We start from the raw sequence: 72,089 nt of genomic DNA on the forward strand, positions 1-72,089 counted from the left end.
TTAATAATACAAATATAATAATATTAAAGAAACAATAATATGCAAATAATTATTTACAGGTTTTTTTGATCATAATATAAATACATAGTTTAAAGTTTTTTTATAATTATAATTATATATGAATGAACACTTTTTAATAATGTTTTTGTTATGAATAATACATATATAATAATATTATAGGAAGGATAATATACAAATAAATATATAAAAATGTTTTTGATCATAATATAAATACATATTTTATAATATTTTTATAATTATAATTATATATGAATGAACACTTTTTAATTATGTTTTTAATAATAATAATACATATATATTAATATTATAGTAAGGATAATATGCAATTAAATATTGACAGGTTTTTTTTATCATAATATAAATACATATTTTATAATTTTTATATAAAAATAATAATATATGAATGAACACTTTTTAATGATGTTTTTGTTATTAATAATACATATATAATAATATTATAGGAAGTATAATATACAAATAAATATATATAAATGTTTTTGATCATAATATAAATACATATTTTATAATATTTTTATAATAATAATTATATATGAATGAACACTTTTTAATGATGTTTTTGTAATTAATAATACATATATAATAATATTATAGGAAGGATAATATGCAAATAAATATTCACAGTTTTTTTTTATCATAATATAAATACATATTTAAAAGTTTTTTATAATAATAATTATATATGAATGAACACTTTTTAGTAATGTTTTTGTAATTAATAATACAAATATAATAATATTATAGAAACGATAATATGAAAATAAATATTGACAGGTTTTTTTGATCATAATATAAATACATAGTTTAAAGTTTTTTTATAATTATAATTATATATGAATGAACACTTTTTAATAATGTTTTTGTTATGAATAATACATATATAATAATATTATAGGAAGGATAATATACAAATAAATATATAAAAATGTTTTTGATCATAATATAAATACATATTTTATAATATTTTTATAATTATAATTATATATGAATGAACACTTTTTAATTATGTTTTTAAAAATAATAATACATATATATTAATATTATAGTAAGGATAATATGCAATTAAATATTGACAGGTTTTTTTTATCATAATATAAATACATATTTTAAAGTTTTTTATAATAATAATTATATATGAATGAACACTTTTTAGTAATGTTTTTGTAATTAATAATACAAATATAATAATATTATAGAAACGATAATATGCAAATAAATATTGACAGGTTTTTTGATCATAATATAAATACATAGTTTAAAGTTTTTTTATAATTATAAATATATATGAATGAACACTTTTTAATAATGTTTTTGTTATGAATAATACATATATTATAATATTATAGAAAGGATAATATACAAATAAATATATATAAATGTTTTTGATCATAATATAAATACATATTTTATAATATTTTTATAATAATAATAATATATGAATGAACACTTTTTAATAATATTTTTGTTATTAATAATACATATATAATAATATTATAGGAAGGATAATATACAAATAAATATATATAAATGTTTTTGATCATAATATAAATACATATTTTATAATATTTTTATAATAATAATTATATATGAATGAACACTTTTTAATAATGTTTTTGTTATTAATAATACATATATAATAATATTATAGGAAGGATAATATACAAATAAATATATATAAATGTTTTTGATCATAATATAAATACATATTTTATAATATTTTTATAATAATAATTATATATGAATGAACACTTTTTAATAATGTTTTTGTTATTAATAATACATATATAATAATATTATAGGAAGGATAATATACAAATAAATATATATAAATGTTTTTGATCATAATATAAATACATATTTTATAATATTTTTTATAATTATAATTATATATGAATGAACACTTTTTAATAATGTTTTTAATAATAATAATACATATATATTAATATTATAGGAAGGATAATATGCAATTAAATATTGACAGGTTTTTTTTATCATAATATAAATACATATTTTAAATCTTTTTATAATAATAATTATATATGAATGAACACTTTTTAGTAATGTTTTTGTAATTAATAATACAAATATAATAATATTAAAGAAACAATAATATGCAAATAAATATTGACAGGTTTTTTTGATCATAATATAAATACATAGTTTAAAGTTTTTTTATAATTATAATTATATATGAATGAACACTTTTTAATAATGTTTTTGTTATGAATAATACATATATAATAATATTATAGGAAGGATAATATACAAATAAATATATAAAAATGTTTTTGATCATAATATAAATACATATTTTATAATATTTTTATAATTATAATTATATATGAATGAACACTTTTTAATAATGTTTTTAATAATAATAATACATATATATTAATATTATAGTAAGGATAATATGCAATTAAATATTGACAGGTTTTTTTTATCATAATATAAATACATATTTTATAATTTTTATATAAAAATAATTATATATGAATGAACACTTTTTAATGATGTTTTTGTTATTAATAATACATATATAATAATATTATAGGAAGGATAATATACAAATAAATATATATAAATGTTTTTGATCATAATATAAATACATATTTTATAATATTTTTATAATAATAATTATATATGAATGAACACTTTTGAATAATGTTTTTGTTATTAATAATACATATATAATAATATTATAGGAAGGATAATATGCAAATAAATATTCACAGGTTTTTTTTATCATAATATAAATACATATTTTAAAGTTTTTTATAATAATAATTATATATGAATGAACACTTTTTAGTAATGTTTTTGTAATTAATAATACAAATATAATAATATTATAGAAACGATAATATGAAAATAAATATTGACAGGTTTTTTTGATCATAATATAAATACATAGTTTAAAGATTTTTTATAATTATAATTATATATGAATGAACACTTTTTAATAATGTTTTTGTTATGAATAATACATATATAATAATATTATAGGAAAGATAATATACAAATAAATATATAAAAATGTTTTTGATCATAATATAAATACATATTTTATAATATCTTTATAATTATAATTATATATGAATGAACACTTTTTAATAATATTTTTGTTATTAATAATACATATATAATAATATTATAGGAAGGATAATATACAAATAAATATATATAAATGTTTTTGATCATAATATAAATACATATTTTATAATATTTTTATAATAATAATTATATATGAATGAACACTTTTTAATAATGTTTTTGTTATTAATAATACATATATAATAATATTATAGGATGGATAATATACAAATAAATATATATAAATGTTTTTGATCATAATATAAATACATTCTTTATAATATTTTTATAATTATAATTATATATGAATGAACACTTTTAATAATGTTTTTGTTATTAATAATACATATATAATAATATTATAGGAAGGATAATATACAAATAAATATATATAAATGTTTTTGATCATAATATAAATACATATTTTATAATATTTTTTATAATTATAATTATATATGAATGAACACTTTTTAATAATGTTTTTAATAATAATAATACATATATATTAATATTATAGGAAGGATAATATGCAATTAAATATTGACAGGTTTTTTTTATCATAATATAAATACATATTTTAAATCTTTTTATAATAATAATTATATATGAATGAACACTTTTTAGTAATGTTTTTGTAATTAATAATACAAATATAATAATATTAAAGAAACAATAATATGCAAATAATTATTTACAGGTTTTTTTGATCATAATATAAATACATAGTTTAAAGTTTTTTTATAATTATAATTATATATGAATGAACACTTTTTAATAATGTTTTTGTTATGAATAATACATATATAATAATATTATAGGAAGGATAATATACAAATAAATATATAAAAATGTTTTTGATCATAATATAAATACATATTTTATAATATTTTTATAATTATAATTATATATGAATGAACACTTTTTAATTATGTTTTTAATAATAATAATACATATATATTAATATTATAGTAAGGATAATATGCAATTAAATATTGACAGGTTTTTTTTATCATAATATAAATACATATTTTATAATTTTTATATAAAAATAATAATATATGAATGAACACTTTTTAATGATGTTTTTGTTATTAATAATACATATATAATAATATTATAGGAAGTATAATATACAAATAAATATATATAAATGTTTTTGATCATAATATAAATACATATTTTATAATATTTTTATAATAATAATTATATATGAATGAACACTTTTTAATGATGTTTTTGTAATTAATAATACATATATAATAATATTATAGGAAGGATAATATGCAAATAAATATTCACAGTTTTTTTTTATCATAATATAAATACATATTTAAAAGTTTTTTATAATAATAATTATATATGAATGAACACTTTTTAGTAATGTTTTTGTAATTAATAATACAAATATAATAATATTATAGAAACGATAATATGAAAATAAATATTGACAGGTTTTTTTGATCATAATATAAATACATAGTTTAAAGTTTTTTTATAATTATAATTATATATGAATGAACACTTTTTAATAATGTTTTTGTTATGAATAATACATATATAATAATATTATAGGAAGGATAATATACAAATAAATATATAAAAATGTTTTTGATCATAATATAAATACATATTTTATAATATTTTTATAATTATAATTATATATGAATGAACACTTTTTAATTATGTTTTTAAAAATAATAATACATATATATTAATATTATAGTAAGGATAATATGCAATTAAATATTGACAGGTTTTTTTTATCATAATATAAATACATATTTTAAAGTTTTTTATAATAATAATTATATATGAATGAACACTTTTTAGTAATGTTTTTGTAATTAATAATACAAATATAATAATATTATAGAAACGATAATATGCAAATAAATATTGACAGGTTTTTTGATCATAATATAAATACATAGTTTAAAGTTTTTTTATAATTATAAATATATATGAATGAACACTTTTTAATAATGTTTTTGTTATGAATAATACATATATTATAATATTATAGAAAGGATAATATACAAATAAATATATATAAATGTTTTTGATCATAATATAAATACATATTTTATAATATTTTTATAATAATAATAATATATGAATGAACACTTTTTAATAATATTTTTGTTATTAATAATACATATATAATAATATTATAGGAAGGATAATATACAAATAAATATATATAAATGTTTTTGATCATAATATAAATACATATTTTATAATATTTTTATAATAATAATTATATATGAATGAACACTTTTTAATAATGTTTATGTTATTAATAATACATATATAATAATATTATAGGAAGGATAATATACAAATAAATATATATAAATGTTTTTGATCATAATATAAATACATATTTTATAATATTTTTTATAATTATAATTATATATGAATGAACACTTTTTAATAATGTTTTTAATAATAATAATACATATATATTAATATTATAGGAAGGATAATATGCAATTAAATATTGACAGGTTTTTTTTATCATAATATAAATACATATTTTAAATCTTTTTATAATAATAATTATATATGAATGAACACTTTTTAGTAATGTTTTTGTAATTAATAATACAAATATAATAATATTAAAGAAACAATAATATGCAAATAAATATTGACAGGTTTTTTTGATCATAATATAAATACATAGTTTAAAGTTTTTTTATAATTATAATTATATATGAATGAACACTTTTTAATAATGTTTTTGTTATGAATAATACATATATAATAATAATATAGGAAGGATAATATGCAAATAAATATATAAAAATGTTTTTGATCATAATATAAATACATATTTTATAATATTTTTATAATTATAATTATATATGAATGAACACTTTTTAATAATGTTTTTAATAATAATAATACATATATATTAATATTATAGTAAGGATAATATGCAATTAAATATTGACAGGTTTTTTTTATCATAATATAAATACATATTTTATAATTTTTATATAAAAATAATTATATATGAATGAACACTTTTTAATGATGTTTTTGTTATTAATAATACATATATAATAATATTATAGGAAGGATAATATACAAATAAATATATATAAATGTTTTTGATCATAATATAAATACATATTTTATAATATTTTTATAATAATAATTATATATGAATGAACACTTTTGAATAATGTTTTTGTTATTAATAATACATATATAATAATATTATAGGAAGGATAATATGCAAATAAATATTCACAGGTTTTTTTTATCATAATATAAATACATATTTTAAAGTTTTTTATAATAATAATTATATATGAATGAACACTTTTTAGTAATGTTTTTGTAATTAATAATACAAATATAATAATATTATAGAAACGATAATATGAAAATAAATATTGACAGGTTTTTTTGATCATAATATAAATACATAGTTTAAAGATTTTTTATAATTATAATTATATATGAATGAACACTTTTTAATAATGTTTTTGTTATGAATAATACATATATAATAATATTATAGGAAGGATAATATACAAATAAATATATATAAATGTTTTTGATCATAATATAAATACATATTTTATAATATTTTTATAATAATAATTATATATGAATGAACACTTTTGAATAATGTTTTTGTTATTAATAATACATATATAATAATATTATAGGAAGGATAATATGCAAATAAATATTCACAGGTTTTTTTTATCATAATATAAATACATATTTTAAAGTTTTTTATAATAATAATTATATATGAATGAACACTTTTTAGTAATGTTTTTGTAATTAATAATACAAATATAATAATATTATAGAAACGATAATATGAAAATAAATATTGACAGGTTTTTTTGATCATAATATAAATACATAGTTTAAAGTTTTTTTATAATTATAATTATATATGAATGAACACTTTTTAATAATGTTTTTGTTATGAATAATACATATATAATAATATTATAGGAAGGATAATATACAAATAAATATATAAAAATGTTTTTGATCATAATATAAATACATATTTTATAATATTTTTATAATTATAATTATATATGAATGAACACTTTTTAATTATGTTTTTAAAAATAATAACACATATATATTAATATTATAGTAAGGATAATATGCAATTAAATATTGACAGGTTTTTTTTATCATAATATAAATACATATTTTAAAGTTTTTTATAATAATAATTATATATGAATGAACACTTTTTAGTAATGTTTTTGTAATTAATAATACAAATATAATAATATTATAGAAACGATAATATGCAAATAAATATTGACAGGTTTTTTGATCATAATATAAATACATAGTTTAAAGTTTTTTTATAATTATAAATATATATGAATGAACACTTTTTAATAATGTTTTTGTTATGAATAATACATATATTATAATATTATAGAAAGGATAATATACAAATAAATATATATAAATGTTTTTGATCATAATATAAATACATATTTTATAATATTTTTATAATAATAATAATATATGAATGAACACTTTTTAATAATATTTTTGTTATTAATAATACATATATAATAATATTATAGGAAGGATAATATACAAATAAATATATATAAATGTTTTTGATCATAATATAAATACATATTTTATAATATTTTTATAATAATAATTATATATGAATGAACACTTTTTAATAATGTTTTTGTTATTAATAATACATATATAATAATATTATAGGAAGGATAATATACAAATAAATATATATAAATGTTTTTGATCATAATATAAATACATATTTTATAATATTTTTTATAATTATAATTATATATGAATGAACACTTTTTAATAATGTTTTTAATAATAATAATACATATATATTAATATTATAGGAAGGATAATATGCAATTAAATATTGACAGGTTTTTTTTATCATAATATAAATACATATTTTAAATCTTTTTATAATAATAATTATATATGAATGAACACTTTTTAGTAATGTTTTTGTAATTAATAATACAAATATAATAATATTAAAGAAACAATAATATGCAAATAAATATTGACAGGTTTTTTTGATCATAATATAAATACATAGTTTAAAGTTTTTTTATAATTATAATTATATATGAATGAACACTTTTTAATAATGTTTTTGTTATGAATAATACATATATTATAATATTATAGAAAGGATAATATACAAATAAATATATATAAATGTTTTTGATCATAATATAAATACATATTTTATAATATTTTTATAATAATAATAATATATGAATGAACACTTTTTAATAATATTTTTGTTATTAATAATACATATATAATAATATTATAGGAAGGATAATATACAAATAAATATATATAAATGTTTTTGATCATAATATAAATACATATTTTATAATATTTTTATAATAATAATTATATATGAATGAACACTTTTTAATAATGTTTTTGTTATGAATAATACATATATTATAATATTATAGAAAGGATAATATACAAATAAATATATATAAATGTTTTTGATCATAATATAAATACATATTTTATAATATTTTTATAATAATAATAATATATGAATGAACACTTTTTAATAATATTTTTGTTATTAATAATACATATATAATAATATTATAGGAAGGATAATATACAAATAAATATATATAAATGTTTTTGATCATAATATAAATACATATTTTATAATATTTTTATAATAATAATTATATATGAATGAACACTTTTTAATAATGTTTTTGTTATTAATAATACATATATAATAATATTATAGGAAGGATAATATACAAATAAATATATATAAATGTTTTTGATCATAATATAAATACATATTTTATAATATTTTTTATAATTATAATTATATATGAATGAACACTTTTTAATAATGTTTTTAATAATAATAATACATATATATTAATATTATAGGAAGGATAATATGCAATTAAATATTGACAGGTTTTTTTTATCATAATATAAATACATATTTTAAATCTTTTTATAATAATAATTATATATGAATGAACACTTTTTAGTAATGTTTTTGTAATTAATAATACAAATATAATAATATTAAAGAAACAATAATATGCAAATAAATATTGACAGGTTTTTTTGATCATAATATAAATACATAGTTTAAAGTTTTTTTATAATTATAATTATATATGAATGAACACTTTTTAATAATGTTTTTGTTATGAATAATACATATATAATAATATTATAGGAAGGATAATATACAAATAAATATATAAAAATGTTTTTGATCATAATATAAATACATATTTTATAATATTTTTATAATTATAATTATATATGAATGAACACTTTTTAATAATGTTTTTAATAATAATAATACATATATATTAATATTATAGTAAGGATAATATGCAATTAAATATTGACAGGTTTTTTTTATCATAATATAAATACATATTTTATAATTTTTATATAAAAATAATTATATATGAATGAACACTTTTTAATGATGTTTTTGTTATTAATAATACATATATAATAATATTATAGGAAGGATAATATACAAATAAATATATATAAATGTTTTTGATCATAATATAAATACATATTTTATAATATTTTTATAATAATAATTATATATGAATGAACACTTTTGAATAATGTTTTTGTTATTAATAATACATATATAATAATATTATAGGAAGGATAATATGCAAATAAATATTCACAGGTTTTTTTTATCATAATATAAATACATATTTTAAAGTTTTTTATAATAATAATTATATATGAATGAACACTTTTTAGTAATGTTTTTGTAATTAATAATACAAATATAATAATATTATAGAAACGATAATATGAAAATAAATATTGACAGGTTTTTTTGATCATAATATAAATACATAGTTTAAAGATTTTTTATAATTATAATTATATATGAATGAACACTTTTTAATAATGTTTTTGTTATGAATAATACATATATAATAATATTATAGGAAGGATAATATACAAATAAATATATATAAATGTTTTTGATCATAATATAAATACATATTTTATAATATTTTTATAATAATAATTATATATGAATGAACACTTTTGAATAATGTTTTTGTTATTAATAATACATATATAATAATATTATAGGAAGGATAATATGCAAATAAATATTCACAGGTTTTTTTTATCATAATATAAATACATATTTTAAAGTTTTTTATAATAATAATTATATATGAATGAACACTTTTTAGTAATGTTTTTGTAATTAATAATACAAATATAATAATATTATAGAAACGATAATATGAAAATAAATATTGACAGGTTTTTTTGATCATAATATAAATACATAGTTTAAAGTTTTTTTATAATTATAATTATATATGAATGAACACTTTTTAATAATGTTTTTGTTATGAATAATACATATATAATAATATTATAGGAAGGATAATATACAAATAAATATATAAAAATGTTTTTGATCATAATATAAATACATATTTTATAATATTTTTATAATTATAATTATATATGAATGAACACTTTTTAATTATGTTTTTAAAAATAATAATACATATATATTAATATTATAGTAAGGATAATATGCAATTAAATATTGACAGGTTTTTTTTATCATAATATAAATACATATTTTAAAGTTTTTTATAATAATAATTATATATGAATGAACACTTTTTAGTAATGTTTTTGTAATTAATAATACAAATATAATAATATTATAGAAACGATAATATGCAAATAAATATTGACAGGTTTTTTGATCATAATATAAATACATAGTTTAAAGTTTTTTTATAATTATAAATATATATGAATGAACACTTTTTAATAATGTTTTTGTTATGAATAATACATATATTATAATATTATAGAAAGGATAATATACAAATAAATATATATAAATGTTTTTGATCATAATATAAATACATATTTTATAATATTTTTATAATAATAATAATATATGAATGAACACTTTTTAATAATATTTTTGTTATTAATAATACATATATAATAATATTATAGGAAGGATAATATACAAATAAATATATATAAATGTTTTTGATCATAATATAAATACATATTTTATAATATTTTTATAATAATAATTATATATAATGAACACTTTTTAATAATGTTTTTGTTATTAATAATACATATATAATAATATTATAGGAAGGATAATATACAAATAAATATATATAAATGTTTTTGATCATAATATAAATACATATTTTATAATATTTTTTATAATTATAATTATATATGAATGAACACTTTTTAATAATGTTTTTAATAATAATAATACATATATATTAATATTATAGGAAGGATAATATGCAATTAAATATTGACAGGTTTTTTTATCATAATATAAATACATATTTTAAATCTTTTTATAATAATAATTATATATGAATGAACACTTTTTAGTAATGTTTTTGTAATTAATAATACAAATATAATAATATTAAAGAAACAATAATATGCAAATAAATATTGACAGGTTTTTTTGATCATAATATAAATACATAGTTTAAAGTTTTTTTATAATTATAATTATATATGAATGAACACTTTTTAATAATGTTTTTGTTATGAATAATACATATATAATAATATTATAGGAAGGATAATATACAAATAAATATATAAAAATGTTTTTGATCATAATATAAATACATATTTTATAATATTTTTATAATTATAATTATATATGAATGAACACTTTTTAATAATGTTTTTAATAATAATAATACATATATATTAATATTATAGTAAGGATAATATGCAATTAAATATTGACAGGTTTTTTTTATCATAATATAAATACATATTTTATAATTTTTATATAAAAATAATTATATATGAATGAACACTTTTTAATGATGTTTTTGTTATTAATAATACATATATAATAATATTATAGGAAGGATAATATACAAATAAATATATATAAATGTTTTTGATCATAATATAAATACATATTTTATAATATTTTTATAATAATAATTATATATGAATGAACACTTTTGAATAATGTTTTTGTTATTAATAATACATATATAATAATATTATAGGAAGGATAATATGCAAATAAATATTCACAGGTTTTTTTTATCATAATATAAATACATATTTTAAAGTTTTTTATAATAATAATTATATATGAATGAACACTTTTTAGTAATGTTTTTGTAATTAATAATACAAATATAATAATATTATAGAAACGATAATATGAAAATAAATATTGACAGGTTTTTTTGATCATAATATAAATACATAGTTTAAAGATTTTTTATAATTATAATTATATATGAATGAACACTTTTTAATAATGTTTTTGTTATGAATAATACATATATAATAATATTATAGGAAAGATAATATACAAATAAATATATAAAAATGTTTTTGATCATAATATAAATACATATTTTATAATATCTTTATAATTATAATTATATATGAATGAACACTTTTTAATAATGTTTTTAATAATAATAATACATATATATTAATATTATAGTAAGGATAATATGCAATTAAATATTGACAGGTTTTTTTTTATCATAATATAAATACATATTTTATAATTTTTATATAAAAATAATTATATATGAATGAACACTTTTTAATGATGTTTTTGTTATTAATAATACATATATAATAATATTATAGGAAGGATAATATACAAATAAATATATATAAATGTTTTTGATCATAATATAAATACATATTTTATAATATTTTTATAATAATAATTATATATGAATGAACACTTTTGAATAATGTTTTTGTTATTAATAATACATATATAATAATATTATAGGAAGGATAATATACAAATAAATATATATAAATGTTTTTGATCATAATATAAATACATATTTTATAATATTTTTATAATAATAATTATATATGAATGAACACCTTTTAATAATGTTTTTGTTATTAATAATACATATATAATAATATTATAGGAAGGATAATATGCAAATAAATATTCACAGGTTTTTTTATCATAATATAAATACATATTTTAAAGTTTTTTATAATAATAATAATATATGAATGAACACTTTTTAGTAATGTTTTTGTAATTAATAATCCAAATATAATAATATTATAGAAACGATAATATGCAAATAAATATTGACAGGTTTTTTTGATCATAATATAAATACATAGTTTAAAGTTTTTTTATAATTATAATTATATATTAATGAACACTTTTTAATAATGTTTTTGTTATGAATAATACATATATAATAATATTATAGGAAGGATAATATACAAATAAATATATATAAATGTTTTTGATCATAATATAAATACATATTTTATAATAATTTTATAATAATAATAATATATGAATGAACACTTTTTAATAATGTTTTTGTTATTAATAATACATATATAATAATATTATAGAAACGATAATATGCAAATAAATATTGACAGGTTTTTTTGATCATAATATAAATACATAGTTTAAAGTTTTTTTATAATAATAATTATATATAAATGAACACTTTTTAGTAATGTTTTTGTAATTAATAATACAAATATAATAATATTATAGAAACGATAATATGCAAATAAATATTGACAGGTTTTTTTGATCATAATATAAATACATAGTTTAAAGTTTTTTTTATAATTATAATTATATATGAATAAACACTTTTTAATAATGTTTTTGTTATGAATAATACATATATAATAATATTATAGGAAGGATAATATACAAATAAATATATATAAATGTTTTTGATCATAATATAAATACATATTTTATAATAATTTTATAATAATAATAATATATGAATGAACACTTTTTAATAATGTTTTTGTTATTAATAATACATATATAATAATATTATGAAAACGATAATATGCAAATAAATATTGACAGGTTTTTTTGATCATAATATAAATACATAGTTTAAAGTTTTTTTATAATAATAATTATATATGAATGAACACTTTTTAGTAATGTTTTTGTAATTAATAATACAAATATAATAATATTATAGAAACGATAATATGCAAATAAATATTGACAGGTTTTTTTGATCATAATATAAATACATAGTTTAAAGTTTTTTTTTATAATTATAATTATATATGAATGAACACTTTTTAATAATGTTTTTGTTATGAATAATACATATATAATAATATTATAGGAAGGATAATATACAAATAAATATATATAAATGTTTTTGATCATAATATAAATACATTTTTTATAATATTTTTTATAATTATAATTATATATGAATGAACACTTTTTAATAATGTTTTTAATAATAATAATACATATATATTAATATTATAGGAAGGATAATATGCAATTAAATATTGACAGGTTTTTTTTATCATAATATAAATACATATTTTAAATCTTTTTATAATAATAATTATATATGAATGAACACTTTTTAGTAATGTTTTTGTAATTAATAATACAAATATAATAATATTAAAGAAACAATAATATGCAAATAAATATTGACAGGTTTTTTTGATCATAATATAAATACATAGTTTAAAGTTTTTTTATAATTATAATTATATATGAATGAACACTTTTTAATAATGTTTTTGTTATGAATAATACATATTTAATAATATTATAGGAAGGATAATATACAAATAAATATATAAAAATGTTTTTGATCATAATATAAATACATATTTTATAATATTTTTATAATTATAATTATATATGAATGAACACTTTTTAATAATGTTTTTAATAATAATAATACATATATATTAATATTATAGTAAGGATAATATGCAATTAAATATTGACAGGTTTTTTTTATCATAATATAAATACATATTTTATAATTTTTATATAAAAATAATTATATATGAATGAACACTTTTTAATGATGTTTTTGTTATTAATAATACATATATAATAATATTATAGGAAGGATAATATACAAATAAATATATATAAATGTTTTTGATCATAATATAAATACATATTTTATAATATTTTTATAATAATAATTATATATGAATGAACACTTTTGAATAATGTTTTTGTTATTAATAATACATATATAATAATATTATAGGAAGGATAATATGCAAATAAATATTCACAGGTTTTTTTTATCATAATATAAATACATATTTTAAAGTTTTTTATAATAATAATTATATATGAATGAACACTTTTTAGTAATGTTTTTGTAATTAATAATACAAATATAATAATATTATAGAAACGATAATATGAAAATAAATATTGACAGGTTTTTTTGATCATAATATAAATACATAGTTTAAAGATTTTTTATAATTATAATTATATATGAATGAACACTTTTTAATAATGTTTTTGTTATGAATAATACATATATAATAATATTATAGGAAAGATAATATACAAATAAATATATAAAAATGTTTTTGATCATAATATAAATACATATTTTATAATATCTTTATAATTATAATTATATATGAATGAACACTTTTTAATAATGTTTTTAATAATAATAATACATATATATTAATATTATAGTAAGGATAATATGCAATTAAATATTGACAGGTTTTTTTTTATCATAATATAAATACATATTTTATAATTTTTATATAAAAATAATTATATATGAATGAACACTTTTTAATGATGTTTTTGTTATTAATAATACATATATAATAATATTATAGGAAGGATAATATACAAATAAATATATATAAATGTTTTTGATCATAATATAAATACATATTTTATAATATTTTTATAATAATAATTATATATGAATGAACACCTTTTAATAATGTTTTTGTTATTAATAATACATATATAATAATATTATAGGAAGGATAATATGCAAATAAATATTCACAGGTTTTTTTATCATAATATAAATACATATTTTAAAGTTTTTTATAATAATAATTATATATGAATGAACACTTTTTAGTAATGTTTTTGTAATTAATAATACAAATATAATAATATTATAGAAACGATAATATGAAAATAAATATTGACAGGTTTTTTTGATCATAATATAAATACATAGTTTAAAGATTTTTTATAATTATAATTATATATGAATGAACACTTTTTAATAATGTTTTTGTTATGAATAATACATATATAATAATATTATAGGAAAGATAATATACAAATAAATATATAAAAATGTTTTTGATCATAATATAAATACATATTTTATAATATCTTTATAATTATAATTATATATGAATGAACACTTTTTAATAATGTTTTTAATAATAATAATACATATATATTAATATTATAGTAAGGATAATATGCAATTAAATATTGACAGGTTTTTTTTTATCATAATATAAATACATATTTTATAATTTTTATATAAAAATAATTATATATGAATGAACACTTTTTAATGATGTTTTTGTTATTAATAATACATATATAATAATATTATAGGAAGGATAATATACAAATAAATATATATAAATGTTTTTGATCATAATATAAATACATATTTTATAATATTTTTATAATAATAATTATATATGAATGAACACCTTTTAATAATGTTTTTGTTATTAATAATACATATATAATAATATTATAGGAAGGATAATATGCAAATAAATATTCACAGGTTTTTTTATCATAATATAAATACATATTTTAAAGTTTTTTATAATAATAATAATATATGAATGAACACTTTTTAGTAATGTTTTTTTAATTAATAATCCAAATATAATAATATTATAGAAACGATAATATGCAAATAAATATTGACAGGTTTTTTTGATCATAATATAAATACATAGTTTAAAGTTTTTTTATAATTATAATTATATATTAATGAACACTTTTTAATAATGTTTTTGTTATGAATAATACATATATAATAATATTATAGGAAGGATAATATACAAATAAATATATATAAATGTTTTTGATCATAATATAAATACATATTTTATAATAATTTTATAATAATAATAATATATGAATGAACACTTTTTAATAATGTTTTTGTTATTAATAATACATATATAATAATATTATAGAAACGATAATATGCAAATAAATATTGACAGGTTTTTTTGATCATAATATAAATACATAGTTTAAAGTTTTTTTATAATAATAATTATATATGAATGAACACTTTTTAGTAATGTTTTTGTAATTAATAATACAAATATAATAATATTATAGAAACGATAATATGCAAATAAATATTGACAGGTTTTTTTGATCATAATATAAATACATAGTTTAAAGTTTTTTTTATAATTATAATTATATATGAATGAACACTTTTTAATAATGTTTTTGTTATGAATAATACATATATAATAATATTATAGGAAGGATAATATACAAATAAATATATATAAATGTTTTTGATCATAATATAAATACATATTTTATAATAATTTTATAATAATAATAATATATGAATGAACACTTTTTAATAATGTTTTTGTTATTAATAATACATATATAATAATATTATAGAAACGATAATATGCAAATAAATATTGACAGGTTTTTTTGATCATAATATAAATACATAGTTTAAAGTTTATTTATAATAATAATTATATATGAATGAACACTTTTTAGTAATGTTTTTGTAATTAATAATACAAATATAATAATATTATAGAAACGATAATATGCAAATAAATATTGACAGGTTTTTTTTATCATAATATAAATACATAGTTTAAAGTTTTTTTTTATAATTATAATTATATATGAATGAACACTTTTTAATAATGTTTTTGTTATGAATAATACATATATAATAATATTATAGGAAGGATAATATACAAATAAATATATATAAATGTTTTTGATCATAATATAAATACATATTTAAAAGTTTTTTATAATAATAATTATATATGAATGAACACTTTTTAGTAATGTTTTTGTAATTAATAATACAAATATAATAATATTATAGAAACGATAATATGAAAATAAATATTGACAGGTTTTTTTTTATCATAATATAAATACATAGTTTAAAGATTTTTATAATTATAATTATATATGAATGAACACTTTTTAGTAATGTTTTTGTAATTAATAATACAAATATAATAATATTATAGAAACGATAATATGCAAATAAATATTGACAGGTTTTTTTGATCATAATATAAATACATAGTTTAAAGTTTTTTTTATAATAATAATAATATATGAATGAACACTTTTTAATAATGTTTTTGTTATTAATAATACATATATAATAATATTATAGGAAGGATAATATACAAATAAATATATATAAATGTTTTTGATGATAATATAAATACATATTTAAAAGTTTTTTATAATAATAATTATATATGAATGAACACTTTTTAGTAATGTTTTTGTAATTAATAATACAAATATAATAATATTATAGAAACGATAATATGAAAATAAATATTGACAGGTTTTTTTGATCATAATATAAATACATAGTTTAAAGATTTTTTATAATTATAATTATATATGAATGAACACTTTTTAATAATGTTTTTGTTATGAATAATACATATATAATAATATTATAGGAAGGATAATATACAAATAAATATATAAAAATGTTTTTGATCATAATATAAATACATATTTTATAATATTTTTATAATTATAATTATATATGAATGAACACTTTTTAATAATGTTTTTATAATAATAATACATATATATTAATATTATAGTAAGGATAATATGCAATTAAATATTGACAGGTTTTTTTTATCATAATATAAATACATATTTTATAATTTTTATATAAAAATAATTATATATGAATGAACACTTTTTAATGATGTTTTTGTTATTAATAATACATATATAATAATATTATAGGAAGGATAATATACAAATAAATATATATAAATGTTTTTGATCATAATATAAATACATATTTTATAATATTTTTATAATAATAATTATATATGAATGAACACTTTTGAATAATGTTTTTGTTATTAATAATACATATATAATAATATTATAGGAAGGATAATATACAAATAAATATATATAAATGTTTTTGATCATAATATAAATACATATTTTATAATATTTTTATAATAATAATTATATATGAATGAACACCTTTTAATAATGTTTTTGTTATTAATAATACATATATAATAATATTATAGGAAGGATAATATGCAAATAAATATTCACAGGTTTTTTTATCATAATATAAATACATATTTTAAAGTTTTTTATAATAATAATAATATATGAATGAACACTTTTTAGTAATGTTTTTTTAATTAATAATCCAAATATAATAATATTATAGAAACGATAATATGCAAATAAATATTGACAGGTTTTTTTGATCATAATATAAATACATAGTTTAAAGTTTTTTTATAATTATAATTATATATTAATGAACACTTTTTAATAATGTTTTTGTTATGAATAATACATATATAATAATATTATAGGAAGGATAATATACAAATAAATATATATAAATGTTTTTGATCATAATATAAATACATATTTTATAATAATTTTATAATAATAATAATATATGAATGAACACTTTTTAATAATGTTTTTGTTATTAATAATACATATATAATAATATTATAGAAACGATAATATGCAAATAAATATTGACAGGTTTTTTTGATCATAATATAAATACATAGTTTAAAGTTTTTTATAATAATAATTATATATGAATGAACACTTTTTAGTAATGTTTTTGTAATTAATAATACAAATATAATAATATTATAGAAACGATAATATGCAAATAAATATTGACAGGTTTTTTTGATCATAATATAAATACATAGTTTAAAGTTTTTTTTATAATTATAATTATATATGAATGAACACTTTTTAATAATGTTTTTGTTATGAATAATACATATATAATAATATTATAGGAAGGATAATATACAAATAAATATATATAAATGTTTTTGATCATAATATAAATACATATTTTATAATAATTTTATAATAATAATAATATATGAATGAACACTTTTTAATAATGTTTTTGTTATTAATAATACATATATAATAATATTATAGAAACGATAATATGCAAATAAATATTGACAGGTTTTTTTGATCATAATATAAATACATAGTTTAAAGTTTTTTTATAATAATAATTATATATGAATGAACACTTTTTAGTAATGTTTTTGTAATTAATAATACAAATATAATAATATTATAGAAACGATAATATGCAAATAAATATTGACAGGTTTTTTTTATCATAATATAAATACATAGTTTAAAGTTTTTTTTTATAATTATAATTATATATGAATGAACACTTTTTAATAATGTTTTTGTTATGAATAATACATATATAATAATATTATAGGAAGGATAATATACAAATAAATATATATAAATGTTTTTGATCATAATATAAATACATATTTAAAAGTTTTTTATAATAATAATTATATATGAATGAACACTTTTTAGTAATGTTTTTGTAATTAATAATACAAATATAATAATATTATAGAAACGATAATATGAAAATAAATATTGACAGGTTTTTTTGATCATAATATAAATACATAGTTTAAAGATTTTTTATAATTATAATTATATATGAATGAACACTTTTTAGTAATGTTTTTGTAATTAATAATACAAATATAATAATATTATAGAAACGATAATATGCAAATAAATATTGACAGGTTTTTTTGATCATAATATAAATACATAGTTTAAAGTTTTTTTTATAATAATAATAATATATGAATGAACACTTTTTAATAATGTTTTTGTTATTAATAATACATATATAATAATATTATAGGAAGGATAATATACAAATAAATATATATAAATGTTTTTGATGATAATATAAATACATATTTAAAAGTTTTTTATAATAATAATTATATATGAATGAACACTTTTTAGTAATGTTTTTGTAATTAATAATACAAATATAATAATATTATAGAAACGATAATATGAAAATAAATATTGACAGGTTTTTTTGATCATAATATAAATACATAGTTTAAAGATTTTTTATAATTATAATTATATATGAATGAACACTTTTTAATAATGTTTTTGTTATGAATAATACATATATAATAATATTATAGGAAGGATAATATACAAATAAATATATAAAAATGTTTTTGATCATAATATAAATACATATATTATAATATTTTTATAATTATAATTATATATGAATGAACACTTTTTAATAATGTTTTTAATAATAATAATACATATATATTAATATTATAGTAAGGATAATATGCAATTAAATATTGACAGGTTTTTTTGATCATAATATAAATACATATTTTATAATTTTTATATAAAAATAATTATATATGAATGAACACTTTTTAATGATGTTTTTGTTATTAATAAAACATATATAATAATATTATAGGAAGGATAATATACAAATAAATATATATAAATGTTTTGATCATAATATAAATACATATTTTATAATATTTTTATAATAATAATTATATATGAATGAACACTTTTTAATGATGTTTTTGTAATTAATAATACATATATAATAATATTATAGGAAGGATAATATGCAAATAAATATTCACAGATTTTTTTTATCATAATATAAATACATATTTAAAAGTTTTTTATAATAATAATTATATATGAATGAACACTTTTTAGTAATGTTTTTGTAATTAATAATACAAATATAATAATATTATAGAAACGATAATATGAAAATAAATATTGACAGGTTTTTTTGATCATAATATAAATACATAGTTTAAAGTTTTTTTATAATTATAATTATATATGAATGAACACTTTTTAATAATGTTTTTGTTATGAATAATACATATATAATAATATTATAGGAAGGATAATATACAAATAAATATATAAAAATGTTTTTTATCATAATATAAATACATATTTTAAAGTTTTTTATAATAATAATTATATATGAATGAACACTTTTTAGTAATGTTTTTGTAATTAATAATACAAATATAATAATATTATTGAAACGATAATATGCAAATAGATATTGACAGGTTTTTTTGAACATAATATAAATACATAGTTTAAAGTTTTTTTATAATAATAATTATATATGAATGAACACTTTTTAGTAATGTTTTTGTAATTAATAATACAAATATAATAATATTATAGAAACGATAATATGAAAATAAATATTGACAGGTTTTTTTGATCATAATATAAATACATAGTTTAAAGTTTTTTTATAATTATAATTATATATGAATGAACACTTTTTAATAATGTTTTTGTTATGAATAATACATATATAATAATATTATAGGAAGGATAATATACAAATAAATATATAAAAATGTTTTTTATCATAATATAAATACATATTTTAAAGTTTTTTATAATAATAATTATATATGAATGAACACTTTTTAGTAATGTTTTTGTAATTAATAATACAAATATAATAATATTATTGAAACGATAATATGCAAATAGATATTGACAGGTTTTTTTGAACATAATATAAATACATATTTTATAATATTTTTATAATAATAATAATATATGAATGAACACTTTTTAATAATATTTTTGTTATTAATAATACATATATAATAATATTATAGGAAGGATAATATACAAATAAATATATATAAATGTTTTTGATCATAATATAAATACATATTTTATAATATTTTTATAATAATAATTATATATGAATGAACACTTTTTAATAATGTTTTTGTTATTAATAATACATATATAATAATATTATAGGATGGATAATATACAAATAAATATATATAAATGTTTTTGATCATAATATAAATACATTCTTTATAATATTTTTATAATTATAATTATATATGAATGAACACTTTTAATAATGTTTTTGTTATTAATAATACATATATAATAATATTATAGGAAGGATAATATACAAATAAATATATATAAATGTTTTTGATCATAATATAAATACATATTTTATAATATTTTTTATAATTATAATTATATATGAATGAACACTTTTTAATAATGTTTTTAATAATAATAATACATATATATTAATATTATAGGAAGGATAATATGCAATTAAATATTGACAGGTTTTTTTTATCATAATATAAATACATATTTTAAATCTTTTTATAATAATAATTATATATGAATGAACACTTTTTAGTAATGTTTTTGTAATTAATAATACAAATATAATAATATTAAAGAAACAATAATATGCAAATAATTATTTACAGGTTTTTTTGATCATAATATAAATACATAGTTTAAAGTTTTTTTATAATTATAATTATATATGAATGAACACTTTTTAATAATGTTTTTGTTATGAATAATACATATATAATAATATTATAGGAAGGATAATATACAAATAAATATATAAAAATGTTTTTGATCATAATATAAATACATATTTTATAATATTTTTATAATTATAATTATATATGAATGAACACTTTTTAATTATGTTTTTAATAATAATAATACATATATATTAATATTATAGTAAGGATAATATGCAATTAAATATTGACAGGTTTTTTTTATCATAATATAAATACATATTTTATAATTTTTATATAAAAATAATAATATATGAATGAACACTTTTTAATGATGTTTTTGTTATTAATAATACATATATAATAATATTATAGGAAGGATAATATACAAATAAATATATATAAATGTTTTTGATCATAATATAAATACATATTTTATAATATTTTTATAATAATAATTATATATGAATGAACACTTTTTAATGATGTTTTTGTAATTAATAATACATATATAATAATATTATAGGAAGGATAATATGCAAATAAATATTCACAGTTTTTTTTTATCATAATATAAATACATATTTAAAAGTTTTTATAATAATAATTATATATGAATGAACACTTTTTAGTAATGTTTTTGTAATTAATAATACAAATATAATAATATTATAGAAACGATAATATGAAAATAAATATTGACAGGTTTTTTTGATCATAATATAAATACATAGTTTAAAGTTTTTTTATAATTATAATTATATATGAATGAACACTTTTTAATAATGTTTTTGTTATGAATAATACATATATAATAATATTATAGGAAGGATAATATACAAATAAATATATAAAAATGTTTTTGATCATAATATAAATACATATTTTATAATATTTTTATAATTATAATTATATATGAATGAACACTTTTTAATTATGTTTTTAAAAATAATAATACATATATATTAATATTATAGTAAGGATAATATGCAATTAAATATTGACAGGTTTTTTTTATCATAATATAAATACATATTTTAAAGTTTTTTATAATAATAATTATATATGAATGAACACTTTTTAGTAATGTTTTTGTAATTAATAATACAAATATAATAATATTATAGAAACGATAATATGCAAATAAATATTGACAGGTTTTTTGATCATAATATAAATACATAGTTTAAAGTTTTTTTATAATTATAAATATATATGAATGAACACTTTTTAATAATGTTTTTGTTATGAATAATACATATATTATAATATTATAGAAAGGATAATATACAAATAAATATATATAAATGTTTTTGATCATAATATAAATACATATTTTATAATATTTTTATAATAATAATAATATATGAATGAACACTTTTTAATAATATTTTTGTTATTAATAATACATATATAATAATATTATAGGAAGGATAATATACAAATAAATATATATAAATGTTTTTGATCATAATATAAATACATATTTTATAATATTTTATAATAATAATTATATATGAATGAACACTTTTTAATAATGTTTTTGTTATTAATAATACATATATAATAATATTATAGGAAGGATAATATACAAATAAATATATATAAATGTTTTTGATCATAATATAAATACATATTTTATAATATTTTTATAATTATAATTATATATGAATGAACACTTTTTAATAATGTTTTTGTTATTAATAATACATATATAATAATATTATAGGAAGGATAATATACAAATAAATATATATAAATGTTTTTGATCATAATATAAATACATATTTTATAATATTTTTTATAATTATAATTATATATGAATGAACACTTTTTAATAATGTTTTTAATAATAATAATACATATATATTAATATTATAGGAAGGATAATATGCAATTAAATATTGACAGGTTTTTTTTATCATAATATAAATACATATTTTAAATCTTTTTATAATAATAATTATATATGAATGAACACTTTTTAGTAATGTTTTTGTAATTAATAATACAAATATAATAATATTAAAGAAACAATAATATGCAAATAAATATTGACAGGTTTTTTTGATCATAATATAAATACATAGTTTAAAGTTTTTTTATAATTATAATTATATATGAATGAACACTTTTTAATAATGTTTTTGTTATGAATAATACATATATAATAATATTATAGGAAGGATAATATACAAATAAATATATAAAAATGTTTTTGATCATAATATAAATACATATTTTATAATATTTTTATAATTATAATTATATATGAATGAACACTTTTTAATAATGTTTTTAATAATAATAATACATATATATTAATATTATAGTAAGGATAATATGCAATTAAATATTGACAGGTTTTTTTTATCATAATATAAATACATATTTTATAATTTTTATATAAAAATAATTATATATGAATGAACACTTTTTAATGATGTTTTTGTTATTAATAATACATATATAATAATATTATAGGAAGGATAATATACAAATAAATATATATAAATGTTTTTGATCATAATATAAATACATATTTTATAATATTTTTATAATAATAATTATATATGAATGAACACTTTTGAATAATGTTTTTGTTATTAATAATACATATATAATAATATTATAGGAAGGATAATATGCAAATAAATATTCACAGGTTTTTTTTATCATAATATAAATACATATTTAAAGTTTTTTATAATAATAATTATATATGAATGAACACTTTTTAGTAATGTTTTTGTAATTAATAATACAAATATAATAATATTATAGAAACGATAATATGAAAATAAATATTGACAGGTTTTTTTGATCATAATATAAATACATAGTTTAAAGATTTTTTATAATTATAATTATATATGAATGAACACTTTTTAATAATGTTTTTGTTATGAATAATACATATATAATAATATTATAGGAAAGATAATATACAAATAAATATATAAAAATGTTTTTGATCATAATATAAATACATATTTTATAATATCTTTATAATTATAATTATATATGAATGAACACTTTTTAATAATGTTTTTAATAATAATAATACATATATATTAATATTATAGTAAGGATAATATGCAATTAAATATTGACAGGTTTTTTTTTATCATAATATAAATACATATTTTATAATTTTTATATAAAAATAATTATATATGAATGAACACTTTTTAATGATGTTTTTGTTATTAATAATACATATATAATAATATTATAGGAAGGATAATATACAAATAAATATATATAAATGTTTTTGATCATAATATAAATACATATTTTATAATATTTTTATAATAATAATTATATATGAATGAACACTTTTGAATAATGTTTTTGTTATTAATAATACATATATAATAATATTATAGGAAGGATAATATACAAATAAATATATATAAATGTTTTTGATCATAATATAAATACATATTTTATAATATTTTTATAATAATAATTATATATGAATGAACACCTTTTAATAATGTTTTTGTTATTAATAATACATATATAATAATATTATAGGAAGGATAATATGCAAATAAATATTCACAGGTTTTTTTATCATAATATAAATACATATTTTAAAGTTTTTTATAATAATAATAATATATGAATGAACACTTTTTAGTAATGTTTTTTTAATTAATAATCCAAATATAATAATATTATAGAAACGATAATATGCAAATAAATATTGACAGGTTTTTTTGATCATAATATAAATACATAGTTTAAAGTTTTTTATAATTATAATTATATATTAATGAACACTTTTTAATAATGTTTTTGTTATGAATAATACATATATAATAATATTATAGGAAGGATAATATACAAATAAATATATATAAATGTTTTTTGATCATAATATAAATACATATTTTATAATAATTTTATAATAATAATAATATATGAATGAACACTTTTTAATAATGTTTTTGTTATTAATAATACATATATAATAATATTATAGAAACGGTAATATGCAAATAAATATTGACAGGTTTTTTTGATCATAATATAAATACATAGTTTAAAGTTTTTTTATAATAATAATTATATATGAATGAACACTTTTTAGTAATGTTTTTGTAATTAATAATACAAATATAATAATATTATAGAAACGATAATATGCAAATAAATATTGACAGGTTTTTTTGATCATAATATAAATACATAGTTTAAAGTTTTTTTTATAATTATAATTATATATGAATGAACACTTTTTAATAATGTTTTTGTTATGAATAATACATATATAATAATATTATAGGAAGGATAATATACAAATAAATATATATAAATGTTTTTGATCATAATATAAATACATATTTTATAATAATTTTATAATAATAATAATATATGAATGAACACTTTTTAATAATGTTTTTGTTATTAATAATACATATATAATAATATTATAGAAACGATAATATGCAAATAAATATTGACAGGTTTTTTTGATCATAATATAAATACATAGTTTAAAGTTTTTTTATAATAATAATTATATATGAATGAACACTTTTTAGTAATGTTTTTGTAATTAATAATACAAATATAATAATATTATAGAAACGATAATATGCAAATAAATATTGACAGGTTTTTTTATCATAATATAAATACATAGTTTAAAGTTTTTTTTTTTTTAATTATAATTATATATGAATGAACACTTTTTAATAATGTTTTTGTTATGAATAATACATATATAATAATATTATAGGAAGGATAATATACAAATAAATATATATAAATGTTTTTGATCATAATATAAATACATATTTAAAAGTTTTTTATAATAATAATTATATATGAATGAACACTTTTTAGTAATGTTTTTGTAATTAATAATACAAATATAATAATATTATAGAAACGATAATATGAAAATAAATATTGACAGGTTTTTTTGATCATAATATAAATACATAGTTTAAAGATTTTTTATAATTATAATTATATATGAATGAACACTTTTTAGTAATGTTTTTGTAATTAATAATACAAATATAATAATATTATAGAAACGATAATATGCAAATAAATATTGACAGGTTTTTTGATCATAATATAAATACATAGTTTAAAGTTTTTTTTATAATAATAATAATATATGAATGAACACTTTTTAATAATGTTTTTGTTATTAATAATACATATATAATAATATTATAGGAAGGATAATATACAAATAAATATATATAAATGTTTTTGATGATAATATAAATACATATTTAAAAGTTTTTTATAATAATAATTATATATGAATGAACACTTTTTAGTAATGTTTTTGTAATTAATAATACAAATATAATAATATTATAGAAACGATAATATGAAAATAAATATTGACAGGTTTTTTTGATCATAATATAAATACATAGTTTAAAGATTTTTTATAATTATAATTATATATGAATGAACACTTTTTAATAATGTTTTTGTTATGAATAATACATATATAATAATATTATAGGAAGGATAATATACAAATAAATATATAAAAATGTTTTTGATCATAATATAAATACATATTTTATAATATTTTTATAATTATAATTATATATGAATGAACACTTTTTAATAATGTTTTTATAATAATAATACATATATATTAATATTATAGTAAGGATAATATGCAATTAAATATTGACAGGTTTTTTTTATCATAATATAAATACATATTTTATAATTTTTATATAAAAATAATTATATATGAATGAACACTTTTTAATGATGTTTTTGTTATTAATAATACATATATAATAATATTATAGGAAGGATAATATACAAATAAATATATATAAATGTTTTTGATCATAATATAAATACATATTTTATAATATTTTTATAATAATAATTATATATGAATGAACACTTTTGAATAATGTTTTTGTTATTAATAATACATATATAATAATATTATAGGAAGGATAATATACAAATAAATATATATAAATGTTTTTGATCATAATATAAATACATATTTTATAATATTTTTATAATAATAATTATATATGAATGAACACCTTTTAATAATGTTTTTGTTATTAATAATACATATATAATAATATTATAGGAAGGATAATATGCAAATAAATATTCACAGGTTTTTTTATCATAATATAAATACATATTTTAAAGTTTTTTATAATAATAATAATATATGAATGAACACTTTTTAGTAATGTTTTTTTAATTAATAATCCAAATATAATAATATTATAGAAACGATAATATGCAAATAAATATTGACAGGTTTTTTTGATCATAATATAAATACATAGTTTAAAGTTTTTTTATAATTATAATTATATATTAATGAACACTTTTTAATAATGTTTTTGTTATGAATAATACATATATAATAATATTATAGGAAGGATAATATACAAATAAATATATATAAATGTTTTTGATCATAATATAAATACATATTTTATAATAATTTTATAATAATAATAATATATGAATGAACACTTTTTAATAATGTTTTTGTTATTAATAATACATATATAATAATATTATAGAAACGATAATATGCAAATAAATATTGACAGGTTTTTTTGATCATAATATAAATACATAGTTTAAAGTTTTTTTATAATAATAATTATATATGAATGAACACTTTTTAGTAATGTTTTTGTAATTAATAATACAAATATAATAATATTATAGAAACGATAATATGCAAATAAATATTGACAGGTTTTTTTGATCATAATATAAATACATAGTTTAAAGTTTTTTTTATAATTATAATTATATATGAATGAACACTTTTTAATAATGTTTTTGTTATGAATAATACATATATAATAATATTATAGGAAGGATAATATACAAATAAATATATATAAATGTTTTTGATCATAATATAAATACATATTTTATAATAATTTTATAATAATAATAATATATGAATGAACACTTTTTAATAATGTTTTTGTTATTAATAATACATATATAATAATATTATAGAAACGATAATATGCAAATAAATATTGACAGGTTTTTTTGATCATAATATAAATACATAGTTTAAAGTTTTTTTATAATAATAATTATATATGAATGAACACTTTTTAGTAATGTTTTTGTAATTAATAATACAAATATAATAATATTATAGAAACGATAATATGCAAATAAATATTGACAGGTTTTTTTTTATCATAATATAAATACATAGTTTAAAGTTTTTTTTTATAATTATAATTATATATGAATGAACACTTTTTAATAATGTTTTTGTTATGAATAATACATATATAATAATATTATAGGAAGGATAATATACAAATAAATATATATAAATGTTTTTGATCATAATATAAATACATATTTAAAAGTTTTTTATAATAATAATTATATATGAATGAACACTTTTTAGTAATGTTTTTGTAATTAATAATACAAATATAATAATATTATAGAAACGATAATATGAAAATAAATATTGACAGGTTTTTTTGATCATAATATAAATACATAGTTTAAAGATTTTTTATAATTATAATTATATATGAATGAACACTTTTTAGTAATGTTTTTGTAATTAATAATACAAATATAATAATATTATAGAAACGATAATATGCAAATAAATATTGACAGGTTTTTTTGATCATAATATAAATACATAGTTTAAAGTTTTTTTTATAATAATAATAATATATGAATGAACACTTTTTAATAATGTTTTTGTTATTAATAATACATATATAATAATATTATAGGAAGGATAATATACAAATAAATATATATAAATGTTTTTGATGATAATATAAATACATATTTAAAAGTTTTTTATAATAATAATTATATATGAATGAACACTTTTTAGTAATGTTTTTGTAATTAATAATACAAATATAATAATATTATAGAAACGATAATATGAAAATAAATATTGACAGGTTTTTTTGATCATAATATAAATACATAGTTTAAAGATTTTTTATAATTATAATTATATATGAATGAACACTTTTTAATAATGTTTTTGTTATGAATAATACATATATAATAATATTATAGGAAGGATAATATACAAATAAATATATAAAAATGTTTTTGATCATAATATAAATACATATTTTATAATATTTTTATAATTATAATTATATATGAATGAACACTTTTTAATAATGTTTTTATAATAATAATACATATATATTAATATTATAGTAAGGATAATATGCAATTAAATATTGACAGGTTTTTTTTTATCATAATATAAATACATATTTTATAATTTTTATATAAAAATAATTATATATGAATGAACACTTTTTAATGATGTTTTTGTTATTAATAATACATATATAATAATATTATAGGAAGGATAATATACAAATAAATATATATAAATGTTTTTGATCATAATATAAATACATATTTTATAATATTTTTATAATAATAATTATATATGAATGAACACTTTTGAATAATGTTTTTGTTATTAATAATACATATATAATAATATTATAGGAAGGATAATATACAAATAAATATATATAAATGTTTTTGATCATAATATAAATACATATTTTATAATATTTTTATAATAATAATTATATATGAATGAACACCTTTTAATAATGTTTTTGTTATTAATAATACATATATAATAATATTATAGGAAGGATAATATGCAAATAAATATTCATAGGTTTTTTTATCATAATATAAATACATATTTTAAAGTTTTTTATAATAATAATATATGAATGAACACTTTTTAGTAATGTTTTTGTAATTAATAATCCAAATATAATAATATTATAGAAACGATAATATGCAAATAAATATTGACAGGGTTTTTTGATCATAATATAAATACATAGTTTAAAGTTTTTTTTATAATAATAATAATATATGAATGAACACTTTTTAATAATGTTTTTGTTATTAATAATACATATATAATAATATTATAGGAAGGATAATATACAAATAAATATATATAAATGTTTTTGATCATAATATAAATACATATTTAAAAGTTTTTTATAATAATAATTATATATGAATGAACACTTTTTAGTAATGTTTTTGTAATTAATAATACAAATATAATAATATTATAGAAACGATAATATGAAAATAAATATTGACAGGTTTTTTTGATCATAATATAAATACATAGTTTAAAGATTTTTTATAATTATAATTATATATGAATGAACACTTTTTAATAATGTTTTTGTTATGAATAATACATATATAATAATATTATAGGAAGGATAATATACAAATAAATATATAAAAATGTTTTTGATCATAATATAAATACATATTTTATAATATTTTTATAATTATAATTATATATGAATGAACACTTTTTAATAATGTTTTTATAATAATAATACATATATATTAATATTATAGTAAGGATAATATGCAATTAAATATTGACAGGTTTTTTTTTATCATAATATAAATACATATTTTATAATTTTTATATAAAAATAATTATATATGAATGAACACTTTTTAATGATGTTTTTGTTATTAATAATACATATATAATAATATTATAGGAAGGATAATATACAAATAAATATATATAAATGTTTTTGATCATAATATAAATACATATTTTATAATATTTTTATAATAATAATTATATATGAATGAACACTTTTGAATAATGTTTTTGTTATTAATAATACATATATAATAATATTATAGGAAGGATAATATACAAATAAATATATATAAATGTTTTTGATCATAATATAAATACATATTTTATAATAATTTTATAATAATAATAATATATGAATGAACACTTTTTAATAATGTTTTTGTTATTAATAATACATATATAATAATATTATAGAAACGATAATATGCAAATAAATATTGACAGGTTTTTTTGATCATAATATAAATACATAGTTTAAAGTTTTTTTATAATAATAATTATATATGAATGAACACTTTTTAGTAATGTTTTTGTAATTAATAATACAAATATAATAATATTATAGAAACGATAATATGCAAATAAATATTGACAGGTTTTTTTGATCATAATATAAATACATAGTTTAAAGTTTTTTTTATAATTATAATTATATATGAATGAACACTTTTTAATAATGTTTTTGTTATGAATAATACATATATAATAATATTATAGGAAGGATAATATACAAATAAATATATATAAATGTTTTTAATCATAATATAAATACATATTTTATAATAATTTTATAATAATAATAATATATGAATGAACACTTTTTAATAATGTTTTTGTTATTAATAATACATATATAATAATATTATAGGAAGGATAATATACAAATAAATATATAAAAATGTTTTTGATCATAATATAAATACATATTTTATAATATTTTTATAATAATAATTATATATGAATGAACACTTTTTAATAATGTTTTTGTTATTAATAATACATATATAATAATATTATAGGAAGGATAATATGCAAATAAATATTCACAGGTTTTTTTATCATAATATAAATACATATTTTAAAGTTTTTTATAATAATAATAATATATGAATGAACACTTTTAGTAATGTTTTTGTAATTAATAATACAAATATAATAATATTATAGAAACGATAATATGCAAATAAATATTGACAGGTTTTTTTGATCATAATATAAATACATAGTTTAAAGTTTTTTTATAATAATAATTATATATGAATGAACACTTTTTAGTAATGTTTTTGTAATTAATAATAATTTAATTGCATATTATCCTTACTATAATATTAATATATATGTATTATTATTATTAAAAACATATTTTAAAATATGTATTTATATTATGATCAAAAACATTTTTATATATTTTTTTGTATATTATCCTTCCTATAATATTATTATATATGTATTATTCATAACAAAAACATTATTAAAAAGTGTTCATTCATATATAATTATAATTATAAAAAAACTTTAAACTATGTATTTATATTATGATCAAAAAAACCTGTCAATATTTATTTTCATATTATCGTTTCTATAATATTATTATATTTGTATTATTAATTACAAAAACATTACTAAAAAGTGTTCATTCATATATAATTATTATTATAAAAATATTATAAAATATGTATTTATATTATGATCAAAAACATTTATATATATTTATTTGTATATTATCCTTCCTATAATATTATTATATATGTATTATTAATAACAAAAACATTATTAAAAAGTGTTCATTCATATATAATTATTATTATAAAAATATTATAAAATATGTATTTATATTATGATCAAAAACATTTATATATATTTATTTGTATATTATCCTTCCTATAATATAATTATATATGTATTATTCATAACAAAAACATTATTAAAAAGTGTTCATTCATATATTATTATTATTATAAAAATATTATAAAATATGTATTTATATTATGATCAAAAACATTTATATATATTTATTTGTATATTATCCTTCCTATAATATTATTATATATGTATTATTCATAACAAAAACATTATTAAATAGTGTTCATTCATATATAATTATAATTATAAAAAAAACTTTAAACTATGTATTTATATTATGATAAAAAAAAACTGTCAATATTTATTTGCATATTATCGTTTCTATAATATTATTATATTTGTATTATTAATTACAAAAACATTACTAAAAAGTGTTCATTCATATATAATTATTATTATAAAAAAACTTTAAACTATGTATTTATATTATGATCAAAAAAACCTGTCAATATTTATTTGCATATTATCGTTTCTATAATATTATTATATTTGTATTATTAATTACAAAAACATTACTAAAAAGTGTTCATTCATATATTATTATTATTATAAAAAACTTTAAAATATGTATTTATATTATGATAAAAAAACCTGTGAATATTTATTTGCATATTATCCTTCCTATAATATTATTATATATGTATTATTAATAACAAAAACATTATTAAAAAGTGTTCATTCATATATAATTATTATTATAAAAATATTATAAAATATGTATTTATATTATGATCAAAAACATTTTTATATATTTATTTGTATATTATCCTACCTATAATATTATTATATATGTATTATTAATAACAAAAACATTATTAAAAAGTGTTCATTCATATATTATTATTATTATAAAATTATTATAAAATATGTATTTATATTATGATCAAAAACATTTATATATATTTATTTGTATATTATCCTTCCAAAAAAACCTGTCAATATTTATTTGCATATTATCGTTTCTATAATATTATTATATTTGTATTATTAATTACAAAAACATTACTAAAAAGTGTTCATTCATATATAATTATTATTATAAAAAAACTTTAAACTATGTATTTATATTATGATCAAAAAAACCTGTCAATATTTATTTGCATATTATCGTTTCTATAATATTATTATATATGTATTATTAATAACAAAAACATTATTAAAAAGTGTTCATTTATATATTATTATTATTATAAAATTATTATAAAATATGTATTTATATTATGATCAAAAACATTTATATATATTTATTTGTATATTATCCTTCCTATAATATTATTATATATGTATTATTCATAACAAAAACATTATTAAAAAGTGTTCATTCATATATAATTATAATTATAAAAAAACTTTAAACTATGTATTTATATTATGATCAAAAAAACCTGTCAATATTTATTTGCATATTATCGTTTCTATAATATTATTATATTTGGATTATTAATTACAAAAACATTACTAAAAAGGGTTCATTCATATATTATTATTATTATAAAAAACTTTAAAATATGTATTTATATTATGATAAAAAAACCTGTGAATATTTATTTGCATATTATCCTTCCTATAATATTATTATATATGTATTATTAATAACAAAAACATTATTAAAAGGTGTTCATTCATATATAATTATTATTATAAAAATATTATAAAATATGTATTTATATTATGATCAAAAACATTTATATATATTTATTTGTATATTATCCTTCCTATAATATTATTATATATGTATTATTAATAACAAAAACATTATTCAAAAGTGTTCATTCATATATAATTATTATTATAAAAATATTATAAAATATGTATTTATATTATGATCAAAAACATTTATATATATTTATTTGTATATTATCCTTCCTATAATATTATTATATATGTATTATTAATAACAAAAACATCATTAAAAAGTGTTCATTCATATATAATTAGTTTTATATAAAAATTATAAAATATGTATTTATATTATGATAAAAAAAAACCTGTCAATATTTAATTGCATATTATCCTTACTATAATATTAATATATATGTATTATTATTATTAAAAACATTATTAAAAAGTGTTCATTCATATATAATTATAATTATAAAAATATTATAAAATATGTATTTATATTATGATCAAAAACATTTTTATATATTTATTTGTATATTATCCTTCCTATAATATTATTATATATGTATTATTCATAACAAAAACATTATTAAAAAGTGTTCATTCATATATAATTATAATTATAAAAAAACTTTAAACTATGTATTTATATTATGATAAAAAAAACCTGTAAATATTTATTTTCATATTATCGTTTTTATAATATTATTATATTTGTATTATTAATTACAAAAACATTACTAAAAAGTGTTCATTCATATATAATTATTATTATAAAAAACTTTTAAATATGTATTTATATTATGATAAAAAAAAACTGTGAATATTTATTTGCATATTATCCTTCCTATAATATTATTATATATGTATTATTAATAACAAAAACATTATTAAAAAGTGTTCATTCATATATAATTATTATTATAAAAATATTATAAAATATGTATTTATATTATGATCAAAAACATTTATATATATTTATTTGTATATTATCCTTCCTATAATATTATTATATATGTATTATTCATAACAAAAACATTATTAAAAAGTGTTCATTCATATATTATTATTATTATAAAAATATTATAAAATATGTATTTATATTATGATCAAAAACATTTATATATATTTATTTGTATATTATCCTTCCTATAATATTATTATATATGTATTATTCATAACAAAAACATTATTTAAAAGTGTTCATTCATATATAATTATAATTATAAAAAAACTTTAAACTATGTATTTATATTATGATCAAAAAAACCTGTCAATATTTATTTGCATATTATCGTTTCTATAATATTATTATATTTGTATTATTAATTACAAAAACATTACTAAAAAGTGTTCATTCATATATTATTATTATTATAAAAAACTTTAAAATATGTATTTATATTATGATAAAAAAACCTGTGAATATTTATTTGCATATTATCCTTCCTATAATATTATTATATATGTATTATTAATAACAAAAACATTATTAAAAAGTGTTCATTCATATATAATTATTATTATAAAAATATTATAAAATATGTATTTATATTATGATCAAAAACATTTATATATATTTATTTGTATATTATCCTTCCTATAATATTAGTATATATGTATTATTAATAACAAAAACATTATTCGAAAGTCATATATAATTATTATTATAAAAATATTATAAAATATGTATTTATATTATGATCAAAAACATTTATATATATTTATTTGTATATTATCCTTCCTATAATATTATTATATATGTATTATTCATAACAAAAACATTATTAAAAAGTGTTCATTCATATATAATTATAATTATAAAAAAACTTTAAACTATGTATTTATATTATGATCAAAAAACCTGTCAATATTTATTTGCATATTATCGTTTCTATAATATTATTATATTTGTATTATTAATTACAAAAACATTACTAAAAAGTGTTCATTCATATATTATTATTATTATAAAAAACTTTAAAATATGTATTTATATTATGATAAAAAAACCTGTGAATATTTATTTGCATATTATCCTTCCTATAATAATATTATATATGTATTATTAATAACAAAAACATTATTAAAAAGTGTTCATTCATATATAATTATTATTATAAAAATATTATAAAATATGTATTTATATTATGATCAAAAAAACCTGTCAATATTTATTTTCATATTATCGTTTCTATAATATTATTATATTTGTATTATTAATTACAAAAACATTACTAAAAAGTGTTCATTCATATATAATTATTATTATAAAAAACTTTAAAATATGTATTTATATTATGATAAAAAAAACCTGTGAATATTTATTTGCATATTATCCTTCCTATAATATTATTATATATGTATTATTAATAACAAAAACATTATTAAAAAGTGTTCATTCATATATAATTATTATTATAAAAATATTATAAAATATGTTTTTATATTATGATCAAAAACATTTATATATATTTATTTGTATATTATCCTTCCTATAATATTATTATATATGTATTATTCATAACAAAAACATTATTAAAAAGTGTTCATTCATATATTATTATTATTATAAAAATATTATATAATATGTATTTATATTATGATCAAAAACATTTATATATATTTATTTTTATATTATCCTTCCTATAATATTATTATATATGTATTATTAATAACAAAAACATTATTAAAAAGTGTTCATTCATATATAATTATTATTATAAAAATATTATAAAATATGTATTTATATTATGATCAAAAACATTTATATATATTTATTTGTATATTATCCTTCCTATAATATAATTATATATGTATTATTCATAACAAAAACATTATTAAAAAGTGTTCATTCATATATTATTATTATTATAAAAATATTATAAAATATGTATTTATATTATGATCAAAAACATTTATATATATTTATTTGTATATTATCCTTCCTATAATATTATTATATATGTATTATTCATAACAAAAACATTATTAAATAGTGTTCATTCATATATAATTATAATTATAAAAAAAACTTTAAACTATGTATTTATATTATGATAAAAAAAACTGTCAATATTTATTTGCATATTATCGTTTCTATAATATTATTATATTTGTATTATTAATTACAAAAACATTACTAAAAAGTGTTCATTCATATATAATTATTATTATAAAAAAACTTTAAACTATGTATTTATATTATGATCAAAAAAACCTGTCAATATTTATTTGCATATTATCGTTTCTATAATATTATTATATTTGTATTATTAATTACAAAAACATTACTAAAAAGTGTTCATTCATATATTATTATTATTATAAAAAACTTTAAAATATGTATTTATATTATGATAAAAAAACCTGTGAATATTTATTTGCATATTATCCTTCCTATAATATTATTATATATGTATTATTAATAACAAAAACATTATTAAAAAGTGTTCATTCATATATAATTATTATTATAAAAATATTATAAAATATGTATTTATATTATGATCAAAAACATTTTTATATATTTATTTGTATATTATCCTTCCTATAATATTATTATATATGTATTATTAATAACAAAAACATTATTAAAAAGTGTTCATTCATATATTATTATTATTATAAAATTATTATAAAATATGTATTTATATTATGATCAAAAACATTTATATATATTTATTTGTATATTATCCTTCCAAAAAAACCTGTCAATATTTATTTGCATATTATCGTTTCTATAATATTATTATATTTGTATTATTAATTACAAAAACATTACTAAAAAGTGTTCATTCATATATAATTATTATTATAAAAAAACTTTAAACTATGTATTTATATTATGATCAAAAAAACCTGTCAATATTTATTTGCATATTATCGTTTCTATAATATTATTATATATGTATTATTAATAACAAAAACATTATTAAAAAGTGTTCATTTATATATTATTATTATTATAAAATTATTATAAAATATGTATTTATATTATGATCAAAAACATTTATATATATTTATTTGTATATTATCCTTCCTATAATATTATTATATATGTATTATTCATAACAAAAACATTATTAAAAAGTGTTCATTCATATATAATTATAATTATAAAAAAACTTTAAACTATGTATTTATATTATGATCAAAAAAACCTGTCAATATTTATTTGCATATTATCGTTTCTATAATATTATTATATTTGGATTATTAATTACAAAAACATTACTAAAAAGGGTTCATTCATATATTATTATTATTATAAAAAACTTTAAAATATGTATTTATATTATGATAAAAAAACCTGTGAATATTTATTTGCATATTATCCTTCCTATAATATTATTATATATGTATTATTAATAACAAAAACATTATTAAAAGGTGTTCATTCATATATAATTATTATTATAAAAATATTATAAAATATGTATTTATATTATGATCAAAAACATTTATATATATTTATTTGTATATTATCCTTCCTATAATATTATTATATATGTATTATTAATAACAAAAACATTATTCAAAAGTGTTCATTCATATATAATTATTATTATAAAAATATTATAAAATATGTATTTATATTATGATCAAAAACATTTATATATATTTATTTGTATATTATCCTTCCTATAATATTATTATATATGTATTATTAATAACAAAAACATCATTAAAAAGTGTTCATTCATATATAATTAGTTTTATATAAAAATTATAAAATATGTATTTATATTATGATAAAAAAAACCTGTCAATATTTAATTGCATATTATCCTTACTATAATATTAATATATATGTATTATTATTATTAAAAACATTATTAAAAAGTGTTCATTCATATATAATTATAATTATAAAAATATTATAAAATATGTATTTATATTATGATCAAAAACATTTTTATATATTTATTTGTATATTATCCTTCCTATAATATTATTATATATGTATTATTCATAACAAAAACATTATTAAAAAGTGTTCATTCATATATAATTATAATTATAAAAAAACTTTAAACTATGTATTTATATTATGATAAAAAAAACCTGTAAATATTTATTTTCATATTATCGTTTCTATAATATTATTATATTTGTATTATTAATTACAAAAACATTACTAAAAAGTGTTCATTCATATATAATTATTATTATAAAAAACTTTTAAATATGTATTTATATTATGATAAAAAAAAACTGTGAATATTTATTTGCATATTATCCTTCCTATAATATTATTATATATGTATTATTAATAACAAAAACATTATTAAAAAGTGTTCATTCATATATAATTATTATTATAAAAATATTATAAAATATGTATTTATATTATGATCAAAAACATTTATATATATTTATTTGTATATTATCCTTCCTATAATATTATTATATATGTATTATTCATAACAAAAACATTATTAAAAAGTGTTCATTCATATATTATTATTATTATAAAAATATTATAAAATATGTATTTATATTATGATCAAAAACATTTATATATATTTATTTGTATATTATCCTTCCTATAATATTATTATATATGTATTATTCATAACAAAAACATTATTTAAAAGTGTTCATTCATATATAATTATAATTATAAAAAAACTTTAAACTATGTATTTATATTATGATCAAAAAAACCTGTCAATATTTATTTGCATATTATCGTTTCTATAATATTATTATATTTGTATTATTAATTACAAAAACATTACTAAAAAGTGTTCATTCATATATTATTATTATTATAAAAAACTTTAAAATATGTATTTATATTATGATAAAAAAACCTGTGAATATTTATTTGCATATTATCCTTCCTATAATATTATTATATATGTATTATTAATAACAAAAACATTATTAAAAAGTGTTCATTCATATATAATTATTATTATAAAAATATTATAAAATATGTATTTATATTATGATCAAAAACATTTATATAAATTTATTTGTATATTATCCTTCCTATAATATTAGTATATATGTATTATTAATAACAAAAACATTATTCGAAAGTCATATATAATTATTATTATAAAAATATTATAAAATATGTATTTATATTATGATCAAAAACATTTATATATATTTATTTGTATATTATCCTTCCTATAATATTATTATATATGTATTATTCATAACAAAAACATTATTAAAAAGTGTTCATTCATATATAATTATAATTATAAAAAAACTTTAAACTATGTATTTATATTATGATCAAAAAAACCTGTCAATATTTATTTGCATATTATCGTTTCTATAATATTATTATATTTGTATTATTAATTACAAAAACATTACTAAAAAGTGTTCATTCATATATTATTATTATTATAAAAAACTTTAAAATATGTATTTATATTATGATAAAAAAACCTGTGAATATTTATTTGCATATTATCCTTCCTATAATAATATTATATATGTATTATTAATAACAAAAACATTATTAAAAAGTGTTCATTCATATATAATTATTATTATAAAAATATTATAAAATATGTATTTATATTATGATCAAAAAAACCTGTCAATATTTATTTTCATATTATCGTTTCTATAATATTATTATATTTGTATTATTAATTACAAAAACATTACTAAAAAGTGTTCATTCATATATAATTATTATTATAAAAAACTTTAAAATATGTATTTATATTATGATAAAAAAAACCTGTGAATATTTATTTGCATATTATCCTTCCTATAATATTATTATATATGTATTATTAATAACAAAAACATTATTAAAAAGTGTTCATTCATATATAATTATTATTATAAAAATATTATAAAATATGTTTTTATATTATGATCAAAAACATTTATATATATTTATTTGTATATTATCCTTCCTATAATATTATTATATATGTATTATTCATAACAAAAACATTATTAAAAAGTGTTCATTCATATATTATTATTATTATAAAAATATTATATAATATGTATTTATATTATGATCAAAAACATTTATATATATTTATTTTTATATTATCCTTCATATAATATTATTATATATGTATTATTAATAACAAAAACATCATTAAAAAGTGTTCATTCATATATAATTATTTTTATATAAAAATTATAAAATATGTATTTATATTATGATAAAAAAAACCTGTCAATATTTAATTGCATATTATCCTTACTATAATATTAATATATATGTATTATTATTATTAAAAACATTATTAAAAAGTGTTCATTCATATATAATTATAATTATAAAAATATTAAAAAATATGTATTTATATTATGATCAAAAACATTTTTATATATTTATTTGTATATTATCCTTCCTATAATATTATTATATATGTATTATTCATAACAAAAACATTATTAAAAAGTGTTCATTCATATATAATTATAATTATAAAAAAACTTTAAACTATGTATTTATATTATGATCAAAAAAACTTGTCAATATTTATTTGCATATTATTGTTTCTATAATATTATTATATTTGTATTATTAATTACAAAAACATTACTAAAAAGTGTTCATTCATATATAATTATTATTATAAAAAACTTTAAAATATGTATTTATATTATGATAAAAAAAACCTGTCAATGTTTAATTGCATATTATCCTTCCTATAATATTAATATATATGTATTATTATTATTAAAAACATTATTAAAAAGTGTTCATTCATATATAATTATAATTATAAAAATATTATAAAATATTTATTTATATTATGATCAAAAACATTTATATATATTTATTTGTATATTATCCTTCCTATAATATTATTATATATGTATTATTAATAACAAAAACATTATTCAAAAGTGTTCATTCATATATAATTATTATTATAAAAATATTATAAAATATGTATTTATATTATGATCAAAAACATTTATATATATATTAATTTGTATATTATCCTTCCTATAATATTATTATATATGTATTATTAATAACAAAAACATCATTAAAAAGTGTTCATTCATATATAATTATTTTTATATAAAAATTTTAAAATATGTATTTATATTATGATAAAAAAAAACCTGTCAATATTTAATTGCATATTATCCTTACTATAATATTAATATATATGTATTATTATTATTAAAAACATTATTAAAAAGTGTTCATTCATATATAATTATAACTATAAAATATTATAAGATATGTATTTATATTATGATCAAAAACATTTATATATATTTATTTGTATTTTATTCTTCCTATAATACTATTATATATGTATTATTCATAACAAAAACATTATTAAAAAGTGTTCATTCATATATAATTATAATTATAAAAAAACTTTAAACTATGTATTTATATTATGATAAAAAAAAACTTTCAATATTTAATTGCATATTATCCTTCCTATAATATTAATATATATGTATTATTATTATTAAAAACATTATTAAAAAGTGTTCATTCATATATAATTATAATTATAAAAAATATTATAAAATATGTATTTATATTATGATCAAAAACATTTATATATATTTATTTGTATATTATCCTTCCTATAATATTATTATATATGTATTATTAATAACAAAAACATTATTAAAAAGTGTTCATTCATATATAATTATTATTATAAAAATATTATAAAATATGTATTTATATTATGATCAAAAACATTTATATATATTTATTTGTATATTATCCTTCCTATAATATTATTATATATGTATTATTAATAACAAAAACATTATTAAAAAGTGTTCATTCATATATAATTATAATTATAAAAATATTATAAAATATGTATTTATATTATGATCAAAAACATTTATATATATTTATTTGTATATTATCCTTCCTATAATATTATTATATATGTATTATTAATAACAAAAACATTATTAAAAAGTGTTCATTCATATATAATTATTATTATAAAAATATTATAAAATATGTATTTATATTATGATCAAAAACATTTATATATATTTATTTGTATATTATCCTTCCTATAATATTATTATATATGTATTATTCATAACAAAAACATTATTAAAAAGTGTTCATTCATATATAATTATTATTATAAAAATATTATAAAATATGTATTTATATTATGATCAAAAACATTTATATATATTTATTTGTATATTATCCTTCCTATAATATTATTATATATGTATTATTCATAACAAAAACATTATTAAAAAGTGTTCATTCATATATAATTATAATTATAAAAAAACTTTAAACTATGTATTTATATAATGATCAAAAAAACCTGTCAATATTTATTTGCATATTATCGTTTCTATAATATTATTATATTTGTATTATTAATTACAAAAACATTACTTAAAAGTGTTCATTCATATATAATTATTATTAAAAAAAAACTTTAAACTATTAATGATCAAAAAAACCTTTCAATATTTATTTCCATATTATCGTTTCTATAATATTATTATATTTGGATTATTAATTACAAAAACATTACTAAAAAGTGTTCATTCATATATTATTATTATAAAAAACTTTAAAATATGTATTTATATTATGATAAAAAAACCTGTGAATATTTATTTGCATATTATTCTTCCTATAATATTATTATATATGTATTATTAATAACAAAAACATTATTAAAAAGTGTTCATTCATATATAATTATTATTATAAAAATATTATAAATTATGTATTTATATTATGATCAAAAACATTTATATATATTTATTTGTATATTATCCTTCCTATAATATTATTATATATATATTATTAATAACAAAAACATTATTCAAAAGTGTTCATTCATATATAATTATTATTATAAAAATATTATAAAATATGTATTTATATTATGATCAAAAACATTTATATATATTTATTTGTATATTATCCTTCCTATAATATTATTATATATGTATTATTAATAACAAAAACATCATTAAAAAGTGTTAATTCATATATAATTATTTTTATATAAAAATTATAAAATATGTATTTATATTATTATAAAAAAAACCTGTCAATATTTAATTGCTTATTATCCTTACTATAATATTAATATATATGTATTATTATTATTAAAAACATTATTAAAAAGTGTTCATTCATATATAATTATAATTATAAAAATATTATAAAATATGTATTTATATTATGATCAAAAACATTTTTATATATTTATTTGTATATTATCCTTCCTATAATATTATTATATATGTATTATTCATAACAAAAACATTATTAAAAAGTGTTCATTCATATATAAATATAATTATAAAAAAACTTTAAACTATGTATTTATATTATGATCAAAAAAACCTGTCAATATTTATTTTCATATTATCGTTTCTATAATATTATTATATTTGTATTATTAATTACAAAAACATTACTAAAAAGTGTTCATTCATATATAATTATTATTAAAAAAAAATTTAAAATATGTATTTATATTATGATAAAAAAAACCTGTGAATATTTATTTGCATATTATCCTTCCTATAATATTATTATATATGTATTATTAATTACAAAAACATCATTAAAAAGTGTTCATTCATATATAATTATTTTTATATAAAAATTTTAAAATATGTATTTATATTATGATAAAAAAAACCTGTCAATATTTAATTGCATATTATCCTTACTATAATATTAATATATATGTATTATTATTATTAAAAACATTATTAAAAAGTGTTCATTCATATATAATTATAATTATAAAAATATTATAAAATATGTTTTTATATTATGATCAAAAACATTTATATATATTTATTTGTATATTATCCTTCCTATAATATTATTATATATGTATTATCCATAACAAAAACATTATTAAAAAGTGTTCATTCATATATAATTATAATTATAAAAAAACTTTAAACTATGTATTTATATTATGATCAAAAAAAACCTGTCAATATTTATTTTCATATTATCGTTTCTATAATATTATTATATTTGTATTATTAATTACAAAAACATTACTAAAAAGTGTTCATTCATATATAATTATTATTATAAAAATATTATAAAATATGTATTTATATTATGATAAAAAAAAACTGTGAATATTTATTTGCATATTATCCTTCCTATAATATTATTATATATGTATTATTAATTACAAAAACATCATTAAAAAGTGTTCATTCATATATAATTATTATTATAAAAATATTATAAAATATGTATTTATATTATGATCAAAAACATTTATATATATTTATTTGTATATTATCCTTCCTATAATATTATTATATATGTATTATTAATAACAAAAACATTATTCAAAAGTATTCATTCATATAAAATTATTATTATAAAAATATTAAAAATATGTATTTATATTATGATCAAAAACATTTATATATATTTATTTGTATATTATCCTTCCTATAATATTATTATATATGTATTATTAATAACAAAAACATCATTAAAAAGTGTTCATTCATATATAATTATTTTTATATAAAAATTTTAAAATATGTATTTATATTATGATAAAAAAAACCTGTCAATATTTAATTGCATATTATCCTTACTATAATATTAATATATATGTATTATTATTATTAAAAACATTATTAAAAAGTGTTCATTCATATATAATTATAATTATAAAAATATTATAAAATATGTATTTATATTATGATCAAAAACATTTATATATATTTATTTGTATATTATCCTTCCTATAATATTATTATATATGTATTATTAATAACAAAAACATTATTAAAAAGTGTTCATTCATATATAATTATTATTAAAAAAATATTATAAAATATGTATTTATATTATGATCAAAAACATTTATATATATTTATTTGTATATTATCCTTCCTATAATATTATTATATATGTATTATTCATAACAAAAACATTATTAAAAAGTGTTCATTCATATATTATTATTATTATAAAAATATTATAAAATATGTATTTATATTATGATCAAAAACATTTATATATATTTATTTGTATATTATCCTTCCTATAATATTATAATATATGTATTATTCATAACAAAAACATTATTAAAAAGTGTTCATTCATATATAAATATAATTATAAAAAAACTTTAAACTATGTATTTATATTATGATCAAAAAAACCTGTCAATATTTATTTTCATATTATCGTTTCTATAATATTATTATATTTGTATTATTAATTACAAAAACATTACTAAAAAGTGTTCATTCATATATAATTATTATTAAAAAAAAATTTAAAATATGTATTTATATTATGATAAAAAAAACCTGTGAATATTTATTTGCATATTATCCTTCCTATAATATTATTATATATGTATTATTAATTACAAAAACATCATTAAAAAGTGTTCATTCATATATAATTATTTTTATATAAAAATTTTAAAATATGTATTTATATTATGATAAAAAAAACCTGTCAATATTTAATTGCATATTATCCTTACTATAATATTAATATATATGTATTAATATTATTATAAACATTATTAAAAAGTGTTCATTCATATATAATTATAATTATAAAAATATTATAAAATATGTTTTTATATTATGATCAAAAACATTTATATATATTTATTTGTATATTATCCTTCCTATAATATTATTATATATGTATTATTCATAACAAAAACATTATTAAAAAGTGTTCATTCATATATAATTATAATTATAAAAAAACTTTAAACTATGTATTTATATTATGATCAAAAAACCTGTCAATATTAATTTGCATATTATCGTTTCTATAATATTATTATATTTGTATTATTAATTACAAAAACATTACTAAAAAGTGTTCATTCATATATAATTATTATTATAAAAAAACTTTAAACTATGTATTTATATTATGTTCAAAAAAACCTGTCAATATCTATTTGCATATTATCGTTTCTATAATATTATTATATTTGTATTATTAATTACAAAAACATTACTAAAAAGTGTTCATTCATATATAATTATTATTATAAAAAACTTTAAAATATGTATTTATATTATGATAAAAAAAAACTGTGAATATTTATTTGCATATTATCCTTCCTATAATATTATTATATATGTATTATTAATTACAAAAACATCATTAAAAAGTGTTCATTCATATATAATTATTATTATAAAAATATTATAAAATATGTATTTATATTATGATCAAAAACATTTATATATATTTATTTGTATATTATCCTTCCTATAATATTATTATATATGTATTATTAATAACAAAAACATTATTCAAAAGTGTTCATTCATATAAAATTATTATTATAAAAGTATTATAAAATATGTATTTATATTATGATCAAAAACATTTATATATATTTATTTGTATATTATCCTTCCTATAATATTATTATATATGTATTATTAATAACAAAAACATCATTAAAAAGTGTTCATTCATATATAATTATTTTTATATAAAAATTTTAAAATATGTATTTATATTATGATAAAAAAAACCTGTCAATATTTAATTGCATATTATCCTTACTATAATATTAATATATATGTATTATTATTATTAAAAACATTATTAAAAAGTGTTCATTCATATATAATTATAATTATAAAAATATTATAAAATATGTATTTATATTATGATCAAAAATATTTATGTATATTTATTTGTATATTATCCTTCCTATAATATTATTATTTATGTATTATTAATAACAAAAACATTATTAAAAAGTGTTCATTCATATATAATTATTATTATAAAAATATTATAAAATATGTATTTATATTATGATCAAAAACATTTATATATATTTATTTGTATATTATCCTTCCTATAATATTATTATATATGTATTATTCATAACAAAAACATTATTAAAAAGTGTTCATTCATATATAATTATTATTATAAAAATATTATAAAATATGTATTTATATTATGATCAAAAACATATATATATATTTATTTGTATATTATCCTTCCTATAATATTATTATATATGTATTATTCATAACAAAAACATTATTAAAAAGTGTTCATTCATATATAATTATAATTATAAAAAAACTTTAAACTATGTATTTATATTATGATCAAAAAAACCTGTCAATATTTATTTGCATATTATCGTTTCTATAATATTATTATATTTGTATTATTAATTACAAAAACATTACTAAAAAGTGTTCATTCATATATAATTATTATTATAAAAAAACTTTAAACTATGTATTTATATTATGATCAAAAAAACCTTTCAATATTTATTTCCATATTATCTTTTCTATAATATTATTATATTTGGATTATTAATTACAAAAACATTACTAAAAAGTGTTCATTCATATATTATTATTATAAAAAACTTTAAAATATGTATTTATATTATGATAAAAAAACCTGTGAATATTTATTTGCACATTATCCTTCCTATAATATTATTATATATGTATTATTAATAACAAAAACATTATTAAAAAGTGTTCATTCATATATAATTATTATTATAAAAATATTATAAAATATGTATTTATATTACGATCAAAAACATTTATATATATTTATTTGTATATTATCCTTCCTATAATATTATTATATATGTATTATTAATAACAAAAACATTATTAAAAAGTGTTCATTCATATATAATTATTATTATAAAAATATTATAAAATATGTATTTATATTACGATCAAAAACATTTATATATATTTATTTGTATATTATCCTTCCTATAATATTATTATATATATATTATTAATAACAAAAACATTATTCAAAAGTGTTCATTCATATATAATTATTATTATAAAAATATTATAAAATATGTATTTATATTATGATCAAAAACATTTATATATATTTATTTGTATATTATCATTCCTATAATATTATTATATATGTATTATTAATAACAAAAACATCATTAAAAAGTGTTCATTCATATATAATTATTTTTATATAAAAATTATAAAATATGTATTTATATTATTATAAAAAAAAACCTGTCAATATTTAATTGCTTATTATCCTTACTATAATATTAATATATATGTATTATTATTATTAAAAACATTATTAAAAAGTGTTCATTCATATATAATTATAATTATAAAAATATTATAAAATATGTATTTATATTATGATCAAAAACATTTTTATATATTTATTTGTATATTATCCTTCCTATAATATTATTATATATGTATTATTCATAACAAAAACATTATTAAAAAGTGTTCATTCATATATAAATATAATTATAAAAAAACTTTAAACTATGTATTTATATTATGATCAAAAAAACCTGTCAATATTTATTTTCATATTATCGTTTCTATAATATTATTATATTTGTATTATTAATTACAAAAACATTACTAAAAAGTGTTCATTCATATATAATTATTATTAAAAAAAAATTTAAAATATGTATTTATATTATGATAAAAAAAACCTGTGAATATTTATTTGCATATTATCCTTCCTATAATATTATTATATATGTATTATTAATTACAAAAACATCATTAAAAAGTGTTCATTCATATATAATTATTTTTATATAAAAATTTTAAAATATGTATTTATATTATGATAAAAAAAACCTGTCAATATTTAATTGCATATTATCCTTACTATAATATTAATATATATGTATTATTATTATTAAAAACATTATTAAAAAGTGTTCATTCATATATAATTATAATTATAAAAATATTATAAAATATGTTTTTATATTATGATCAAAAACATTTATATATATTTATTTGTATATTATCCTTCCTATAATATTATTATATATGTATTATCCATAACAAAAACATTATTAAAAAGTGTTCATTCATATATAATTATAATTATAAAAAAACTTTAAACTATGTATTTATATTATGATCAAAAAAACCTGTCAATATTTATTTTCATATTATCGTTTCTATAATATTATTATATTTGTATTATTAATTACAAAAACATTACTAAAAAGTGTTCATTCATATATAATTATTATTATAAAAATATTATAAAATATGTATTTATATTATGATAAAAAAAAACTGTGAATATTTATTTGCATATTATCCTTCCTATAATATTATTATTTATGTATTATTAATTACAAAAACATCATTAAAAAGTGTTCATTCATATATAATTATTATTATAAAAATATTATAAAATATGTATTTATATTATGATCAAAAACATTTATATATATTTATTTGTATATTATCCTTCCTATAATATTATTATATATGTATTATTAATAACAAAAACATTATTCAAAAGTATTCATTCATATAAAATTATTATTATAAAAATATTAAAAATATGTATTTATATTATGATCAAAAACATTTATATATATTTATTTGTATATTATCCTTCCTATAATATTATTATATATGTATTATTAATAACAAAAACATCATTAAAAAGTGTTCATTCATATATAATTATTTTTATATAAAAATTTTAAAATATGTATTTATATTATGATAAAAAAAACCTGTCAATATTTAATTGCATATTATCCTTACTATAATATTAATATATATGTATTATTATTATTAAAAACATTATTAAAAAGTGTTCATTCATATATAATTATAATTATAAAAATATTATAAAATATGTATTTATATTATGATCAAAAACATTTATATATATTTATTTGTATATTATCCTTCCTATAATATTATTATATATGTATTATTAATAACAAAAACATTATTAAAAAGTGTTCATTCATATATAATTATTATTATAAAAATATTATAAAATATGTATTTATATTATGATCAAAAACATTTATATATATTTATTTGTATATTATCCTTCCTATAATATTATTATATATGTATTATTCATAACAAAAACATTATTAAAAAGTGTTCATTCATATATTATTATTATTATAAAAATATTATAAAATATGTATTTATATTATGATCAAAAACATTTATATATATTTATTTGTATATTATCCTTCCTATAATATTATTATATATGTATTATTCATAACAAAAACATTATTAAAAAGTGTTCATTCATATATAAATATAATTATAAAAAAACTTTAAACTATGTATTTATATTATGATCAAAAAAACCTGTCAATATTTATTTTCATATTATCGTTTCTATAATATTATTATATTTGTATTATTAATTACAAAAACATTACTAAAAAGTGTTCATTCATATATAATTATTATTAAAAAAAAATTTAAAATATGTTTTTATATTATGATAAAAAAAACCTGTGAATATTTATTTGCATATTATCCTTCCTATAATATTATTATATATGTATTATTAATTACAAAAACATCATTAAAAAGTGTTCATTCATATATAATTATTTTTATATAAAAATTTTAAAATATGTATTTATATTATGATAAAAAAAACCTGTCAATATTTAATTGCATATTATCCTTACTATAATATTAATATATATGTATTATTATTATTAAAAACATTATTAAAAAGTGTTCATTCATATATAATTATAATTATAAAAATATTATAAAATATGTTTTTATATTATGATCAAAAACATTTATATATATTTATTTGTATATTATCCTTCCTATAATATTATTATATATGTATTATTCATAACAAAAACATTATTAAAAAGTGTTCATTCATATATAATTATAATTATAAAAAAACTTTAAACTATGTATTTATATTATGATCAAAAAAACCTGTCAATATTTATTTTCATATTATCGTTTCTATAATATTATTATATTTGTATTATTAATTACAAAAACATTACTAAAAAGTGTTCATTCATATATAATTATTATTATAAAAAACTTTTAAATATGTATTTATATTATGATAAAAAAAAACTGTGAATATTTAATTGCATATTATCCTTCCTATAATATTATTATATATGTATTATTAATTACAAAAACATCATTAAAAAGTGTTCATTCATATATAATTATAATTATAAAAATATTATAAAATATGTATTTATATTATGATCAAAAACATTTTTATATATTTATTTGTATATTATCCTTCCTATAATATTATTATATATGTATTATTCATAACAAAAACATTATTAAAAAGTGTTCATTCATATATAATTATAATTATAAAAAAACTTTAAACTATGTATTTATATTATGATCAAAAAAACCTGTCAATATTTATTTTCATATTATCGTTTCTATAATATTATTATATTTGTATTATTAATTACAAAAACATTACTAAAAAGTGTTCATTCATATATAATTATTAATATAAAAAACTTTTAAATATGTATTTATATTATGATAAAAAAAAAACTGTGAATATTTATTTGCATATTATCCTTCCTATTATATTATTATATATGTATTATTAATTACAAAAACATCATTAAAAAGTGTTCATTCATATATAATTATTATTATAAAAATATTATAAAATATGTATTTATATTATGATCAAAAACATTTATATATATTTATTTGTATATTATCCTTCCTATAATATTATTATATATGTATTATTAATAACAAAAACATTATTAAAAAGTGTTCATTCATATATAATTATTATTATAAAAATATTATAAAATATGTATTTATATTATGATCAAAAACATTTATATATATTTATTTGTATATTATCCTTCCTATAATATTATTATATATGTATTATTCATAACAAAAACATTATTAAAAAGTGTTCATTCATATATTATTATTATTATAAAAATATTATAAAATATGTATTTATATTATGATCAAAAACATTTATATATATTTATTTGTATATTATCCTTCCTATAATATTATTATATATGTATTATTCATAACAAAAACATTATTAAAAAGTGTTCATTCATATATAATTATAATTATAAAAAAACTTTAAACTATGTATTTAAATTATGATCAAAAAAACCTGTCAATATTTATTTGCATATTATCGTTTCTATAATATTATTATATTTGTATTATTAATTACAAAAACATTACTAAAAAGTGTTCATTCATATATAATTATTATTATAAAAAAACTTTAAACTATGTATTTATATTATGATCAAAAAAACCTGTCAATATTTTTTTGCATATTATCGTTTCTATAATATTATTATATTTGTATTACTAATTACAAAAACATTACTAAAAAGTGTTCATTCATATATTATTATTATTATAAAAAACTTTAAAATATGTATTTATATTATGATAAAAAAACCTGTGAATATTTATTTGCATATTATCCTTCCTATAATATTATTATATATGTATTATTAATAACAAAAACATTATTAAAAGTGTTCATTCATATATAATTATTATTATAAAAATATTATAAAATATGTATTTATATTATGATCAAAAACATTTATATATATTTATTTGTATATTATCCTTCCTATAATATTATTATATATGTATTATTAATAACAAAAACATGATTCAAAAGTGTTCATTCATATATAATTATTATTATAAAAATATTATAAAATATGTATTTATATTATGATCAAAAACATTTATATATATTTATTTGTATATTATCCTTCCTATAATATTATTATATATGTATTATTAATAACAAAAACATCATTAAAAAGTGTTCATTCATATATAATTATTTTTATATAAAAATTATAAAATATGTATTTATATTATGATAAAAAAACCTGTCAATATTTAATTGCATATTATCCTTACTATAATATTATTATATAAGTATTATTCATAACAAAAACATTATTAAAAAGTGTTCATTCATATATAATTATAATTATAAAAAAACTTTAAACTATGTATTTATATTATGATCAAAAAAACCTGTCAATATTTATTTTCATATCATCGTTTCTATAATACTATTATATTTGTATTATTAATTACAAAAACATTACTAAAAAGTGTTCATTCATATATAATTATTATTATAAAAAACTTTAAAATATGTATTTATATTATGATAAAAAAAACCTGTGAATATTTATTTGCATATTATCCTTACTATAATATTAATATATATGTATTATTATTATTAAAAACATTATTAAAAAGTGTTCATTCATATATAATTATAATTATAAAAATATTATAAAATATGTATTTATATTATGATCAAAAACATTTATATATATTTATTTGTATATTATCCTTCCTATAATATTATTATATATGTATTATTAATAACAAAAACATTATTAAAAAGTGTTCATTCATATATTATTATTATTATAAAATTATTATAAAATATGTATTTATATTATGATCAAAAACATTTATATATATTTATTTGTATATTATCCTTCCTATAATATTATTATATATGTATTATTCATAACAAAAACATTATTAAAAAGTGTTCATTCATATAAAATTATAATTATAAAAAAACTTTAAACTATGTATTTATATTATGATCAAAAAAACCTGTCAATATTTATTTGCATATTATCGTTTCTATAATATTATTATATTTGTATTATTAATTACAAAAACATTACTAAAAAGTGTTCATTCATATATAATTATTATTATAAAAAAACTTTAAACTATGTATTTATATTATGATCAAAAAAACCTGTCAATATTTATTTGCATATTATCGTTTCTATAATATTATTATATTTGTATTATTAATTACAAAAACATTACTAAAAAGTGTTCATTCATATATAATTATTATTATAAAAAAACTTTAAACTATGTATTTATATTATGATCAAAAAAACCTGTCAATATTTATTTGCATATTATCGTTTCTATAATATTATTATATTTGGATTATTAATTACAAAAACATTACTAAAAAGTGTTCATATATTATTATTATTATAAAAAACTTTAAAATATGTATTTATATTATGATAAAAAAACCTGTGAATATTTATTTGCATATTATCCTTCCTATAATATTATTATATATGTATTATTAATAACAAAAACATTATTAAAAAGTGTTCATTCATATATAATTATTATTATAAAAATATTATAAAATATGTATTTATATTATGATCAAAAACATTTATATATATTTATTTGTATATTATCCTACCTATAATATTATTATATATGTATTATTAATAACAAAAACATTATTCAAAAGTGTTCATTCATATATAATTATTATTATAAAAATATTTTAAAATATGTATTTATATTATGATCAAAAACATTTATATATATTTATTTGTATATTATCCTTCCTATAATATTATTATATATGTATTATTAATAACAAAAACATCATTAAAAAGTGTTCATTCATATATAATTATTGTTATATAAAAATTATAAAATATGTATTTATATTATGATAAAAAAAACCTGTCAATATTTAATTGCATATTATCCTTACTATAATATTAATATATATGTATTATTATTATTAAAAACATTATTAAAAAGTGTTCATTCATATATAATTATAATTAAAAAAATATTATAAAATATGTATTTATATTATGATCAAAAACATTTTTATATATTTATTTGTATATTATCCTTCCTATAATATTATTATATATGTATTATTCATAACAAAAACATTATTAAAAAGTGTTCATTCATATATAATTATAATTATAAAAAAACTTTAAACTATGTATTTATATTATGATCAAAAAAACCTGTCAATATTTATTTTCATATTATCGTTTCTATAATATTATTATATTTGTATTATTAATTACAAAAACATTACTAAAAAGTGTTCATTCATATATAATTATTATTATAAAAAACTTTTAAATATGTATTTATATTATGATAAAAAAAAACTGTAAATATTTATTTGCATATTATCCTTCCTATAATATTATTATATATGTATTATTAATTACAAAAACATCATTAAAAAGTGTTCATTCATATATAATTATTATTATAAAAATATTATAAAATATGTATTTATATTATGATCAAAAACATTTATATATATTTATTTGTATATTATCCTTCCGATAATATTATTATATATGTATTATTAATAACAAAAACATTATTAAAAAGTGTTCATTCATATATAATTATTATTATAAAAATATTATAAAATATGTATTTATATTATGATCAAAAACATTTATATATATTTATTTGTATATTATCCTTCCTATAATATTATTATATATGTATTATTAATAACAAAAACATTATTCAAAAGTGTTCATTCATATATAATTATTATTATAAAAATATTATAAAATATGTATTTATATTATGATCAAAAACATTTATATATATTTATTTGTATATTATCCTTCCTATAATATTATTATATATGTATTATTAATAACAAAAACATCATTAAAAAGTGTTCATTCATATATAATTATTTATATAAAAATTATAAAATATGTATTTATATTATGATAAAAAAACCTGTCAATATTTAATTGCATATTATCCTTACTATAATATTATTATATAAGTATTATTCATAACAAAAACATTATTAAAAAGTGTTCATTCATATATAATTATAATTATAAAAAAACTTTAAACTATGTATTTATATTATGATCAAAAAAACCTGTCAATATTTATTTTCATATCATCGTTTCTATAATATTATTATATTTGTATTATTAATTACAAAAACATTACTAAAAAGTGTTCATTCATATATAATTATAATTATAAAAAACTTTAAAATATGTATTTATATTATGATAAAAAAAACCTGTGAATATTTATTTGCATATTATCCTTACTATAATATTAATATATATGTATTATTATTATTAAAAACATTATTAAAAAGTGTTCATTCATATATAATTATAATTATAAAAATATTATAAAATATGTATTTATATTATGATCAAAAACATTTATATATATTTATTTGTATATTATCCTTCCTATAATATTATTATATATGTATTATTAATAACAAAAACATTATTAAAAAGTGTTCATTCATATATTATTATTATTATAAAATTATTATAAAATATGTATTTATATTATGATCAAAAACATTTATATATATTTATTTGTATATTATCCTTCCTATAATATTATTATATATGTATTATTCATAACAAAAACATTATTAAAAAGTGTTCATTCATATAAAATTATAATTATAAAAAAACTTTAAACTATGTATTTATATTATGATCAAAAAAACCTGTCAATATTTATTTGCATATTATCGTTTCTATAATATTATTATATTTGTATTATTAATTACAAAAACTTTACTAAAAAGTGTTCATTCATATATAATTATTATTATAAAAAAACTTTAAACTATGTATTTATATTATGATCAAAAAAACCTGTCAATATTTATTTGCATATTATCGTTTCTATAATATTATTATATTTGTATTATTAATTACAAAAACATTACTAAAAAGTGTTCATTCATATATAATTATTATTATAAAAAAACTTTAAACTATGTATTTATATTATGATCAAAAAAACCTGTCAATATTTATTTGCATATTATCGTTTCTATAATATTATTATATTTGGATTATTAATTACAAAAACATTACTAAAAAGTGTTCATATATTATTATTATTATAAAAAACTTTAAAATATGTATTTATATTATGATAAAAAAACCTGTGAATATTTATTTGCATATTATCCTTCCTATAATATTATTATATATGTATTATTAATAACAAAAACATTATTAAAAAGTGTTCATTCATATATAATTATTATTATAAAAATATTATAAAATATGTATTTATATTATGATCAAAAACATTTATATATATTTATTTGTATATTATCCTTCCTATAATATTATTATATATGTATTATTAATAACAAAAACATTATTCAAAAGTGTTCATTCATATATAATTATTATTATAAAAATATTTTAAAATATGTATTTATATTATGATCAAAAACTTTTATATATATTTATTTGTATATTATCCTTCCTATAGTATTATTATATATGTATTATTAATAACAAAAACATCATTAAAAAGTGTTCATTCATATATAATTATTGTTATATAAAAATTATAAAATATGTATTTATATTATGATAAAAAAAAACCTGTCAATATTTAATTGCATATTATCCTTACTATAATATTAATATATATGTATTATTATTATTAAAAACATTATTAAAAAGTGTTCATTCATATATAATTATAATTAAAAAAATATTATAAAATATGTATTTATATTATGATCAAAAACATTTTTATATATTTATTTGTATATTATCCTTCCTATAATATTATTATATATGTATTATTCATGACAAAAACATTATTAAAAAGTGTTCATTCATATATAATTATAATTATAAAAAAACTTTAAACTATGTATTTATATTATGATCAAAAAAACCTGTCAATATTTATTTTCATATTATCGTTTCTATAATATTATTATATTTGTATTATTAATTACAAAAACATTACTAAAAAGTGTTCATTCATATATAATTATTATTATAAAAAACTTTTAAATATGTATTTATATTATGATAAAAAAAAACTGTGAATATTTATTTGCATATTATCCTTCCCATAATATTATTATATATGTATTATTAATTACAAAAACATCATTAAAAAGTGTTCATTCATATATAATTATTATTATAAAAATATTATAAAATATGTATTTATATTATGATCAAAAACATTTATATATATTTATTTGTATATTATCCTTCCTATAATATTATTATATATGTATTATTAATAACAAAAACATTATTAAAAAGTGTTCATTCATATATAATTATTATTATAAAAATATTATAAAATATGTATTTATATTATGATCAAAAACATTTATATATATTTATTTGTATATTATCCTTCCTATAATATTATTATATATGTATTATTCATAACAAAAACATTATTAAAAAGTGTTCATTCATATATTATTATTATTATAAAAATATTATAAAATATGTATTTATATTATGATCAAAAACATTTATATATATTTATTTGTATATTATCCTTCCTATAATATTATTATATATGTATTATTCATAACAAAAACATTATTAACACGTTCGCTGCGGCACGTCAAATAGCGGGCGTATCCCCAGTGCGGCGCAGCCCTCAGCGTCGAGTAAACCCGATTGCCGCGTGTGATTGGCCTTTTCAATTTTGGTCTGACGAATAGCAAATAACGTGAGGGGATGTCCCGCTTTACAACGAGAGTCGATGTAGTTCGCTAAACACTCACAGATAGCAGCACTGCTTGGAACGTAGCCGGTCCCATTGGAATCGTATTGCCAAATGGAGGGAAAATGACGGGACAAAAAGAAGACTTTTGAGATTGCCAGACGGGGATTTTACGGGGAAATTTACTACCAACCTACACCACAACAAAATGAAAGTCACATACTACACGCTGACGTCGTATAGGTCCGCTTTCGGCCGACGCTAGAGCAAAAACGAAGATATACAAAAAGCATTACCGAGCGTTCCCGATGGGGTACGGACGCACCGTACGGGGGCCAAGCGCCGTACCCGATCGGGAACGGCCGCACTCTACGTGTTAAAAAGTGTTCATTCATATATAATTATAATTATAAAAAAACTTTAAACTATGTATTTATATTATGATCAAAAAAACCTGTCAATATTTATTTGCATATTATCGTTTCTATAATATTATTATATTTGTATTATTAATTACAAAAACATTACTAAAAAGTGTTCATTCATATATAATTATTATTATAAAAAAACTTTAAACTATGTATTTATATTATGATCAAAAAAACCTGTCAATATTTTTTTGCATATTATCGTTTCTATAATATTATTATATTTGTATTACTAATTACAAAAACATTACTAAAAAGTGTTCATTCATATATTATTATTATTATAAAAAACTTAAAAATATGTATTTATATTATGATAAAAAAACCTGTGAATATTTATTTGCATATTATCCTTCCTATAATATTATTATATATGTATTATTAATAACAAAAACATTATTAAAAAGTGTTCATTCATATATAATTATTATTATAAAAATATTATAAAATATGTATTTATATTATGATCAAAAACATTTATATATATTTATTTGTATATTATCCTTCCTATAATATTATTATATATGTATTATTAATAACAAAAACATTATTCAAAAGTGTTCATTCATATATAATTATTATTATAAAAATATTATAAAATATGTATTTATATTATGATCAAAAACATTTATATATATTTATTTGTATATTATCCTTCCTATAATATTATTATATATGTATTATTAATAACAAAAACATCATTAAAAAGTGTTCATTCATATATAATTATTTTTATATAAAAATTATAAAATATGTATTTATATTATGATAAAAAAAACCTGTCAATATTTAATTGCATATTATCCTTACTATAATATTATTATATAAGTATTATTCATAACAAAAACATTGTTAAAAAGTGTTCATTCATATATAATTATAATTATAAAAAAACTTTAAACTATGTATTTATATTATGATCAAAAAAACCTGTCAATATTTATTTTCATATCATCGTTTCTATAATATTATTATATTTGTATTATTAATTACAAAAACATTACTAAAAAGTGTTCATTCATATATAATTATTATTATAAAAAACTTTAAAATATGTATTTATATTATGATAAAAAAACCTGTGAATATTTATTTGCATATTATCCTTACTATAATATTAATATATATGTATTATTATTATTAAAAACATTATTAAAAAGTGTTCATTCATATATAATTATAATTATAAAAATATTATAAAATATGTATTTATATTATGATCAAAAACATTTATATATATTTATTTGTATATTATCCTTCCTATAATATTATTATATATGTATTATTCATAACAAAAACATTATTAAAAAGTGTTCATTCATATATAATTATAATTATAAAAAAACTTTAAACTATGTATTTATATTATGATCAAAAAAACCTGTCAATATTTATTTTCATATTATCGTTTCTATAATATTATTATATTTGTATTATTAATTACAAAAACATTACTAAAAAGTGTTCATTCATATATAATTATTATTATAAAAAACTTTTAAATATGTATTTATATTATGATAAAAAAAAACTGTGAATATTTATTTGCATATTATCCTTCCTATAATATTATTATATATGTATTATTAATTACAAAAACATCATTAAAAAGTGTTCATTCATATATAATTATTATTATAAAAATATTATAAAATATGTATTTATATTATGATCAAAAACATTTATATATATTTATTTGTATATTATCCTTCCTATAATATTATTATATATGTATTATTAATAACAAAAACATTATTCAAAAGTATTCATTCATATAAAATTATTATTATAAAAATATTATAAAATATGTATTTATATTATGATCAAAAACATTTATATATATTTATTTGTATATTATCCTTCCTATAATATTATTATATATGTATTATTAATAACAAAAACATCATTAAAAAGTGTTCATTCATATATAATTATTTTTATATAAAAATTTTAAAATATGTATTTATATTATGATAAAAAAACCTGTCAATATTTAATTGCATATTATCCTTACTATAATATTAATATATATGTATTATTATTATTAAAAACATTATTAAAAAGTGTTCATTCATATATAATTATAATTATAAAAATATTATAAAATATGTATTTATATTATGATCAAAAACATTTATATATATTTATTTGTATATTATCCTTCCTATAATATTATTATATATGTATTATTAATAACAAAAACATTATTAAAAAGTGTTCATTCATATATAATTATAATTATAAAAAAACTTTAAACTATGTATTTATATTATGATCAAAAAAACCTGTCAATATTTATTTGCATATTATCGTTTCTATAATATTATTATATTTGTATTATTAATTACAAAAACATTACTAAAAAGTGTTCATTCATATATAATTATTATTATAAAAAAACTTTAAACTATGTATTTATATTATGATCAAAAAAACCTGTGAATATTTATTTGCATATTATCCTTCCTATAATATTATTATATATGTATTATTAATAACAAAAACATTATTAAAAAGTGTTCATTCATATATAATTATTATTATAAAAATATTATAAAATATGTATTTATATAATGATCAAAAACATTTATATATATTTATTTGTATATTATCCTTCCTATAATATTATTATATATGTATTATTAATAACAAAAACATCATTAAAAAGTGTTCATTCATATATAATTATTTTTATATAAAAATTATAAAATATGTATTTATATTATGATAAAAAAAAACCTGTCAATATTTAATTGCATATTATCCTTACTATAATATTAATATATATGTATTATTATTATTAAAAACATTATTAAAAAGTGTTCATTCATATATAATTATAATTATAAAAATATTATAAAATATGTATTTATATTATGATCAAAAACATTGTTATATATTTATTTGTATATTATCCTTCCTATAATATTATTATATATGTATTATTCATAACAAAAACATTATTAAAAAGTGTTCATTCATATATAATTATAATTATAAAAAAACTTTAAACTATGTATTTATATTATGATCAAAAAAACCTGTCAATATTTATTTTCATATTATCGTTTCTATAATATTATTATATTTGTATTATTAATTACAAAAACATTACTAAAAAGTGTTCATTCATATATAATTATTATTATAAAAAACTTTAAAATATGTATTTATATTATGATAAAAAAAACCTGTGAATATTTATTTGCATATTATCCTTCCTATAATATTATTATATATGTATTATTAATTACAAAAACATCATTAAAAATTGTTCATTCATATATAATAATTTTTATATAAAAATTTTAAAATATGTATTTATAATATGATAAAAAAACCTGTCAATATTTAATTGCATATTATCCTTACTATAATATTAATATATATGTATTATTATTATTAAAATCATTATTAAAAAGTGTTCATCATATATAATTATAATTATAAAAATATTATAAAATATGTATTTATATTATGATCAAAAACATTTTTATATATTTATTTGTATATTATCCTTCCTATAATATTATTATATATGTATTATTAATAACAAAAACATTATTAAAAAGTGTTCATTCATATATTATTATTATTATAAAATTATTATAAAATATGTATTTATATTATGATCAAAAACATTTATATATATTTATTTGTATATTATCCTTCCTATAATATTATTATATATGTATTATTCATAACAAAAACATTATTAAAAAGTGTTCATTCATATATAATTATAATTATAAAAAAACTTTAAACTATGTATTTATATTATGATCAAAAAAACCTGTCAATATTTATTTGCATATTATCGTTTCTATAATATTATTATATTTGTATTATTAATTACAAAAACATTACTAAAAAGTGTTCATTCATATATAATTATTATTATAAAAAAACTTTAAACTATGTATTTATATTATGATCAAAAAAACCTGTGAATATTTATTTGCATATTATCGTTTCTATAATATTATTATATTTGTATTATTAATTACAAAAACATTACTAAAAAGTGTTCATTCATATATAATTATTATTATAAAAAAACTTTAAACTATGTATTTATATTATGATTAAAAAACCCTGTCAATATTTATTTGCATATTATCGTTTCTATAATATTATTATATTTGGATTATTAATTACAAAAACATTACTAAAAAGTGTTCATATATTATTATTATTATAAAAAACTTTAAAATATGTATTTATATTATGATAAAAAAACCTGTGAATATTTATTTGCATATTATCCTTCCTATAATATTGTTATGTATGTATTATTAATAACAAAAACATTATTAAAAAGTGTTCATTCATATATAATTATTATTATAAAAATATTATAAAATATGTATTTATATTATGATCAAAAACATTTATATATATTTATTTGTATATTATCCTTCCTATAATATTATTATATATGTATTATTAATAACAAAAACATCATTAAAAAGTGTTCATTCATATATAATTATTTTTATATAAAAATTATAAAATATGTATTTATATTATGATAAAAAAAAACCTGTCAATATTTAATTGCATATTATCCTTACTATAATATTAATATATATGTATTATTATTATTAAAAACATTATTAAAAAGTGTTCATTCATATATAATTATAATTATAAAAATATTATAAAATATGTATTTATATTATGATCAAAAACATTTTTATATATTTATTTGTATATTATCCTTCCTATAATATTATTATATATGTATTATTCATAACAAAAACATTATTAAAAAGTGTTCATTCATATATAATTATAATTATAAAAAAACTTTAAACTATGTATTTATATTATGATCAAAAAAACCTGTCAATATTTATTTTCATATTATCGTTTCTATAATATTATTATATTTGTATTATTAATTACAAAAACATTACTAAAAAGTGTTCATTCATATATAATTATTATTATAAAAAACTTTTAAATATGTATTTATATTATGATAAAAAAAAACTGTGAATATTTATTTGCATATTATCCTTCCTATAATATTATTATATATGTATTATTAATTACAAAAATATCATTAAAAAGTGTTCATTCATATATAATTATTATTATAAAAATATTATAAAATATGTATTTATATTATGATCAAAAACATTTATATATATTTATTTGTATATTATCCTTCCTATAATATTATTATATATGTATTATTAATAACAAAAACATTATTAAAAAGTGTTCATTCATATATAATTATTATTATAAAAATATTATAAAATATGTATTTATATTATGATCAAAAACATTTATATATATTTATTTGTATATTATCCTTCCTATAATATTATTATATATGTATTATTCATAACAAAAACATTATTAAAAAGTGTTCATTCATATATTATTATTATTATAAAAATATTATAAAATATGTATTTATATTATGATCAAAAACATTTATATATATTTATTTGTATATTATCCTTCCTATAATATTATTATATATGTATTATTCATAACAAAAACATTATTAAAAAGTGTTCATTCATATATAATTATAATTATAAAAAAACTTTAAACTATGTATTTATATTATGATCAAAAAAACCTGTCAATATTTATTTGCATATTATCGTTTCTATAGTATTATTATATTTGTATTATTAATTACAAAAACATTACTAAAAAGTGTTCATTCATATATAATTATTATTATAAAAAAACTTTAAACTATGTATTTATATTATGATCAAAAAAACCTGTCAATATTTTTTTGCATATTATCGTTTCTATAATATTATTATATTTGTATTATTAATTACAAAAACATTACTAAAAAGAGTTCATTCATATATTATTATTATTATAAAAAACTTTAAAATTTGTATTTATATTATGATCAAAAAAACCTGTGAATATTTATTTGCATATTATCCTTCCTATAATATTATTATATATGTATTATTAATAACAAAAACATTATTAAAAAGTGTTCATTCATATATAATTATTATTATAAAAATATTATAAAATATGTATTTATATTATGATCAAAAACATTTATATATATTTATTTGTATATTATCCTTCCTATAATATTATTATATATGTATTATTAATAACAAAAACATTATTCAAAAGTGTTCATTCATATATAATTATTATTATAAAAATATTATAAAATATGTATTTATATTATGATCAAAAACATTTATATATATTTATTTGTATATTATCCTTCCTATAATATTATTATATATGTATTATTAATAACAAAAACATCATTAAAAAGTGTTCATTCATATATAATTATTTTATATAAAAATTATAAAATATGTATTTATATTATGATAAAAAAAACCTGTCAATATTTAATTGCATATTATCCTTACTATAATATTATTATATATGTATTATTCATAACAAAAACATTATTAAAAAGTGTTCATTCATATATAATTATAATTATAAAAATATTATAAAATATGTATTTATATTATGATCAAAAACATTTTTATATATTTATTTGTATATTATCCTTCCTATAATATTATTATATATGTATTATTCATAACAAAAACATTATTAAAAAGTGTTCATTCATATATAATTATAATTATAAAAAAACTTTAAACTATGTATTTATATTATGATCAAAAAAACCTGTCAATATTTATTTTCATATTATCGTTTCTATAATATTATTATATTTGTATTATTAATTACAAAAACATTACTAAAAAGTGTTCATTCATAAATAATTATTATTATAAAAAACTTTTAAATATGTATTTATATTATGATAAAAAAAAACTGTGAATATTTATTTGCATATTATCCTTCCTATAATATTATTATATATGTATTATTAATTACAAAAACATCATTAAAAAGTGTTCATTCATATATAATTATTATTATAAAAATATTATAAAATATGTATTTATATAATGATCAAAAACATTTATATATATTTATTTGTATATTATCCTTCCTATAATATTATTATATATGTATTATTAATAACAAAAACATCATTAAAAAGTGTTCATTCATATATAATTATTTTTATATAAAAATTATAAAATATGTATTTATATTATGATAAAAAAAAACCTGTCAATATTTAATTGCATATTATCCTTACTATAATATTAATATATATGTATTATTATTATTAAAAACATTATTAAAATGTGTTCATTCATATATAATTATTATTATAAAAAACTTTAAAATATGTATTTATATTATGATAAAAAAACCTGTGAATATTTATTTGCATATTATCCTTCCTATAATATTATTATATATGTATTATTAATTACAAAAACATCATTAAAAAGTGTTCATTCATATAAAATTATTTTTATATAAAAATTTTAAAATATGTATTTATATTATGATAAAAAAAACCTGTCAATATTTAATTGCATATTATCCTTACTATAATTTTAATATATATGTATTATTATTATTAAAAACATTATTAAAAAGTGTTCATTCATATATAATTATAATTATAAAAAAACTTTAAACTATGTATTTATATTATGATCAAAAAAACCTGTGAATATTTATTTGCATATTATCCTTCCTATAATATTATTTTATATGTACTATTAATAACAAAAACATTATTAAAAAGTGTTCATTCATATATAATTATTATTATAAAAATATTATAAAATATGTATTTATATTATGATCAAAAACATTTATATATATTTATTTGTATATTATCCTTCCTATAATATTATTATATATGTATTATTAATAACAAAAACATTATTCAAAAGTGTTCATTCATATATAATTATTATTATAAAAATATTATAAAATATGTATTTATATTATGATCAAAACATTTATATATATTTATTTGTATATTATCCTTCCTATAATATTATTATATATGTATTATTAATAACAAAAACATCATTAAAAAGTGTTCATTCATATATAATTATTTTTATATAAAAATTATAAAATATGTATGTATGTTATGATAAAAAAAACCTGTCAATATTTAATTGCATATTATCCTTACTATAATATTATTATATATGTATTATTCATAACAAAAACATTATTAAAAAGTGTTCATTCATATATAATTATAATTATAAAAAAACTTTAAACTATGTATTTATATTATGATCAAAAAAACCTGTCAATATTTATTTTCATATTATCGTTTCTATAATATTATTATATTTGTATTATTAATTACAAAAACATTACTAAAAAGTGTTCATTCATATATAATTATTATTATAAAAAACTTTAAAATATGTATTTATATTATGAAAAAAAAACCTGTGAATATTTATTTGCATATTATCCTTCCTATAATATTATTATATATGTATTATTAATTACAAAAACATCATTAAAAAGTGTTCATTCATATAAAATTATTTTTATATAAAAATTTTAAAATATGTATTTATATTATGATAAAAAAAACCTGTCAATATTTAATTGCATATTATCCTTACTATAATTTTAATATATATGTATTATTATTATTAAAAACATTATTAAAAAGTGTTCATTCATAAATAATTATAATTATAAAAATATTATAAAATATGTATTTATATTATGATCAAAAACATTTATATATATTTATTTGTATATTATCCTTCCTATAATATTATTATATATGTATTATTCATAACAAAAACATTATTAAAAAGTGTTCATTCATATATAATTATAATTATAAAAAAACTTTAAACTATGTATTTATATTATGATCAAAAAAACCTGTCAATATTTATTTTCATATTATCCTTTCTATAATATTATTATATTTGTATTATTAATTACAAAAACATTACTAAAAAGTGTTCATTCATATATAATTATTATTATAAAAAACTTTAAAATATGTATTTATATTATGATAAAAAAAACCTGTGAATATTTATTTGCATATTATCCTTCCTATAATATTATTATATATGTATTATTAATTACAAAAACATCATTAAAAAGTGTTCATTCATATATAATTATTTTTATATAAAAATTTTAAAATATGTATTTATAATATGATAAAAAAACCTGTCAATATTTAATTGCATATTATCCTTACTATAATATTAATATATATGTATTATTATTATTAAAATCATTACTAAAAAGTGTTCATTCATATATAATTATAATTATAAAAATATTATAAAATATGTATTTATATTATGATCAAAAACATTTATATATATTTATTTGTATATTATCCTTCCTATAATATTATTATATATGTATTATTAATAACAAAAACATTATTAAAAAGTGTTCATTCATATATAATTATTATTATAAAAATATTATAAAATATGTATTTATATTATGATCAAAAACATTTATATATATTTATTTGTATATTATCCCTCCTATAATATTATTATATATGTATTATTCATAACAAAAACATTATTAAAAAGTGTTCATTCATATATAATTATAATTATAAAAAAACTTTAAACTATGTATTTATATTATGATCAAAAAAACCTGTCAATATTTATTTGCATATTATCGTTTCTATAATATTATTATATTTGTATTATTAATTACAAAAACATTACTAAAAAGTGTTCATTCATATATAATTATTATTATAAAAAAAACTTTAAAATATGTATTTATATTATGATAAAAAAACCTGTGAATATTTATTTGCATATTATCCTTCCTATAATATTATTATATATGTATTATTTATTACAAAAACATTATTAAAAAGTGTTCATTCATATATAATTATTATTATAAAAATATTATAAAATATGTATTAATATTATGATCAAAAACATTTATATATATTTATTTGTATATTATCCTTCCTATAATATTATTATATATGTATTATTAATAACAAAAACATTATTCAAAAGTGTTCATTCATATATAATTATTATTATAAAAATATTATAAAATATGTATTTATATTATGATCAAAAACATTTATATATATTTATTTGAATATTATCCTTCCTATAATATTATTATATATGTATTATTAATAACAAAAACATCATTAAAAAGTGTTCATTCATATATAATTATTTTTATATAAAAATTAT

This window comes from Macrosteles quadrilineatus, unplaced genomic scaffold (genome assembly GCF_028750875.1).
Source record: "Macrosteles quadrilineatus isolate MER2022 unplaced genomic scaffold, UCM_ALF_1.0 Scaffold_224__1_contigs__length_157338, whole genome shotgun sequence".
NCBI classification, from domain to species: domain Eukaryota; kingdom Metazoa; phylum Arthropoda; class Insecta; order Hemiptera; family Cicadellidae; genus Macrosteles; species Macrosteles quadrilineatus.